General features: G+C 39.4%; 1 protein-coding gene across 3 annotated transcripts; it reads left to right on the plus strand.

Annotated features, from left to right (window-relative positions):
* Positions 1–488: 488 nt before the first annotated feature.
* WASHC3 (WASH complex subunit 3) lies at positions 489–43,316 on the plus strand. Of its 3 annotated transcripts, none has more exons than XM_079774779.1 (7): positions 489–640; positions 1,201–1,299; positions 9,568–9,630; positions 12,105–12,200; positions 16,881–16,991; positions 34,906–34,970; positions 42,775–43,316. In XM_079774779.1, exons 1-7 carry the CDS (start codon positions 590–592, stop codon positions 42,857–42,859), a joined length of 570 nt encoding a protein of 189 aa, XP_079630905.1. In that variant the 5' UTR covers positions 489–589; the 3' UTR covers positions 42,860–43,316. The 3 variants fall into 3 exon arrangements, with proteins under 3 accessions (XP_079630905.1, XP_079630904.1, XP_079630903.1); XM_079774778.1 differs by having other exon boundaries at positions 9,565–9,630; positions 16,884–16,991; positions 42,775–43,309; XM_079774777.1 differs by having other exon boundaries at positions 9,565–9,630; positions 42,775–43,302.
* Positions 43,317–72,089: the final 28,773 nt, after the last annotated feature.

Raw genomic sequence — 72,089 nt, forward strand, 5'->3', positions numbered from 1 at the left:
CTTACGACATATCTTGCTAATGGATGCACAAAATACGTGAGCTAAAGCCCAGATGCGCTTTTAGTTCAATCCTGTGGTGCATTGATGCTGAGATGCTGAGTGTGCTTCCTGGTAAAGGAACTTGGTGGAGTCACTCGTGGATCAGGGGGTGCAGCTGCCTCTATAATGGTTCCCTGACAAAGGCAACACTGAACGCTATTTTCCCTTGATAAACAAGTGACTATTTGATTAACAAATGAGCTACTTAGATAACAGGACTAGGCAGAGATAACAAACGGACACAATTTTTTACTTATACTTTTTGCCACGTTTTTAAGGTTTTCCTGCTAGAACCTCAGCCTCGCTCCACCTCGCGACCCCTGGATTGACGTTACAATCTGGAACTAGAACTACCAATCCCAGAATGCCAAGCGGGAGGGCGGGCTCTCCGAGAACCGCTGAGTGATTGGCGTGCGAAGGCGTTTCCTTCCGGAAGGAAGGGCCCGGGAGGCGGGGCCTGGGGGAGGCGTTCTAACACTATTACGTGCTAGGATGGACCACATCTAGGGGGGTTTGTGGGTGATGCCTGGGTCCCCCGCCCGCTGAGGAGATGGATGAGGACGGGCTTCCTCTCATGGGTTCAGGCATTGACCTGACCAAGGTTTGTAAAAGAAGGAGTTGGACTTCCGGTGACCTGGGAGGAGGATGGTAAAGGGACGCCCGATTTTCAGGGAGACCCCATCTCCCCTGCCTCCCCCTGTCCCTGACCGCAGGTTGCTCTCCTGCCGTCCTCGGGTGGGAGAGTCCCACTGTTCACCTTCAAAAGGGGTCCCTCCCGAGCTGTGTAAGGGGTTAGCGTGCCTCTCCCCGCTTCGCTTCCCGTGTCACGAGTCTGCCTTCTCTAGGGTGACTCCCTGGCGATAGGAGCCGGTTGTGACCTCTCACCCTACCTCTTTCATTCGGCCCCAGGTTTTCTGTGTGTTTCTGTGTGTGGTCCTCACCGGCAAGTTCGTACTTGTGAATCCAGAGCCCATTCTGAAACTTTTCCGTAGCCTCTGTCTTCTTGGGACGCCCCACCCCCACGGGGTAGGAAAACAAGTTAAAGGGCTATTCAGGGGACTCATACCACACAGCAAAGCACCCCCTTGTCACTAACATCAGAGGGATTGCACAGTGTACGTTCCTCCTGTACCAATCACGTCTTTCTTTCACGTAACGCAGGTGCCAGCTATTCAACAGAAAAGAACGGTGGCATTTCTAAACCAGTTTGTGGTGCACACTGTACAGTTCCTCAACCGCTTCTCTACAGTTTGTGAGGAGGTAGGTCCTGTGATCCTAGAAATCACTTTGCACTTTTGAAGGCAGCAAATGAATACAACGAGAATTATAGTCTGTTCACATATCATGACCTGGTCACTCAGTTATTCTGTTAACAAACTCTGTAAGTCCTCTTTGATTCTGTTCCATCAATCCTGGACCCCCTCTCCCTGCTGAATTTTCTAGAGGCCTTTGGGATATAGTTCAGTAAGGCTTACTGTGATTAAAGACAGCAAAAGGAATTCCAAAACATCACAATTGAAAGCTTTTTTTATTTTTTAATTTTAAAATTGGCTGTTTCTCTTACCCCAAAGATTTACATTTTTAGGTACACATTGTTTCAGTTTACATTAAAATTATTTTACATTCCTTGACCCCCAAAATGGTTAAGAAGGTAGCCTAAAACATAACTTTGGTATCAAATCTCATTATGGAAATAAAAATACTGTCTGCAAATAAATGACTTGTGAAGTGAAGATTAAGTACCCAATTAAGGATTAGTTGCTAGATCCAGGGATCCCTGTCGTTGAAAAATAAAGGCTTGCCGGAGGGACGGGGGGAGAGGGTTAAGGGGACCTAATATATGGTGAAGGGAGAAGATCTGGCTTTGCATGGTGGGCACACAGTGCAATATACAGATACTGTAACATAGAAACCCACACCTAAAACCTATATGATCATATTAATCAATGTCACCCCAATAAATTTAATAAAAAATAAATTAATCATCAAAATAAATAAAGGCAAAAAAAAAGAATGGGGAGAAACATGGGTTGAAATTGGGTTTAAGAAAGGAGAAAAGGGTAAAATTTGATAACTCACAGGTGAGCCAATTAAATAAACAATATTCAGTTAATTCTGTCTTGTATTTAATATAAGCTATAACCTTAGCAAGTGGAGTTTTTGTTGGGTGTGTTATTAATAAAAATTGCATGAAGACAGGAAAACTATTTTCACTTATAGATTCCAGTTGCTGTTTTTGTCTGGTTATCAAAATCTCTTCTGTCTTCTCTCTAAGACAAAAAGAAGTGAAATGATTGTTGATAGATTAAGGGGCTCAAGTCAATATTTTTTATCACCCAAAGACTAGGTGCTTGCTTCCCTGAGTTTTACCTTTCACTGTTGTCTCTCTAAATGGAATATAGCATTGATTGGTTAAAAAGCAGTAAGCCAAGGGTTTAGTCCCTTATTTATTTTTTATGTCAGGGTAAGGTGAAGTATCTGAAGAGAGATCATTCCAGGATTATTAGCAGAAAGGAGCAAATACTCCATCCCCATATTTCTTGTCAACAGTTAAAAAATAAAATAAACAACAACAAACAGACCTATGAGAGCAACTTGATTGACCTTCTCTGGGCCAAGGACAGCCCCTCAACTTCGTAGTGCCTGACAGTTTTCACTGAGGAGTGAGTGCTATTTATACAATAACCATCTCTTGTTTATTGATTGCTTATTAATCATCAGAGCCTCATGATCCATTCTTTTCTTTCCTTCTGTTCCTCTCTGAACTTCCCCTCAACTGTTTGACTGTTTCAATAGTCCCTTGTTCTTCCTTGAACTCTACACACAAAAACTAGACCAAAAACTCATGAAGTTTAAATGCTGTTTATTGCCTTTTTCTCCTTAGATGATCATCTAAGTTGATAGTAACTCATGTTTTGTAATCCATATTTCAGCAGTTTGGATATATATGTAGGCTGTTTGCTTGGTATGATGACAATAACTCATATTTATTCTGTGCTTGTTCTGTATTAGGCATTGTACTAAGTGCTTTGCATGCATTTAATCATCACAGCCCAGCCTTTTGGGAGAGGTCCAGTTTTCACTCTTTTAGAAATACAGAAACCAAGATGTAGAGAAGTTTAAATCATTTGCTTAGTCATCCATTCACGCATTCAACATATATTTGTGTGCATAGTATTTATAGCTGCAGTCGCTGCTCTAATTTGCCCTCATACAGCTAGAAAGTAGCAGAGCTGGGATTCCAACTCTGATCCATTAACTGAAAAATGCAAAAATGTCTCACTATTCTGTTATATTGCACCTTCTGGAATAAATAAGAGGTATGTTTACATCACTGTCAAGTGAGACTGTGGTGTCCTCTTTATAGCTATTTCAAAAGTTATTTATTTATTTATTTATTTATTTACTTATTTAGGTAACCCTCACCTGAGGATATTTTTTCCATTGATTTTTTTTTTAGAGACAGAGACAGATATATATATATATATATATGGAGAGAGAGGGGAACATCGATGTGAGAAAGACTCATCTATTATTTGCCTACCACACGTGCCCCGAATCAAACCTATGACCCTTCAGTGCACCAGCCAACACTCTAACAACTGTTTAGATTTGCATTCTCTTTTTTTGCTATGCCATGTCCATTTGATATAATGTCTTTTTAATAGATGTAATATATGTATTTAAACATAAAGTGCCCTTTTCTCTCCCACATTAAGATTGAAGTGGTTTTTTCGAATTATGTTGTAAATTGTTAATAAGCACCTACTAGGTCTGTAGTCCTTGTTTAGTTAAAGTCTGAAATAGGAACCAATTGATTGTGTTTCCCTTCACAGAAAAAGTGAACCTCGGGTGTTATTTTTTTAACTGGAAGTGAACTGAGAGAGAGGGGAGAACCTGTTATTTTCATTGTTGTTTTTGTTTTTCACATAATCCGGTTTAAACTAAACTGTAACAACTTCATTCACTGCTAAACTCAACCTGAAATTAAATTTCAAAGAAATTGTGGGGGCTCTCTTCATCACTAATACTGGTCTTTAGAGTTCTTTAATAAAGAAAAAAGTGAATAACTTGATTTTTTAAAAAGCTTTCTGGATATCAGGCTACTTTGTAACTCTAATGATTGGAACCAGGGTAGGAGAGAAGTTAGAAGATGGAGAAAGGAAAGTAGTTGAATCAGAGTTACAGAGTTACTTAGGGTCATCTCTTCTTCCTTCACAGATCCCCAGTAAGCATTTCTATTCTGGCCCTAATCAGCAAAATCTTACTGAGACTGCAAATTTAAATGGGGGAGGGGGCACAGTGCAAGTTCTGTGCACATTGCAAATAAAACTCAGCAGAAATTTAACCTTTTATAGTGAATTTTAAAGTCAAAGGAACCCAATAAACAGAGCAGTCAGATGTGTTATTTTGACTCAGACTTGTAACATGCCTAGAACACTGAGGTTTTAATCATTTTTAAGTATTTATAATGCTTTTTTAAAAAAAATCTTAAGTATAGGCAGAAGTGCTTAGAATTCTCACATAATCTAAAAAACTTTATAGTGCTTATCTTCTTTTTTTTTTTTTAATCCTCACCCAAGGATATTTTTCCATTGATTTTTAGAGAGAGTGAGAGGGAAAGGGAAAGACAGAAATACCTTATGTGAGAGAAACACATCGATTGGTTGCTTCCTGCATGAGCCCCAACCAGGGGGGCTCAGACCAGGGAGGAGCCTGCCACCGAGGTACGTGCCCTTAACTGGAATCGCACCCAGGACCCTTCAATCCACAGGCCAGTGCTCTATCCACTGAGCCAACTGGCTAGGGCTATAGTGCTTATCTTCTACATCCAATTTTAAGTCCACCATTGGACTTAATCTACAACCAAATAATGTTTTGCTTAAAACCCTATGTAATGCTACACGTTTACAACTGCTTTTACAATTTCTGGGCTTGTGTGTCAGATGAAGCTTAATAAAACAAGCAATTGCTCTTCTTTCTGGCTTCTAGGACATGTGCAGTCCAGTGTGATAGACCAAGAGATCCATTATTTTAAAATACTGTTTTTCTTTTAGTGAATTAGGTATTTTACAAATCTGAAAAACACCACAGGATTTTATTTTTGTTTCCATGTTTAACTATTCACTTCGTATTTTTTCTTCTCATCTTCTTTTCCACTTTAATAAAATGCACTACCTTAGAAATAGGTGGGTGATAAATCAAGATTCTATCATGCTATTCAAAATGGCATGCAATTTAAAACTTATGAATCATTTCTGGAATTTACCATTTAATATTTTCGGACCATGATTGACTTGGGTAACTAAAACCACAGAGAAAGGGGGACTACTGTATTTCACAATTATGGTTGTTATTAGATTAGATATCAAGGATGTTTAGATAAGTTATTATAAATTAAAATATATTGTTGTTTAGATCAGTGTCTTTCATGTCTTGCATGAATAAATCATTCATTTGATCTTGTCTTTTTTTTTATAAAAGATCATTTTATTTTGGTGAGGTTTTTTAATTTTAATATATATTTTTATTGATTTCGGAGAGAAAGGGAGAGGGAGAGAGATAGAATCAATGATGTGAATCATTGATCGACTGCCTCCTGCACGCCCCCTACTGGGGATTGAGTCCACAACCCCGGCATGTGCCCTTGACCAGAATCAAACCTGGGACCCTTCAGTCCACATTCCAGTGATCTATCCACTGAGCCAAAGCAGGTAGGGTTTGGTGAGGTTTTGATAAAGTAGATGAGAGTAGGTAAAATGAGTGTTAAAGCCAAAGGTTAATATACCATATGAATCTGCATCCAAAAAAAGTCATCCCTCAGTATCCACAGGAGATTGGTTTTCGGACCTGCAGAGACACTAATATCTGGGGATGCACAAGTCCTTTATGTAAAACTAGAGGCCCAGTGCACGAATTCACGCACAGGTGGGATCCCTCAAGCCTGGCCTGCGATCGGGCCGATCGGGGCCGTGGGAAGTTGGCTGGCCAGAGGAAGGGACCGTGGGAGGTTGGCCGGCCAGAGGGAGGGGCCACGGGGCCGGACGGGGTGAGAGGCCGCAGGAGGTTGGCTGTGGGAACGCACTGACACCAGGGGTCAGCTCCTGCGTTGAGTGTCTGCCCCCCTGGTGGTCAGTGCATGTCATAGTGACCAGTCGCGTCATTCTGTCGCTTAGGCTTTTATATATATAGATGGTGTTGTATTTGCATATAATCTGCACACATCCTCCTGTACACTTCAAGTCATTTCTAGATTACTTAAAATACCTAATACAATGTAAATACTACGTAAATAATTGTTGTGCTGTGTTATTTAGGGAATAATGACAAGAAAAAAAAGTCAGTACATATTTAGTACAGACACAACCATTGTAGTCCATCTATTTAGTAAATGTCAGCAATACATAACGTTCTCCTTAATATTTTTGTTCTCGGTTGTTTGAATCCAAGAATGCAGAACCTGCAGGTATGGAGGGCCAACTGTATAACTTTTTTGGCCAAGCCTCTTTAATCTTCCTTATCAACAAGTAATTTTACAAATAAACATTTTCATTCTCATTTCCTCTTTACTAAGACTTGAATTTCAATCCTTAGCCTCTCTGGTATGAATCACTGACTGACTACTCATTGAAGGACAATTTAGTTTTATGATCTAACCCTGAAAAAATTTAATATCGATTTTTAAATATGAATCATTGAGTATTAATTGAAGGACAGTTTCATATTATGATCTAACCTTGAAAAGAATTTAATACCAATTTTTAAATAATTCCAAATAAACAGCATCTGTCTTAGGAAATTTGATCAGAAAAATTTGATCCCTGGTGTTTATAGCACAGTAGCATCCTTTGTCTTAGTAAGAAAAGAATTTATTATTTACTAGTGGCCCGATGCACGAAATTCATGCACATTAAAAGGGAATTAATTAGAGAAAATATTTTAATATTGCTATTTGCCCTTTCTCTATAATAGAAGTGTCAGAGATGAAAGAAAATTAGTAAAATGTATATGAAAATCTCTCTGCTGTAAGAGTCTGGGGTGCGCCACGGGACCTAGAGTCAAGGCCTCGCCCACCACCCACACGCGCTTCGAAAATGCAGGAGACCCAGACCCAGCTGGTCCCACCCACATTGGGTGAGACCCAGACCCAGCTGGCCCCACCCCCATCAAGCCCCTCTGGGCAGGGGGCGCAGCCTCAGGTCCCCCAGCCCAGCGCCAGGCAGGGGCACAACTTCGGGTCCCCCAGCCTGGCGCTGGGGAGTGGGTTGGGCCTGAGGTCCCCTGTCAAGCCTCACCAGGCGGGGGGAGCGGCCTGAGGTCTCCCGGCCCGGCACTGGGGCACAGGGGGGGCATGGCCTGAGGTCCCCCGTCAAGCCCCACCGGGCGGGGGACACAGCCTGAGGTCCCACGCCCCAGCCAGGCACCATGCAGCCTCAGGTCCCTGCTATTCAGTCGTGATGTTACAGCGTCCCAGCTAATTTGCATATTCCTCTATTATTATGATGATGATTAGCTTTGAATTAGAAAAATCTTATCTAGGAAATATTCAGTAATTTCCATCTTTTTAAATTAATAAGCTTTATTTTTTAGAGCAGTTTTAGGTTCACAGAAACACTGAGCAGAAAGCACTGAGTTTCCATATACTTGCTAACCCCTGACCTCCGTGCACAATCTTTCCTGCTAATCAGTATCCCCCACCAGCAGAGGGAATTTGTTAAAACCCATTTGTTACAATCTACATTGACACATCATCATCTATGGCATCATGTTTCTTTTTTGTGTATTTTTAAAATATATTTTTATTGATTTCAGAGAGGAAGGGAGAAGGAGAGAAAAATAGGAACATCAATGATGAGAGAGAATCATTGATCGGCTGCCTCCTGCACACACACTACTGGTTATCGACCCCCCAAAACCCCGTCATGTGCCCTGACCAGTTATTGAACTGATCTCCTGGTTCATAGTTCGACACTCAACCACTGAGCAACACCGGCTGGGCTAGTACCATCTTTTAACAGTGTAAAACTCTTTCAAAACAATGTAAAATTCTTTCAAAAAAGTACCTAGAAAAAAAAAAAAAGTACCTGGAATTGAAGTATTTGAGCTCAGATTATTTTACTTGTTTGAAGACTTACTATTTATTCTCAGCTGAAAATTGTCATATTGATAGTTCCTACTTCATACATTTGGTGTGAAATTTCAAATGATATGTAAAAGTCAGAAATTATCATTCAGTTTACCCATTCATTTGCTGTAGGATTTCTGCAATTGCTAAGCTTCTCTAGTGAATTAAAAGATTGATTAAATTGGCCAAAATGTAATTTTCATGATTTTCAGGAAAACACTTATAATTTGGGGAGGAATTCATATATACAGTATTTTATAAACCTGTTACCTTTATATAAAAGCCTTCTGTGAACAAATCCTAGAAATCAAAGTTAAACTTAGCTTTGAATGCCATTAAAACTAGATTTTGATGTTTTATTTGTGAATTATATCTTTAAAAATATCAAGATGCTTATCTTAAAAATAAGTGAAAAAGCACTAACTACTCTGTGGTGGCTTTCAGTTTTTCTCTCTTTCTAAATATGGAAAGAGAGAAATGACCAAATCTGCTTACGAGATAATATCCTAGAAAGCAGTCAAAATGCTGTGTATTGGCCAACTAGAAAACTGGCAAACTGCTCTTGCACTGTCGCTAAATATAATAATGTTTAGGATTAGGGCACTGTAAGTAAATATTCTTATGGTTCATAATTTATGATGTTACTTTTGTGTGGTAATAGATGATAGATAGATAGATAGATAGATAGATAGATAGATAGATAGGTAGATACAGATAACTTAATTGTGCAGAGTAACTAGAGCACAGTAAGCCTATGGTTCTAGTTTATCTGGGATTTTGATGGTAGATTGATTCCTTTTGCTTTTTAGAACTCTGGTGTGTGTGTTTTTTGTTTTAATTCTTTTCAACATGAACTGCTCATCTTTCAATTTCATCTCCTTTTACTTTTCAAACTTGAAAAGTTTGAATTTAGGACTAATTGTATATACTTACGTGTTAAAGTAATTTATAAAGGCAGATACTGTTCCAGGTTGTCTTGTGTTAATTTTTCATTACTGTTTTCTGTGAACAATTTCTTCATTCATCAACAAATAATTATTAGGCTCCTATTAAGTATCAAGTACTATCCTGGGCACTGGGGGTATAGCAGTGAACAGAAACTCTGTCCTGGGAGGAGTTTACATTCTGATCCCAGTATTGATTGCAGCTCTGATAATGAGTTTGATAAGGCTGTAAATGTAACTTCTTATCTGTGAAACAGTTTTATAAAATAATTTTGAAGCATGCTAATGAAAATAATAGGTTACTTTAGTTCCTATTCCTACTCATGTAAATGAGAGAGTAGTATATTAGAAAATTATATACTTAAACCATAGTTTTTATTATTTTCCAATCTGCCCTTTGTTAACCGTAAGTTTATTTTAATCAGACTTCATTCTTTTGTTTCTAATCTTTTCCAGAAGCTGGCGGACCTTTCTCTTCGTATTCAACAAATTGAAACAACTCTCAATATTTTAGATGCAAAGGTTTGTATTTTTGAATAATTTATGGGATAAACTTTGCTTTACACTTATCAACTTTCTCAGTTATACTTCAATTGCACTTAATAACGAATTAAACAGCTCCTGCATCCTGAGGTGATAGTGTTTTTTATTTTTTTAATTCATTATAATTTAAAAAGGAAAAGAAATTCATTATGAACCTGAGTCTATTTAAATGTACACATGACCCTAGCTTATTTGGTTCAGTGGATCGAGCGTCAGCCTGTGGACTGAAGGGTCCTACGTTTGATTCCTGTAAAGGGCACATGCCCGGGTTGTGGACTCCATCCTCAGTATGGGGCCTACAGGAGGCAGCCAATCAATGATTCTCTCTCATCATTAATGTTTCTATCTCTCCCTCTCCCTTCCTCTCTGAAATCAATAAAAATATAAAAAATAAATAAATGTACACATGGATTGAGATTTCTCTCATTCTACTAGTGAAAAGCATAGTGTAACATGTTAACAAATTGAGCTATTATATAATTTGCTTCATTTGGTGGAAAATTTTCAGTTATCTTAATAGTAATCATTTGATAACACAGTAAATATTATATAAAACATCTGGAGATGTCTCCAGAGCAAAATTTGAAGAAAATATCAGCTATTTTCTATTTACAAATGTATTAAATACATAATGAAGAATACACATTTTGAGGTCAGAAATTACAAAAGATAACTAGCAAAAATAGAAGGGTGTTTTGATTTGAAACCTTGCAGATTTTGTGGGGGTTTTTTCTATTTATAAAGTAAGGGAAACACAAGTATATTTTTGCATTATTGTCATTTTATCAAAAAAAATCTGAAAAAGAAATATTACATATTTATTAGGAAGTAAAATGACTAATATCTTTAGCATAAGGATCAGGATGTCTAGTTTATAGTTTCTGCATCTCCTGATAGACTTCAGTCACTATAATTCTCTCAGAACATTTCTTTAGCATAGAAAATTTAGGATACCTGGCCTTGAATATGTGCAAGAAATTCTAGCAGCCATACCCAGTTGAAACTATTTGGGCCATAGCCACTGTGCTAAGTCCTGTCATCAGTCAACAGTTCCCAATAAACACCACTGCTTCAGGTTTTATTAACATTGGTTTTTTTCATTATTATAGTTATGTGTCTTGTTTTAATGTTTGGGGAATTCTTGAGTTAGAGCCCAAGGTCATAAATTAAGTTACTATGTGGACAAGTTAACCTTAATTATTTCAATAGTCATAGAGTTAATCTCCGAAATTAGCCAAACATCTGACAAATGTATATCATTGATATCAAGGTGAAATCGGAAAAGAGGGTTTACATGGGTTGTGCAACTCCAACCTGAATGCTCAACCACTGACAGCACACCCATCTTTTGTGCATGAAAAATAAACACATTTTAGTAGCATTCAGTGGTAAATGTTTAAAGAAAGAAGAAAAGAGTGAGCTGTGTCAGACATTAAAATGTGATGACAAGGTTTGTCAGCCCTGGCCAGGTAGCTCAGTTGTTTAGATTCCTAGTCAGGGCACATGGGAGAATCAACCAATGAATGCACAATTGGATGGAACAACAAATCAATATTCTCTCTCTCTTCCTCTCTCTAAAATCAGCAAATTAAAAAACAACAACAGTATATCTTGGAAGTCTTTAAAAAATAATAATAAATAAATATCTTTAGAAAAAGAGTGTTGTCATTTCTCAAGTAATTGATACTTAAAATGTGCTACAAAGCCCTGGCCATGTGGCTAACTGGTTGGAGCTTCAGCCTACGCACCTGTCTCTGGTTCTATTCTGGGTCAAGGGCACATACCTGGGTTGCAGATTTGATCCCTAGCCCCCACTGGGGCAAGTGTGGGGTGCAACCAATTGATGTGTCTCTCTCACATTGATGTTTCTCTTCTTCTCCTCTCCTCCCACTCCCTCTCTTCCACTCTCTCTAAAAAATCAATAAAATCAATTGAAAAAATATCCTCAGATGAGGATTAAAAAAAAAAAGTGCTACACAGTACTTTGTTTTTACAAAGTATGTTTAGTAATAATCTTTTAACAACATTTTTGTAAGGTAAATTTTTTTATCCCCACAAATTTCTACAGGTGAGAAAATTGAGGCCTACGAAGATTTATACAACGTCACATGCTTGTGACCTAAATGCAGGCACTTTGACTCCAAAGCCCATGCTCTCATTACTTACACTAGGATTTCTTATATATTTTCAAAGTACTTCCTGGGCAAAGAATGTTTATAATCTAAATTAGACTTATAAGAAATTGTTCAAAAATATCTTATTTGTGATTGCCCTTCCTGTTTTAAGTAGTTTATGGGTATGGCGAATTTCAAACACCAAAAATGAGATTTTATAAACTTGTTTCCATAGGCTTAAAAAAACATAACAGCTATTTAAAACACACCCCTAGAAACTTACAATGTTTAAGCACCTATTTTTATCCTCATATACCAACATTAATTTTCTTTTCTCAGTTGTCATCTATCCCAGGCCTAGATGATGTCACAGTTGAAGTCTCCCCTGTAAGTGTCACTGGAGTCACAAATGAAACCACTTCAGAGCCATCAAAGGTAAGTATTAACTTCCAAGAAACATGAGCAGATTTTCTGGTTGAACCAGATAGACCTAAGCAGCAGATTTGATGGAAGAAATTAAACATGTAAGGCTTTGAATAATAATATGTTAAAGCCTTAAGATAGAAAATGAAGTTTGAAAAAAATTTAGCTGTTTTGTTATTTTGAAGGGCTTCCTGAAGTTTATATTTTCTTTGATCTATACAGGACTAGGAAAAGTCTTAAATATAATTATTGTCTTCAAGCTCATGATGGAAATTTTTTTCTAAGTTTTTATAAAATTTCTTTTTAGATGTTTTATTATAAAAGCTTTCAACTATACACAATAATAGAACAGTACAGGGAATATCCAAATGCCCATTACTCAGATTCACCAGGTAAGATTTTGTGGCCAACCTTCATCTCTGTATTACTTGCTGTAGTGAGTCCCAGGCATCTTGTCATTTCACCTCTGTGTAAATCCTGGAGCATCTCTGAAAAGTTCTGACATCTTGCAGAGCCACAATGTCTTTATCATGCACAATATCATTGACAGTAACTGCCCTGTATTATCTAACATCTTGTTACTCCGAGTGTGCTCCATGCACCAGCAGTGTGGTCATCACCTGGGGGCTTATTAGAAATCTCAGGCTCCACCCCAGACTTACTAACTCAGAATCTGCTTTTTTTTAAAATATATTTTATTGATTTCAGAGAGAGGAAGGGAGAAGGAAAGAGAGATGAAAACATCAGTGGTGAGAGAGAATCATCGATTGGCTGCCTCCTTCATGCCCCCTACTGGGGATGAAGCCTGCAATCCAGGCATGTGCCCTTACCAGTAATCGATCTATGACCTCCTGGTTCATGGATCTATGCTCAACCACTGAGCAGCACCGGCCAGGCCAGAATCTACATTTTAACAAGATCCCTAGGTGGTTTGTAGGTCCTTGAAAGTTGAGAGATACTGATATAAGAAATACTAAATGTCTAAAAAAGTATGTTTCTGGATTTGATTTGTTCAGATCTGTAACATAGTAAGGGTCACACTTTACATTTTGTTCTTAAGCTGTAATGTCCATTTATCCTCTGTATAAGTTTAAATTCCTTATTACTTTTATTTCAAGAAATAAAAATTGATTTAGAATAATCTCTAGTGTATCTCAGTGAGGTATTAAAATTCCAAATAAAGTCATCACTAAAGTAGTGGTCTACCAAGTAATACGGAACAGTACACTCCCTATCTATATGGAATTCTGCATTTGTACATGGAGGTACTTTTCACAGGATTTTTTAAGATCATTATTGTATTGACCATGATGATAATGACTAACACATAAAAGATGCCAGGCATACTTCTAAGTGCTTTTCATAAATTAACTCATTTAATCCTCATAACAACTATACAAAGTAAATACTATATGATCACTTCTATTTTACATATGTGTCAAATAAAGTATACAGAGGATAAGTAATTTGCTAAGGATCAAACAATAAGTGTAAGAGCTGGAATTTTAACCCAGGCATCTGGTGCCAAAACTAGGTCTTACCTGCTACACTACACTGCCTCCAGCAACTATGTTGAATTCATTTAAACATATTGAGCCCATGTGGTATGAGGCACTATAGAAGGAGCCATATATGTGTGTGCATATATATATATACTAGAGGCCCAGTGCATGATTGAATCATGCACATGTAGGGTCCCCTACACGCTTTCGCTTTTCACGGTGGAGCTGGGTGCCTGTCCGCTGGTGCACCAGGCCTTTCAGAAGCCTCCGGCTTGGCAGAGGCTTCTGAAAGGCCTGGTGCCAGAGCAGACAGGCACCCAGCTCCCCCACTTTTGATGGTCCGCGGCCGCTGAGGGGGGCTACCCTGCTGTTGAGAGGCGCAGGGGGCGGGACTCCCGCCCCCTGCGCCTCTCAACGGCCGCTGAGGGGGGCTGCCAGGGACACCTAGCTACCCTGCCATTGAGAGGCACAGCTGGGTGTCCGCAGCAGGCCCCCTCAGCGGCCGCGGATCTGGCCCTTGAGAGGCACAGTGGGCGGGAGTCCCGTCCCCTGCGCCTCTCAACAGCAGGGTAGACCCCTCAGTGGCAGCGGATCCGTGCCTCTCAATGGCCGGATAGGCCACCCCGAGTCCCGCCCCTCAGCCTCCCACCGCCCATTCGTGGGCATAGCGGAGTGATGGTAATTTACATGTTACTCTATTATTAGATAGGATATATATATATATATATATATATATATATATATATATATAATATTTTTATTAATTTCAGAGAGGAAGGGAGAGGGAGAGAGATAGAAACATCAATGATGAGAGAGAATCATTGATCAGCTGCCTCCTGCATGCCTCACATTGGGGATCAAGCCCACAACCTGGGCATATGCCATGACCGGAAGTTGAACAGTGACTTCCTGGTTCATAGGTCGATGCTCAACCGGAGCCATATATTTAGATATAGGTGTCTGGAATAAATTAGATAACCATTTACTTAACAATTAGATACTAGAAAATTTAAGAACCATTTAATTAATATAGGAAATTCCATTATGAAAGGCCATTGTAATATATGATATATGAGGAAATGCAGGTGTTTAACTTTACAAGGTTCTTTCAATTAAATATGGACCACCCTTTTTCTAAAATATGACATGTAAAAATATTAAGAAAGTGTTTCCACTCTACCTAATAGAGTGGATACTAGCTGTCATATGTTCCTATAAATTTTTAAGTGGTATCTGTGTAACTTTGAATATTAATTTTCCAAGTGTTTTTATGAATGTCACCTATAATATGTCTTTTAAAACCTAGGCAGTTGTATTTTTCTTGCCTATTTAAGGTCTCAAAAAATTTATTATGAGTAATCACAGCAAAATTTTCTAAAATTCAGAATAACCTGATATATCTGGCAATTTTATTTTTAAATTGTATACAATTTCATTTGGAGAATTTATGAAGTTCTGATGGCCTCCTGAGTTTAAAAATTGTGGTAAAGTTGTGTGTTGATTAGTTTAATAATATAATTGTTTATCATATTCTTAATATTCAAATCAACTTATTTTGTCTCCATTGTTAATTGGTATAGTTTTGTAAAATATTTTGAAATGGACTTAAGTATTAAGTATTGCTTAATACGGAATTTCCATTGGCATTACAATCAACTCACTTATCAGATAAAGGATGATCATGCCTTTTTCTTAATCATCCATTCCTTGCAATCTCTATATGAGTCAAAGATCCAAGATTTGCATTCTGATTTTTATGCAACTTTAATTTCATGTACGGATTTCATCATTGCTCACAATAGAACATCCAATTGTGTGGATTGAGAATAAAATGAAGGACAGTTGAGAGATGTGATAGAGAATTTATTGGGTCATTCAAATAGGAAAGGTGTAAGACCTGACATAATTAAACCTTGTTGAGGTTCTTATTATTAGGCAAAAATTAACAGCTAAGTTTTGAGATCCAGAGGTCCTGCATGTAATTATCATTTATTCAGCTGTAAAGTATCAGTTTATTATTCATAATTTTTTAAGAACTTACTTGGGTATTGTTTGAATTTTTTATTTAATTAAATGTTTTGGACTTTTTGTATTTATTTTACACATGAATAAATACACATACACACACACACTCCTTTTTGTGCACTTAATGGCGTCACATAACAGTAGAAACCTGAGGGATTTTTGGATGTCTTAGTCACCTCAGTTTTTTTGACAGATTTAATTTATATTTGAATTATCTGAGGAAGAACCTTACTTTATAATTCATATTCATATTTTTTAAACTATGGATATTTAAAGGTATTTCTTGATTTGTCTACATTTCAGCATAGACGTAAAATTGATTTCATCCTGTTAAGGAAATTCCTCTTAATGCTGATATACAGATAATGAGTGAAAATTCATAAAAGGAAACTTACTTTAAATGTTCAGGTTGATAGAAAAATCCATAACTTTATAGAGACAGGCCTACCTTTGCACTTAAGAGAGGGCAGGGTAGCTGTCTGGAGACAGTACCGTGAGAACTGCTCGTAAGATAAAAGATCATTCCCCAGTATTCTTCACTGTAAGTAGTATTTAGTCTTTAATCTTCACTTTGTGAATAATGCTACTATTAATAGTTCCATCAGTAGCTGGAATACACAAAACCAGATAATTTTTGTCTGAAAAGTGGGTTTTTCTTCCATAAATTCTCTAGGCATTGCTTTCTGAGATGTTAGAATAGCTATAGCTACTTAGAAAAGATTGTTTAGTAAATGAAGAATTCAATTGTGTAGATGGTAGATACCTGGAAAATTAGTTCATTGTCCATTAAAGTTGAACAATAGACAAATCAAATAGTTTTATTAGAAGTTTTATTAAAGTAATATGTCCACCTTTAATTCATCTTTTTTATCAGCACCCTGGAGACAAGTAAAGCAAAATTCTAATATTTTTATTTCCATAAATATATTTGCATTCTTAAGGAACAATATAGTGTTTTTAAGTATAGCTTCCTCTGAAATCATTTAAATGTTTATAAATATTTAGAAACATATCTTATAATTAAATTATTGCTATTTAAATTTATAAATATGATTTTTTCTGATATTAATTGCTTTAGAATTATAAAAAGAAACATCCCTTTTAAGTAACATGATGGACCCCTTTTGTGAACTGTCTAAAGATTTACACGCAATACTCTCTACAGCAGAACAGTTTACAAGAATCTGGACCACAGGAAAGTGAAGTAACAGCAGAAAATATCTTAACTGTAGCCAAGGATCCAAGATATGCCAGATATCTCAAAATGGTTCAAGTGGTAAGCTGATTTGGTCTGTCTTCTCTGTCTAGCAGCCTCTTTTGAAATTCTTGACCCTAGAGGTTTCATTGTTATTTTTCAACCTAAACAACTGCTAAACCGAGTTACCCAAGTTTTCTACTCCCTTACTTATTTCTTTCCTGTGTTCAATTAATACACTGATAAAAAGTAACCAGAAGTCAACTCTTTCTAATTAAAATTGATCTCACACTTCAGACTAACAGTTTAATATAGATTTATATCATTTTTTTTTGCTTTACATAAAGTTATTGCAAATCTTGGATGTATTTATAGAGGAATGAAAGTGGACTATTCATATGGCTTTAGCTTAGTTTCCATATGCTAGCACAAATAATTTTTTTGTATATTTTTATTCTGAATTTTATCTGTCAGTGGTTTGGTTCATAGAAAAGAGCATACATCTCTTGGTCATTTAAGGTAATGCTTTTAACTTATTATATGATTTCAGAATTTATATTTTTTTCCTAGGAAATCATTCCATGGTATGACACCAGAAATATCTGCAGCTGTCTATAACAGCAAAAGCCAATTTCCTTTCATTCCTGTAGGAAGCTTTATTATAGTTGAAGGAGTTAGCTGCCCATCACTTTTCTGTCAATTAAAAGAGTAATGTTTTTGTACCATTCCATTATCAGGCAAAGGAAGTACTAATACTAAAGAAGAACAGATTTATTTTGCTGTCCGTGCATTTTTTATCACCACAATAATTTAAAACAAATAGTATCTGGCAACCAGAAAGAGTGGATGGGCTCATTTGGAAGCTGCAGTGGTCACAGTGGGAAGGAGAAAGTACCTTCGCTTTTCCTGGTTGTCAGAGAGATGGGTTTGTCATTTTCAGAATTCTCCTTAGACGGTCAAAACCCTGGGCTCTATCCAGTCTGTAGGAAAAACTAAATCAGACTTTGGGATGAAACTATATGAAGTCCTTTTATTAAAAGAATAAAGTAGAGCTGTTTTGATCTGAACCATGATAAATTAGTTTTTTAAAGCTAGAATCCAGGAAAGCTTAAGCTAAATTTAAAATGTGGACTGTTGAAAACTGTGTTTGACTCTCTCAAACAAAAGAGGAAAGAAAGGTTTCGGAGTGACTCCTCTTGCCTAACATATAAAGTATGAAATAGGAAAATCTACTGGATGGTTTCTACAAGAAGGCCCAGACATCTTTGATAAGACTATATCTTAGGATAACTTGTATTCTATATATGTCAATGAAGATAGATATATATATCTTCATTGATTTCAGAGAGGAAGGAGGAGGGAGAGAGAGATAGAAACATCAACGATGAGAGAGAATCACTGATCAGCTGCCTCCTGCACGCCCCACTCTGGGGAGTGAGCCCACAACCCGGGCATGTGCCCTGACCGGAATCAAACCATGACCTCCTGGTTCATAGGTTGTCACTCAACCACTAAGCCATGCCGGCCAAGCATAACTTATGTTCTTGATGCATTACCTCTGATTTTACAAAAACTTTAAAAACACTTATTTTCTTTTTCTGTATAAAACACTGTCCATTTATTCCACAAGTGTTTATTAAACACTTACTTTAAGGTACTATACTAGGTATTGTCTAGATTTAATTTAGCCAGCTAAGTTTTCTAGATACCACTTTAAATTATTTTGTTATTAATTATTTAGACCAGTTCCATTACTTTTCAGAGATATATATATATATATATATGTGTGTGTGTGTGTGTGTGTGTGTGTGTGTATACACATATATATGTAAATGGCTCCTTTAGTATTCATTTTTTTATTCCTGTGCCTTCCTATCTCACCAGATGTAATAGCCAAAGTCCTTCAGAGGCCCACAAGATACTGTACAATTTAGCTCTCTCTTTACCTTTTTGATCTCTTACCTTGGCTTACTCTGCTCCAGCTCTACTGGCTTCCTTGATGTCCCTCGAGGCCTTTGCATCAGCTGTTCTCTCTGCCTCAAACATTTTTTCCCAGATATCATCATGATGTACACCTTCACTTCCTTCAAATCTTTACCCATGTAGTACCTTCTCTCTGGCCCCATTCCTTTTACCCCTTACCTGCTATATGTTTCTTCATATAAACTTCTGATATTATTTTAAACTAGAGGCCTGGTGCACAGGATTCATGCACTGGTGCGGGGCATGGCCTGCAGGGATCAGCCCGCTGTGGGAGTGCCGCTCATCCTGGTCTGCCGAGCGGCTGCTCCCTGGTCCTGCATCTTCTGTGGAGCCGGAGCACTCGCCTCTCCAGGGAACCCGGTCAGGGCTGGGCCCAGGGACAATAGCACTGAGAGGCTACGGAGTAGGCTTCAGTCCTGCAGTGGCCATGAACCCGCCTCCCAGCCTCCGGGGTCAGCTCTGCAAGCCCAGCAGTGGTGTTGCTTGGCCTGCGGGCGTCCGGAGGAGGCGGCAGGGAGTGAGGAGGAGGAGCCTGGGGCGAGGAGGCAATGATTGCAGCCTGGGTTCCTGCCAGTTGGCCTGGGGTTCACAGCGGGAGCAGCCACTCATCCCAGTCAGCCGAGCGGCGCTCCCACTGTGGTAGCGCACTGACCATCAGGGGGCAGCTCCTGCGTTGGGTATCTGCGCCCTAGTGGTCAGTGCTCATCATAGCGACTGGTCGACCGGTCATTCTGGTTGTTCCGCCGTTTGGTCACTGGGCTTTTATTATATATGCTACATATCCTACATACTGTGTTTGTGTATGTCCCTGTACAAGAATATAAACTCCATGAGGGTAGGGGATTACTTGGGGTACTGCACTGTTCCCAGTTCCTAGAAGAATACCTGACACATAGTGCTTACCAACGAATGAAAATGCCTCTGTTTTTCTCTAGGCTATTTTACCTTTTGATGGGAGATAGATTTCTTTTTTATACTGGCTCAGTGATTTTTAGATTGACAAGCTCTGTCAAAATATAGGTTCCTGGTTCCTACCCTACTGAATTAAAATCTCTGAAGTTGGGACTTCAAGCCAGAGCATATCTATGTCCAAAAAAAAAAAAGAAAGCCCTTCTCATTAAGAACTATTTTAAAATATTCCAACCTATATTATAACAACATTAAAATAAATTTTATTTAGAAACATTTAAGAAAGAATAAATGATTACTCCTTTTATTTTTTTAAGTTCGGTAGTACTTTAGCTTCAGCCCGTTCCTTTTGCTTGGTGTCACTGATTATGGGCAGAGGGTTAGTTTCTCCTGCCTCAGACTTTTCCCGTTTTTAGCCCAGTTTTTCTGATTTCAGTCCTTTGCCTCCTCTCCGCCTTTGATACGGGTATTTCTGATTCCTCAACATTTCCAGGGTTGTGGAAGTGAACTTGGCCTATCTGTACAGTCATCAATCATTCTTTTACCTACTTTTAATTTCCATGTTATTTTGGTTCATATATACTTCTGAGTCATTAAAAGTGGAGTTTGAGCCTCATTGTTTGGGGGTAATTTTCAAGAGGGAAGGGGAACAACATCTTTACACTGCCATCTTTAAACTGCAAGTTCACCCAAGTTAAATTTCATTTTATTGTTTTCAGTTTATTGTGCCAGCCTGGATCCCAGAATCATATTTCCCAACTTTTGTTTCCTACCGCTCCCTGTCCTGAATTCCATTCTTCATACCAAACCACAAGTCCTTCCCAATATATGCTCCATGCTTTTCCACCTCTGAATCTAGATTCTCCTTCTCTTAATTACTACATGCCCAGATTCTGCTCATCTAACACATTCCTATGAACACTTCCACTAAATCCTCTCAGATTCCTAACCCACCAACACATAAAACTTAGGCAATATCTCCCAACATTGACCAGTCTAACCACTATATCTACATTTTTTGTGAAACTTACCACTTCATACCTAGTTCAATGATCACTTACACATATTTTGTCTCTCCTATTGAAAAAGGAAATCATGAGAGGAAGAGCTGTGTCTTGATCTTTGTATTCACTTTAACACCTTGCCAATAAAGATGCTCCATCAATGTTTACTGAATGGACTATTTTATCCTGCATGTTAACTCTCCTTTCTAGCTTTGTGTCACCTGGAAATGTATAGAAGTGCTCCCATTTCTTCAAACTATTGATCTAAAATGTTCGGTAGGACCAAAGCAAAAATAGATCAAGAAGTGGACTTCCTCACGGTTAACATGAATCTACCAATCATTGCTCTGCTTAAGCCATCTATAAAGCTACCATGTCTCCTGTTTCCTAAGTATACCATGAGTGACTGTCGAAATGTCCAATTACAGGTGTAGGCTACACGTTTGACAACGTCCTTGATTGTTTTTCCTGGACATGGTCACTACCACAGTTTCTGTCACTTCTGCATCATCATTCACTTCTGTCTCTTTGTTCAAATCCTATATAATAAAAGCCTAATGATGCAAATTGTCCCCTCGGACAGTTGTTCGACTGGGAGTTCGACTGGGACACCAGGAGTTCGACCGCTCACTATGACGTGCGCTGACACGGGGTGGCATGGAACATGGTGGGGCATTGGCGACACGGTGCTGGCAGCAGGCAATAGTAGAGGTGCTGCCTTCCCTGATGGGCCCTGATGAAAGCGGGACCGTGGTGGGGTGGTGGAGCAGGTGAGCGGGTGGCACCAGGCCAAGCCGGGTGTGAGCGGGGGCCCAATTACCCTGCTGATTGCCCCATGGATGGTGATCAGCAGTGGTGGCGGGGGGCGCAGCCACCACCTGGGTCCCAGGCACTGAGGCAACCAGGAGGGGGACCTGGCCCTGACCGATTGCTCAGCAGGCATGATGGTGGAGCAGGTGAGAGGGTGGTACCAGGCCAAGGCAGGGTGCCAGGCAGGGCTGCAGGGCTGCGGGACTGCGAGGCTGGGGGCAGGAGCTGGGGCCTGATCTCCACAGGCCACCCAGAGGGACCCCACCCGTGCACGAATTCGTGTACTGGGCCTCTAGTATAAGTATGAAATAGTTAAATCAGTTCCCCTCAATGCTCGCTTTATCTGTTAAAGGAGAAAATATTTAGCATGTAAGAATTCATCAGATGCTCTGATTTCAGCAAAATTAAACTGTCATTACATCATGTTTGTATTTCGTCCTTTTGCTTGTTTGCAACATGTTTCAGAAAACCTCATCTAAGTCCTGCATCTGGTCAAGTGACCAAAAAGAATGCTCCATCTGATAATACAGCTATTGCCTTTTTTAGCTTCACTTAGGGGTTCCTTTATTCAATACTCAAGAATTTCCATATATCTGGATATATATCTTTCTCCTTCTGTTGTAAAATGTTGTAAGACATGCCTTTCAATTGCCAGTTCTTATTTATTAATTTCATCCCACTAAGTATTAACAATCCCTGATGTTTACTTATTTTAAAATTTCATGTTTGCTCTATACAAATTCTCTCTCTCTCTCTTTTACTTTAGGCTATTGTTTTCGATTTCCTTGTATCTCTCCTCTTAATTACCTGCTAGTTCTCCCACTGTTATTTTTTTCCTCCTGTCATTAATTGAGGATTTTTAAAATTATATTTTTTTACTGAGGTAGCATTGGTTAAAAACATTATATAAATTTCAAGTATACAACATTACTATTCTGTGTCTATACTCTATTGCATGTTCACCCCTTAAGTCTAGTTTCCATCCGTTACCATATATTCTTTGCCCTCCCTCACCCTATCCCTTGCCTCTGGTAATCAATCACCTTTCTCTTTTCTTTATCTATAAGTTTATTTTTGTTGTGTTAGTTCATGCTACTTTTTTGTTTTATATTTCACATATAAGTTAAATCATACAGTTTTTGTACTTTTCCATTTGACTTATTTCACTTAGCATAATACCCTCGCAATCTTTCTATGTTGTCACAAATGGCATTTTACCCTTTTTTATGACTGAGTAATATTCCATTGTATATATGCCACATTTTCATTCATTCATCCATCAATAGACACTTAGCTTGTTTTCATATGTTGGCTATTATTAATAATACTGCAATAAACATAGGGATACATATATATTTTTAGTTAGTGTTTTCATATTCTTCTGGATTAAATACCCAGATAAGGAATTGCTGGATCATATGGTAGTTTTATTTTTAATTTTTTTGAGGAACCTCCATACTGTTTTTCATAATGGCTCTACCAGTTTACAATCCCGCCAACACTGTATGAGGGTTTCCTTTTCAACATCTTCTCTAACTCTTATTTCTTGTCTTTTTAATAATAGACATTCTAGCAGGTGTGAGGCCTGTTGTGGTTTTGATTTGCATTTCCCTAATAATTAGTGATGTTGAACAGCTTTTCATATGCCTGTTGGCTGTCTGTATATCTTCCTTGGAAAAATGTCTATTCAGGTTTCCTGCCCTGAGGATTTTTTACTCTTTGATTTCTATTTAAACCCCCTGGTGGGTTTAGCTGAGCATCATCTTTGGGTTCTTCTGAATAACTTAGCACTTTTCCAGGAGTATAATCATTCTATTGACTTAAGTCATCATCAAAAATATTGTTCTTCAACAGCATCTGCATAGTTAGTAGTGTTTTCTATATCCATATCTTCACAGAACTGCAACTAGCTAGGAGAACAGATGACAATATCACCCATTGCAATCTGTATCATTGAGCCCTTTAGTTTCTGCCACTGACATGGGAAGAACCTAGATAGCTTTGTATCTCTGTACTGCCAGGTGGTGAAATGCCTTCCTGTTTTCTGTATTAGTCTTCTAATCAATTGTCCATTCTCTGAAGATGGTTCAGTTCCTTGAGTGTGACTGAGAACAAACAGGGCTCAATAGGCTATAGATAGAAACGAAAACAAATGTGAACATTTCCTATAAGAAGTAACCTAATACCAGTTCATTCTAGAGGGTAGCTTCATTAAAAATTGCCTTAACAATATTGGAAAGTGTTTCACTTTCCCAACAAGAGTGTAGATTTTTATTAAAACACCCAATTTTTCTTGGCCTCAGAAGGTGACTAAAGTTTCTCTAGCTTACCTGCTACTCAAAATTTTGTTTTAGTTATTAATGTAGAGAAAAACCAGTATCTGCATAACTCATCAAAGCGTTGTGCTTTGTCTATTGGTATGGTCTTGAGTAGTTTCTCACCCATTGTACACAGTACTACATGTTAACAAAGCTGAATTTTAGAAGCCTACAATCTGAATAGGGGATTGCTTGTATTAACAAAAGGGAAGATAGCATTAGCATGGTCTAAAAAACAAACCAAAAAAACCATCTGTCTTTCTGGGGAATAAAAATCACTATATACCAACAGTATAAAAATCTATTCTAGGATCCCCAAAATAATATTTCTATACCCTCAAAATTGAGTTAACAGTGCCAGAAGTCCTCTTACCTCCTACAGACAGTAATGGGATTTCTTTCATTTTTTAATTGTCTTTATGTTTTTATCATTTAAAAATGAGTTATTGCTCCATAGCCAGAGTCTTACACCTATCATTCCACTTAAGCTGAGTTTATCTTTTTCCAAAATGTGATGTTCTTTAACTCAGCATCTTAATACTCACTAGACCCTCAACCCTCTTGTGGTGACTTCTCTTGCTTCCTTTCTGAATTTTTGTTTAGAACCATTTTATTCTCTCTAGTAGGGCAGAGAGTAGACAAATGTTTCCAAGCCATTTTAATTTTTCTGTTAATATAAGTTAGCTGACCACCCATGTAGTGGTCACTCAGTTTATATAGCAAGACATAGGAAGTCCTACAAATCACAAATATAGATTTTTTTTAAACTTTCAGGCTTCCATGCACTGTAATCTTTTTGTTTTCCTTCCTGAGCTGCCACAAAATCTGCCTTTTCCTGGGCCTAGCTATCTCCTTGGAATATCCTGCTTTCACATTTGCTTCGCCTCATTTCTCACAGAACCTGCAAATCAATTTTAGAGCCTAAGTTGTTAAAACTGCTTAATTAATATAAGCTCCTTTGGACATAAGCCAGAAGAATTTTTCAAATGTCACCAGTACCAGTTCACAGAGAAATAAGTAGTACCTTGTTTTTTGGTCTCCATACCTTTTCCTGTCACTCTCGGATTACTACCCTCTGTGAGGCATGAGTGAGGGCAGTTCCAGAAAGGAGTTGTTTTTGTAAGACATCTGGATGTCAAAGAGTACACCCAGATCTGTACTCTGTGCTTCTGGTATGCAACATGATACAGTTTCTCAGCTTTGTCACACAATCCCGTGTGGCCATGTTTGGGTCATGTCACCTTTTAAGACCAGTTTCTTCATACATAAAATGATATCTCTAGATTTGTCCTCTATTTAATTGATCCAGATTTGGATCTCATTATTAATGAATATTCCTGGAACACCTGCTGGCATTTTCTGATTTTTTTTCCTTGTAAAGCAAGTTTTACACAAGATTTTTGAGTGAGTAATACTGTTGTGTTCCAAATGTGGCAGATAATTGATTTAATGCTTGTTGTCATAATAGTGCAGCACAAGCTTTTACTAAATTACATATTGCTTTTATAACTTAACTGGAATTGTGTACATAGATCACTTTTCCAACAATTCTCCCCCTTTTACTGGCAGGACTTGGTGAATCCTTTGCCAATAATAAATTGTGCATTGGAAAAGTCCGACTTCCACATTAAGAAGCTAATGACTTGTATTTTTTTAAACCAAATTTGCCAAAACAGCCTCTTCGGACACTTAGGCTTTTTTAAAGCTCTGTTTTCTTTGGCTGGCTCCAAATGTGAATTGAATAATCTCCTTGGTCCTGGTGGTTCTGATGCATCTGTTGCCAGCAGGGCATGCTGGCCTGGGGAAATGTGACTTCCATAACCTAAGGAGGAAGAGTCTCCAACTGATTATGAAAGATGTCCACCAAGAAGTGATATACCTTGGACCTTGTGAAACTAATCAGGCATGAAGTCAAGTGCCCTTTAGATAAGGTGTAGTTTTTGTAAGAGTAATTAAAGGATTTCAAATCTTGTTTGGGAGCTCTAGAGAGCTCCAGGGTAAGTTCCCCATCACTGTTCCAAAGTGGTTCAGCCCTGGCCAAGTAGCTCAGTTGGTTAGAGCGTTGTCTTGGTTAGAACAAGATTGTGGGTTCAATCTTCGGTCAGGGCACATATACAAGAAGCAACCAATGAGTGCATAAATAAGTGGAACAACAAATCGATGTCTCTCTCTCTCTCTCTCTCTCTCTCTCTCTCTCTCTCTCTCTCTCTCTCTCCTTCTTCCCTCCCTCTCCCTTCTTCTCTCTAAAAGTCAATAAAAATTTTTAAAGAGTGGTTCATATATAGTAATAGCTGTGGAAAACACAGGTATGGATTTAGTGTAGCAACTATATGTTATTTCTTTTTGTATTTTTTAACTCCGTAGATATTATAATGTCAACATGTGTTTTGTTTCCTTTTTAATACCAAAGATTGATTAATCAATATCAAGGTCAGTATTTCTTTTAGTACATTCAGGGTTGGGGGGACAAGTTTTTGTGGTGTTTCACATTGAAGATAAAAGCCATATATAAAATGATTGTTTTCCTATATACATGTGAATGTAGATAATGAAAAGATGCAAATGAACATTTGTCTAATTAAATGCATAATTTTGCTAACTTTGAAAATTGGAAAGGGAAATAGTTTCTTCTTCCCATCAACTGAATGATCAGCCAGTCCATTTGATCACAACTAAAAAAAAAGAAACCAAGCTTAGCAGAGTGATACACTATATGAGTAGTAACTTTGAGTTGGGATAAATGGGACTCAAGTAAACACAGTTACCTCCTTCCTCGGCATTCTGTCTTATGTCAAATGCAAGGATTAGATAGAGATTTCTCCTGAGGCAGAAAGCTGTGACAGTGGACCACCAGTCAGGAGCCCCTCAGGTGTTAGCTGTGCTTTGCCATGGCCTGAGCATCTGGAGAATCTAGAAACAGGTAACTTTTTCTAGTACTGTTGGCAAAGAATGACCAAAATTACTTATTCTCTGCTAAAGTCAATGAACTAGCTTCTAAGGAAGCCTTGTGTGAAGAATTACGCCAGTTTTACCAGTTATTACTTTTCAATATTCTGGCTGTCTTTGAACACTTCCCAAGTTGCTTTGAAAGGTAGGGAGTTCAGAACCAATCATACTCTGTACATGTTTAATGTTGAGGAGTTTTGCTTTAAATTACTCTTTGCTATTTTATTTTTCTTATATATGTTTGCTTCGAGAGCAGTAAACAGTGATTGCTAAGTTTGGGTTTTAGATTTCTTGTTTCCTAATGCATGATAAAGTTAGAACACTGAAGGAGAAGCATGTACTGGGCAGGTACTAAGTTAGATGGTGATCAGTATCCATTTGGTAATATTGTGTGTACCTGCCTTGATTCTTACCTATTTCCGCCACTGTTGCCATAATCATATGGCTCAGAATATTTTAATACTGATATCACTTATTTTTCATTATAGTTATCCTCGGGTGGCATTCAACTACCATGAAAGTGTTGACTTGTGATTCATTTGTTTCCAGGATCTAGTTATTTAACCATAACTATTTTTATTTATGGTGCTTATAGTTTCTGGAGAAATGTATTTTGAATCGTGAAGCTCACTCAGTAGGGTTTGGAATTCTCAATCATAGCTGAAGAATTGTCACACACCAACAAGCTGATGTACCCAGATGTCAGTCTGCAGTAGAATCGTAGAAGGATATTCAGCTACTGTACCCTTGAATTCTTTGTTTTTTAATAATATATCAGATAATTAAAAATTAATTTAAAAATAATAAATTTTAAAAATAATTTAAAAAGGGAGAGTAAGTGAAACAAAATTGAGAATGCAAAATAATCTTTTAAAAATAATTGATAAGGTAATTCATTTAGGGTGTTAAATTTGTCAAATCAATTTTTTAAGTATCAAATTATTTTTGAAGAGGATATATTTCTTCAGGAACATATTCTCTATATCATATTTTTGTCATAATTAAAATAATGGAGATAATGTATAGGACAGTTTGTCAAAAAGTCCTTTCAAGCCAAAACATGTAATTTATTATTTCAGTTTATTTATTTTGCTAACTGTCAAATTTACTTCATCTTTCTTTTCACTGTAACATCATACCTCTGTACATCTCTCCTCACAAAAGAAAGAAAAAGAAGGAATATAAGCAAACAAACACAGGGGAAAGAACTTATAGAGGATAAGTTTAATGTAGTTTTAAAATTCATAGGGATTTCCTTTAAATGATATATAAAATGGGAAGCAACAAAGATGAGAATTTAGCAGAAAAATATTTTTAACTTTGGACTTGGATCTTTCATTCCAACTCCTTTACACAGCTTCTTAGCTCTTACTTTAGAAGTTGTGACAAAAGGAACATTGCTGTTAAGGTTCATAAGGGAGCTTTTGAAGATATATACTAACAATGACAGATTTTATCCTTTGCGAAATGTGTGGTATAATTCTTTTACTCTGATCCAACCATAATGTTTTAGTTACCCAACTTTGATTTCTCAGTGCCCACCTCTGCCAGAAATAAGGTACTTCACATAAAAATTTTCCAAATTAGTAATGTAAATTACGTAGTTACTTACTTACATTTACTCTTTTTAGAAGTATGGTGAATCTCACCATAAATATAAATTTGTTTGGCTAAGATTGTGGTAGTTAATGGAAGGAAAAGTAAAGACCAGGGAGCAAATGAGCTGTAGTAAGGGAGTAGACTCACTGCAGGAGGAAAGACGTGTCTTAGACACCATTTGCTTGAGGAAGGAGTTCTAGCACCCTGTTTGGACAAGGATCTCAGTGTAAGCATTCATAACAAGGTGTGCACTACTGGTGTGGAAGATAATGTGCTTTGAATGGATTGCAGCAATGTAAGACGCAAGAACAAACTTCATTTGAAAGTTAGGTAATTTTGTAATAAGGATTATTTTACAATTTGGAGAAAATGCTAATATGTTTACTGTATGTTTTGAAAGGAAATAAAATAGATTTCAAAATATCTTATTGGGAAAATGAATGAAAATTATATATTCCTCTACCTGAAGATATCTACATCTTTTGTATTTACCTTAATGCTGCAATTTAAATAAATATCACCAGAACTTAGTACAACTCACTGGAGTTTTCAGAATAATTATAATACAGCATCCCAACTTTTCTTTTTCTTTTCCTAGTTCAAATACACAAATGACTTTTATTCAGTTAGTTGGTTAGACCATGTGCTGATGACACATTATCAGATTCAGGGCCTTTATTGTGGTTTTGTAGCCAGAGGAAATGCCTAGTTCTGGCCATCTCTCTTTAAATAGATACTCATGATCTACAAGGACATTGAATGAGTGATTCATAATACACCAAACTCATTACCATATTGGAAAACTAGTTCAAACGTGAATATTCTTTGGTTTCAATCAGTAAAATTATCTTTATAATTAATTATTAAGAATTTCATTCTTATCTTTTATTGCTGTATTTGGAGATATTTCTTTAAATCCTCTTGAATACGTGTATATAAAATGAGTTTCCAAAAACTGAGTAAGACACCATCTGAACTTACTGCACTTTAAGTCACCTAGCTAATTCCAAAATGATTTGCTATGAAAATTCTTTTAAAGTTTCTATTCCTAGAAAACAAATGAATAATTAAATTTAGAAAATTCTAATCAACACATATTTTCAACAACAAATATCAGTTGAATGAAATGAGGCTTAGCAAAGCTATAATGTAGCTAAAGTACTCCTAATGAAGCTATAGCATTAATTAGATTGTCAAAGAAAGTCTCTCAATTTTAGATGTTGCTTTTATATTATAATGAAGGGAGGAAAATTGGTCTTCCATAGCATCTAATTACTTTGAAATTCTTTAAAAACTTGAGTAACTACAAAATGCAAAGAACACATCATGTGCTTTTTTGGTCTTTAACATCTAATATTTATCATGTTACAAGAACACCCAGAGGAAAAGTCACATGGGGAAATTGATGCAGCTATATTTTGAGTTGCATACCAATGCATCTCCAACTTTTTGAAATAATTTTTAATGGCTTTCTTGATAGGCATTTAGGTTACCCTTAGTTCCCATGCCTAAAAGGCACAGGTGGAACTGCTAACATGAATTTATTTTATGGATAAAGTAACAATAACTGCCTTACCAACTTCCTGGGGCCCTGGTCAGGGCTGGTCTAATTTTTATCCATTTTATCATGATTTACTCCTTCATCTTTAAAGATATCTGATGCCCAGTGAAGAATTCTTTCTCCCTATGAAACTGATCTGTTGAAATAATCACTGAAAAGGGAATAATTTACTATTAGTTCCATAGAAACCGGTCAAGATTTGTGAGCTTATTTTTGCCCATATATTTAGGTTCAAATTAATGACCCTTGGAGGCAACAGTATCAGAGATAATTTTAGAGTTTGTCATTTTCTAAATCTGTAGTCTTTCAAAATAAAGCTTTCTGTTTTTTAGATAGCGATATTCACTCAAGAGTGATTAAGAAATTTATTTAAATTAATTTTGTATCCCTTCACAGACAGCTTCTAGAAGGAGAAAAGATTATTAAGCATACACTTGCTTTTGTGTTATGGTTTATTGAGTAAACATTTATTATCTGTTAAATAGAATAGTTCATCTGAAAATGTTATCCTACATATAACACCTTATTAAAAGATTACATAAGTCCATGGGTTGAGCATTGACCCATGAACCAAGAGGTTACCAATTCAATTCCCAGTCAGAGCACATGCCAGATTTGCTGGCTGGATCCTCAGTAGGGGGCATGCAGGAGGCAGCCAATCGATGTGTTTCTCTCTCATCAATGTTGCTATCTCTCACCCTTCTTATCTCTCTAAAATAAAATCAATAAAAACATTTTAAAAATAAAATATCACATAAAATGCAGTATAGATATTTTAAAGAGAGCATTATTGAAAATCAGAAGGCAAAGAAATGATTGAGTCCATTCCACTAAGTTAAAATTTAAATAAAAAGAGCCTGATTGGTGGACTTCTTGCCTTTTTCCAACCCAGAGCATCTTTTCAACTCCTACTCATTCCCTCTCCCTGAAAATAAAAGTATTACCCACCTATCAACTCAATAGATCTTTTCTTTACTATTTAGCAAGTAGGGAAAAACCTTCATAAACTTCATATTTTCCATCTTTCAGAACTGAATTGTTGTGACTCAAGCTCATAAACCGAGAGAAAAGACTCAAATGTAAGGAGCATTTTTTGTTATTTTACAAAAGGAAAGTCATCACTATTAGATTGAGTAAGAGGGTTTTTCCCCCTTCTAATCTAAAACTTTAGGGAAAATTTCAAAATGGCTTATAAAGGAATTTAGTAGCTTGGATTTCATTAACATAATAACAAATAAATGTAAATATTGGCAGTCCTGTAACCTCAAAACAGTTACTGTGATATAAGAAACTAGAATTTAGTTATTAGTGTTGCCTTCATAATTTCATTACTGTGGCTTCTTTGCACACTTTCTCCAGTGACGCAAATACAGACGTGCTTTTTGGAACATGGGACTTATGGCTGCCTTCTCTCTTCTTCATTACTTAGGTTGGACAAACGGCCACAATCACTTGCCAAAAATAATCCCACAGTTCAGTAAACTTTAGTCTTGAGGTCTGTCGTGTCCTCCTTAGACCACCAGTAGCCTTGTCTCTTGGAGATCAGAAATTGGACACTTCTTTTTGATGTTTAACAAACCAGACTGTTTCTTAACCTCTAAGGAAGAATACAGCAAAACAAATTTTCTAAGCAACATCACTAGAAACAGGAGCAAATCCCTTTGGAATGCATCCTCTCTAATATACCAAATTATTTTTCTATCAAGCTTCGTGATATTTGTATTAAGCTGATGATAATGGTAAAGTCTCTAATAGAGTAAGATAAGTTATGTGTATTTTCTTTTATCAATATTCATATACAGAAATGACTGAAGACTCACCAAATTTTGATAATGTAATATTTGTATTATTTTGCTGCAGTTAGCTTTGAGAAACTAAGGGTAAAACTATTATTCTTTTTTTTAAAATATATTTTATTGATTTTTTTACAGAGAGGAAGGGATAGGGATAGAGAATTAGAAACATCAATGAGAGAGAAACATCAATCAGCTGCCTCCTGCACACCCCCCACTGAGGATGTGCCCATAACTAAGGTACATGCCCTTGACCGGAATCGAACCTGTGACCCTTCAGTCCGAAGGCTGATGCTCTATCCGCTGAGTCAAACCGGTTAGGGCTATTATTCTTATACTATAACCAATCCCATGAAACTAAAGTTAAAATGGGAGCTTAGTTAATTCCACCAACTTCCCTGTTCCCTATTCCTCCCTTACCAGTTACCATCTCCCCTCATCCCACCCTACAACACTTTCTTTGCTATATTTTAGGAAAGATTTTTCAACCTCATTTCTTCTCCCTTCTGTTTTCTCAGCTTTGTAATTTTGTATAACCTTTTTAATGCTTTCCAGTGGATTATGCTAAAGTATCTATACTGATAAAAGGGTAATATGCTAATTAGACCGGGAGACCTTCTGGATGTCCTTCTGGACAAAGCCATGGTGGCGGGGCGGAGGCAGAGGCGGTTAGGGGTGCTCAGGCCAGGAGGGGAAAGCAGTTGGAGGTGATCAGGCCAGCAAGGGGGAGGGGGCAGTTGGGGGCAAGCAGGCTGGCAGGGTGAGCAGGCTGGTGGGGGGGCAATTGGGGGCAAGCAGGAGGCAGGGGGAGGCAGTTGGGGGCAATCAGGCCAACAGGAGGGACAGTTGGGGGTGAGCAGGCTGGCAGGGGGGGCAGTTGGGTGGCAGGGGGGGCAGTTGGGGGAAAGAAGGCCAGTGGGGGGGCAATTGGGGGCTAGCAGGCTGGCAGGCAGAGTGGTTAGGGGCGATCAGGTAGGCAGACAGGTGAGCAGTTAGAAGCCAGTGGTGCCGGATTGTGAGAGGGATGTCCCAGAATGGAGAGAGTGCAGGCCAGGCTGAGGGACACCCCTCCCATGCACAAATTTCATGCACCAGGCCACTAGTAATAAGTAAATCACAGTTGAATTTGTAGAAAGACCTTATACCATCAAACTGTAGTTAACAGAAACTTTTTAAAGAAGTATGATGTTAACTCTGCTCTCTTTTCCTATTCTCCTTAGCACTTCAGTGTTTTCTTCTTTGAACTGTTTCAAACTTCTAACTTTCGCTGTTATACTGAATAGTTGAATGGCATGTAATTATCAAATAAAATTCCCACCCTTGTCATTCAAGTAGACAGCTTTCTCCTCTACTATTATATAAATTTTATTATCAAGTGATTATTAGGCATACTTTATTTAAAAATCTCAGAAGTCTTAATTCTAGGTAATATATAGGGTATCCAAAAAATGGATATTTTAACAGCTCAATTTTGAAAATGTATTTTAATAAACATTGCCTTTATAATTATTCAAAGTGTGTGTACACATTTTTGGGACACCTATATTTTAAAAATGGTGCAAGTTTTATTCTCATGCTTACTGTATCCCAAATGTAAGAGTCTGTTAACATGGAATGAATGCCCTTAAGCAACTTTTACTTTTCTGTATTTCATTTATTGTATAAGCAAACAAGGAGCCCAGGGTTTTATCTTCTGCCTTCTTTGTCATTTGCAGAATATCTTGAAGATTGCCCCCATGAAACAGTATTACTTTCAGGAGTATGTTTTTGAAGATAACTTTGTGATGGTGCTATTTATTTTCATCCATCTAATATTTAGGATGCATTTCGGTGTTCATTTTAGCCAAGTCTTAACAGATTAATTTTTACTAATTTATAAAATTAAACATAACAGTTCTGAATATAAATGTGTAAATGGGCCTACAAATGACAGCCTTGCCTTTGCTGCCACTCAGGAGAGAGAGTGTTCCTGGAAACCTGCAAACCTGAACGGAAGCCTTTGCTTTCCTATCCTCCTTTAGCCTAGCAAGCTGTAGGGAACGTGGACTTCCTCTTCCTCCAAAGCCAAAATAAGGGATGTGGTTGTAGAAGGCATCTTTTCTGGACATTTTTTTTAAACTAAATAATTAATGGGTGTAAAGAGAGCAGAGTGCCTGAAGAATGGCTTTGTGTATAACACATCCAACAGTGACTTGGGCTTACTCCTCACAGGTGGCTGGATACTATGACCTTCCTGTGACATTACGCCCTATACATGAAAAAAAAAAAAGTGAATATTTAAAATTTTAGCCCTAGCTGGTTTGGCTCAATGGATAGAGCATCGGCCTACAGACTGAAGGGTCCCGGCTTCGATTCCGGCTAAGGGCACATGCCTGGGTTGCGGGCTCGATCCCCAGTAGGGGGTGTGCAAGAGGCAGCCAATCAATGATTCTCTCTCATCATTGATGTTTCTCTCCCTTCCTCTCTAAAATCAATAAGATATATTTTAAAAAATAACATAAAATTTTAATATATTTCCTTATTTTATTTATTTTTTTCAAATATATTTTTATTGACTTTAGAAAGGGAGAGGGAGAGAAATAGAAATATCAATGATGAGAAAGAATCATTGATCAGCTGCCTCCTGCATGGCACCCCCACTGGGGATTGAGCCCACAACGCAGGCATGTGCCCTGATTGGGAATCGAACTGAGACCTCCTGGTTCATAGGTAGATGCTCAACCACTGAGCCACACTGGCTGGGCATATTTCCTATTTTAGAAATGAGGATTATAGTTAACAATGATTTGAACTTAATTTGTCAAGATCTGTAGCATTTCTCTGAGAGATATAACTCTAAAGACTCCTCATATTGAGTTTCATTCTTTTATACTCCCATTTTCCCAGAACCATTTATTGAAGAAAATTTCTTTTCTCTATTGAGTAATCTTGGCCCCTTTGTCAAATATTAGTTGACTATTTATGCTTGGGCTTTATTTCTAGGCTCTCAGTTCGATCCATTGGTCTATTTTTCTGTTTTTATGAAGGAGGCATTTTTAATCATTGAATTATTATATTGTGTCCTTTGCTTAGGGTGTCCCAGTGATGGCAATAAGAAACAAAATGATATCAGAAGGACTAGACCCAGATCTTCTCGAGTAAGTAATTCTTCTAATATGGTATTACCGCCGAGATGTTGAATTTATCAGTTATAATAAAAAGATTTCAAACTCTATATATTTTTCCTATACAATATTTTATAGTTGAGGGAACTACATTCATAAATAGTGTTACAAAAATGAAAAATCTATCCTATGCTGTTAAAACCAGCCTTTGCACTTTTAAGGGCAGTTATAGTAGATCAGTGATAAGTCTGTATATCCAGAGAGATGGAATTTGATGGCAGTTTTGTTGCACAACAGTAGTGTCCTCAAGAAGCAGTGGTGTTTTTCTCTCCATGCTACCTTTTTCTTTCTTTCTCTTTTTAAATTATCTACCAGATTTTTGTTTAATACCTTAGTATATAGGAAATTTACTCTACCAAGATCTTAAGTTGAGCCAGATTGAGAAATAAATAGGGTAAAGTCACTCTAGGTCCACATTAATGGTTATTATGGAACTAGATATCAGTTTTTGTGAGTTTTATAAAATATTTTTGAGAAATGCTGTAAATATGTGGCTCAGAAATTTGTCAATAATTTATTTCATCCAAGCAAACCTAGCTACATAGCTCATCCTGGATAAATATATATCTTAATGGATTATTCAGAAGTAGTCTGTTTTGCAAGTATCTGGATACTTGTAAAAAGTCTTTCCAGTTTGGGATTTTGGTCCACCCAAATGTATTTAGCTGTGTGTTCCAGGCATTTTTATTCTACTAGCAATATACTGCTTTGTTATTTTTCTTGGCTCTCAGCCCTTCAAGGAACTGTTCATTTTGCATGTGAAACACCATAAAACAGTCTTTTTTCATATTTTATCTACCAAAATATGAAATTTAAGAATTTTTTAAGTCTACAAGAACTGATTTCCAACATGTATCTACATTTAGTATATATCCAAGTAACTGAAGTCCAATGGCATAGATTGGTAATTTGAACTAAGGCATCTCCAGGATATTTGACATTTGTTCTGGAAATTCTTTCTGACACACACTTTAAAAGCAGATGGATTGTGACATATTTTAGAATGTGACTTGAACGTAGGGGTCCAATCCATTTTGGTACTCATTGACATATATGTTATAAATATATTCAACATTGACCATGGCCTCCTTTTTGCTTCTGGAAATACACAGTAGACGAAATATACAGTAGAAAGCTAAAAGGACTTAAAAGGCTGATTTTTTTTCTCTCTAGAGAAAATGTAATAAATAGAAAACTAGCAGCCCTACAAGCATCAACAGATGCTGGCTCTCCACTCCTTTTACCTCCTATTGGCTTTACGTTATCCCTTGCCCAGACTAAACCTTCATAATCCTTTACTTGACCAGCTACCCACATTAGCAACTTGAAAGTCATCCTTGATTGTGCCCTCTTCCCTACCCCTCACTGTCAGTCACTACGATAGACTCATTTTTAATATCCCTTACATCTGACTACATACCTCCGTGCTCATCGCTGCTTAGTTCAAACTCTCATCATTTCTCACCTGAATTATTATAGTAGCTCCTGATTGGTTTCCCATTTCTCTTTTAATCTGTCACTAAAGCTTGAGTGTTTCTGTTAATATTTCATTCTTGCTTCAAATCCTTTTGTGACCCTCCATTACCTTCAGCATGTAGTCTAACACTAGAATTACATTTAAATGCTTTTGTCATCAAGACCCAGATTCTCACTCGAGCTTCATTTCTTGCCACTGTTCCACACCACCTCTCTCGTGTAGCTGTAGCGCACTACTGGCTCTTCTCTGATTGTATCATTTTCCTATTCCCTTTTGGTGTCTTTGAATGTTTTCTTTCTTCTCCATGGAACTTCCTTCCCCCATCTTATTGGCCTGGCTAAGTTCATATTCTCCAAGATTCCATTTAGGTATCACTACCCGAAGAAGTTCATGGATGACTACCGAGGGGAGAACTCCCAGTACCCCCAATCCTTCCTTGGTATATCTCACTTAGCAAATTTGAGGGTATGTCATTGTCTTTAAATGTTAAGAAACATTTGGTTGCAAAGCGGTGCCAAGTTTTAGGGTAGAATTCCAGTAACAGTTAAAACATCGTCTTACACGAAAGCTGCTCCTCAACCACAGCCTGGAGCCGGAATTCTGACCCATTACCTCATAAGTCCAGGCCATTGGTCACAAGGGGCACTGGTTGGAGTGGGGGTGACTCACTATAACCTGTCACCACCACTACTAGACCAGCTCCAACGACACTTAGCCAGATATGAGAAGTGGAATCAACTGCCTTGTTAAAGAGGAATTCTGGCGCTTGGGGGATCATGTTTACCTAAAAGTTAAGGAGCTCACACTGGAAGAAAGCTCTTGGCTGATGAAGGAGAGAAAAATGTGCCACCCAAGTGAAGCGTGTACTTTTATTTAGAATCTTAGGTACATAGTAAGCCTCGGCCAAGAACTTTCCGTGAAAGATTATTCTGTTTTCTTTTTTCTTTTAAAATATAAACTACACTTTTTTTATTAGCCTCAGATAGTAAGACAGACTCATATAACTGTTAGAAAAAATAGTCAAGATAATCTGTACTGAGCAAAGAGCAAAGCTGAAATAAATACTGATCAGAAAATACATTGTTATTTGATTATGTATAAAATTTCAGTAGCTAAGAGGACATAATTTTAAACTAAAGCAGTGTAACATGCTAAAGGAGAAGAGAGCCTGCCTATTTTCCTAGAAAAATGTCTATCACTGAATTTTAGGAAGTCTATGAAACTGAAGTAAATGCCTGGTAATTACCAAATAAATGGTATTTTTAAGTGATTATCTTTAAAAATCCAAGTTTTCAAAAATAACAATAGTTGTATATAACCAATAGTCAGTCCTGTTAGTTTCCAATGCCACTGAAATAAAAAGATATGTGAAAGAGCTCAACCAACTGAGACACACCAGCCGGGCGAGAGTAGATCTTTAAAGTTCTCATAAAAAGAAAAAATTTTTGAAGTTTTATATGGGGGTGGACGTCAACTAGAATTAATACGTGATGGTTTCACAATATATACAAATAACAAAATGTGTTATATACCTAAAACTAATATAATGTTATATATCAGTTATATCTCAATTTTAAAAAATGAATGAAGACAAACAATACAAGTTTTGGCAAGGAAATGAAGAAATTGGAAACACTTATGTACTGTGTATAAATAGTATAGCCACTGTGGAAAACAGTCTGGCAGTGCCTCAAAAAAATTTACCCTAGAATTACCATGTAATCTGGCAGTTCCACTTCTGAGCATATACTCAAAAGTGGAAGCAAGAAGTCAAAACATATACAGGGTGGGGCAAAAGTAGGTTTATAGTTGTAAGTACGTAAAACACAGAGTTTATTCTTGTATTATTATTTATTGATTATTATATTATTTGCCATATGAACAACTTAAACCTACTTTTGCCCCACCCTGTATTTGTATACCCATGTTCATAGTAGCATTATTCACAGTAGCCCAAAGGTGGAAACAACCCAAATGCCCATTTTGGTTAAACAAAATGTACTATGTGCACACAATGGAGTATTATTCAGCCTTAAAAAGGAAGGAAATTCTGATACATGCTATAACATAGATCAACCTTCCGTTATGATAAATGAAATAAGCCAGTCACAAAATGACAAACACTTTATGATTCCACTTAGAATAGTCAAATTGAAAGACAGAAGATAGAATAGTAGTTGCCAAAGCCTGGAGGGAAAGAGTGTAGGGGAGTTATTACTTAACTAGAGGCCTGGTGCATGAAAATTCATGTACTGGAGTGGGGATACCTCAGCCTAGCCTGCCCCCTCTCACAGTCCAGGAGCCCTCAGGGGCGGGAGGTGACCCGTTGATCAGGGAAAGGCAACGCCCCCATCACACCTCTGCTGCTGCCACTGCCGGCAGTGCAAGCCTCAGCTGGCCCTGGTTACCTGAGCCTCAGGAGGCCTTGGGCGGCTGGGCAGCCGAGATCTGAGTCTTGCCTGTACCTCAGGCCGGTCTTGGGCTACTGGGAGGCTGAGGGAACTGGGGGGCTCCGGAGGCAGGCATGCGGAGCAGCCAGATCCGCCTGGGGGTGGGCCCAGCTGTGCTTTGTGCCTGCCACCCTAGCAGGGCTGAGGGGATGGCACCGCCATCTTGTGGCTCTTGGCACAGCCATCTTTGAGGGCATGGCAGTCAATTAACATATTCCCTCATTGGCTGTGGGCGCCACCATCTTTGTGAAGGTGTGATGGTCAGTTAGCATATTCCTTCTTTATTAGAGAGGATGAATATAGAGTTTCAGTTTTGCAGGATGAAGAGAGTTCTGGAGATAGTGGTGATCCTCTCTAATAAAATGGTAATATGCAAATTAACCATCACTCCGCTACATAAGCCACGCCCACCAGCCAATCAGGGCGAGTATGCAAATTAACCCCCATCCAAGATGGCTACAGCCACAGAGAGCAAGGTTTCCCAGGTAACAGAGCAAGCCAAGCTTTCCCATAGCTGTTGTAGGCCTAAGCCTCCACTCAAGCTACAAAGTTTCAATTATAGAAGGTAAACAAATTCAAACAAATGGCGACAGAATGGAGCTTGAGAGAGCAGGCCAGGGTTGCCGGCGGCAACAGGGGAAGCAAAGCTTTCCGCACACCCTGGCCGGGCTCACCCACTTAAGGCTACAAAGTTTCAATTGTAGAAGGTGAATTAACTGCCACAGAAATGGCTGCCGCCCCAGATGGAGCAGCAGGAGGCTTGGCTCCGCTCCAGGCTACAAAGTTTCAATTGTAGAAGGAAAATAAATTCCAGATACCAGGCCTCCGCTTGGGTTGCCAGGGGGCGTGGCTGGACTGCAAACCACCACAGACCCCTTGCTCAGGCTGCCCCACGCCCCAAGGGAACCCCACCCTGATCCGGGACACCCTTCAGGGCAAACCAGCTGGCCCCCACCCGTGCACCAGGCCTCTATCCTATCTAATAAAAGAGTAATATACAGATTGATCATCACTGCAACACACAATATAGCTGCCCCCATGTGGTCAAAGATCCTGCCCCCATGTGGACACAAGATGGCCACTATAAGATGGCCAGCAGGGGAGGGCAGTTGTGAGGGACCAGGCCTGCAAGGGAGGGCAGTTGAGAGGGACCAGGCTTGCAAGGGAGGGCAGTTGGAGGTGATCAACCCTGCAGGAGAGGGCAGTTAGGGGTGACCAGGCTGGCAGAGGAGGGAAGTTGGGGGCAAACAGGCTGGCAGGGGAGCAGTTAAGCATCAACCAGGCTGGCAGCGGAGTGGTTGGGGGGTGATCAGGCTGGCAGGCAGAAGCGGTTATGGGCAATCAGGAAGGCAGGCAGACAAGCAGTTGGGAGCCAGCAGTCCTGGATTGTGAGAGGGATGTCCGACTGCCCGTTTAGGCCCGATCCTGGTGGGATCGGGCCTAAACGGGCAGTCGGACATCCCTCCAGGAGTCCCAGATTGGAGAGGGTACAGGCTGGGCTGAGGGACAACCCCCCTCAGTGCACGAATTTCGTGCACCGGGCTTCTAGTTATTATATAACAACGTGAATGTGAAATAAAGGACTATGTAAGAATCCCAAAATTGTGGAATTGCAGCAAAAACTTATTTATATAACTTTTCTCCATCCTTCACCTATTACTCCTGCCAAATTATCTGATGTCATCTACTTTTGCATCACAATACACCCTACCCTCTAGCTACTGAATGACTTCCAGCTTCCTAATGTAGCATCATACCATTCCCATTTTTTCTCTTTACTCAGATTCTCATCCCCACTTATTCCCACATTTTTTGTTTCTGACAAACTCCTACTCACATCCTAAAACCCTTCACAAGTGTCTTCATCTCTCTGGAGTTTTCTCTAACCAACCCTAGTAGAGTGATTTACTTTTCTTTTCACACGTGTTGCTCATACAACTGTGTTTGTGTATATCACACTGTATAACAATAATTGATTGCATTTCTATCTCCCCCTGGAAATATCAGCTTATACAGGACAGGAACTGTTTGGTTTTCATCTCTGTATCTCTGGCACCTACCAGAGTTCCTGGCAAATAGTAGACACATGATAATGATTAGAATAATAATAATTCTATAATAAAAATAATAGAAAATAACATTTAATATATTTACTATATGCCAGATACTATTCAATATACTTTACATTTAGTGATTTATTTTAATAACACAACAATCCAGTTAGTTGGGTACAGAGTGGTTGAATAGCTTCCCCAAAGTTGCCTAACAAGTAAGTAGCAAGGCTGGGATTTGAACTCAGTCAGTCTGACTTCATAGTCTTTGTTCGTAACCACTATGCCATACAGCATTATATATATATATATATCAAAAAGAGGTTACACACATAAATCAATTAATTTGATTGTTTCATTCTCTTCTAGACCTAAGCTACTTTTACCCTTCTCTTAAGCAGCATTTATTTTAGGGGAGTTGTGTACATTGTTTTATTTGTTTGAGTTGCCATAGATACTAATGTAATTTGATGTAATAATCAGATAATTCCCTCTGGCAATTTTTTCCTTTTTAAACAAAGTGAAGACAATAAGAAATCAACTATAGAGCAAAGAGAAACTTACTGGGAAAATGTGCCTGGTATTCACGCCCACTGCTTCTAGAGTTCTTGCTTCTATGGGTAGTGAAGAAGACTGTGGTCCTATGTTAGTATTTTAGGCAGACAGAGCATCAGTCAACACCTAGAAATGCCGTGGCCAGCATTAACGTTGTACTGTATTGAGGGCATGTGATTTCCTCTTAGGCATAATCTAAAATTGAACGGGTTTATATGTGACGACTAGAAAGCAGTGCCAGTACTTGTTCTGTTTTGTAATTTGCCAGGTATGATATTAAAAATATAAGAGAAAACTCAACCATAATTTTTAATAAGAGTAAATAATAGTAAATAATGAACTATGCATAGTAGTTATATGTCTGACAAAGAAGAGTTGTATTTGTTGGTATTCCCAATCTTTAATAAGAATCAAGGGGCTGAGGGAGACATAAGTGGTAGATTTTAATTATTAGGACAGAGCAGCTGTATTATTCCTCCTTTCTCTTTTAGTTTCCCCAAAAGTATACTTTCCTCGCTTAATTCTCCTTCTTGGTAGCAGGGACACAGGCTGAGTGATAGTGCTCCCAGGTGAACTGAATGGTTTACTGACAAGCATGGTGGAGCCTATCTAGTTGTCAGTTTTAATGACAGTATTAAATTTTATTTTGTTTTATTATAGCACAGCCTTGCAGAGTTGGAGTTCATTTTCACATCTCCATGTTGCACAAAGTGAAAACATTCAATACAATGAAGAACCTTTGTCCCCACAGATTTTCTATATTGCCTGTGTTTCTGAATAGCCACTCTTGAACTCTCTTCCACTTAAAACATTTCTCCCTGCAGCTTTCCTGAGCATGAAGATTTTTCCCTTTCTTTCCACTGCTGGCTTTTCTTTCTCTGTACTTCAGGGCACTTGGAGGCTGCCCGGCTGTGGCAGTGGTCCTGCCAGTCTCCCCTGATCGCATCTCTGTCTATAGCTGATCTCCATGGCAACGAGAAGCATAAAGTGCTGAAGCAGCACACTCTGTAAGCACTGGCAAGAGAAGACAGTGCCACGGCCCACACAGGAAAGGCACTTAATCCCCACAATGCTGGAGACGCCAGGGAGAGCGCGCTGCGGTGGCGAGTGGGAGTCTCTCTCAGTTAAAGACGCAGACTTGGCAGATTTATTAGCAGCAATATTCTAGGATGAACCTAATTTACAATGAGTAAGTGCTTTTTTCAACTGGAAAAAAATTTAAAAATGTTTTCCTTCTCTTTCAGGAGGCCAGATGCTCCAGTGCCTGATGGAGAAGGTGAAAAAAATGCAGAAGAAAGTTCAGATAGTGAATCCTCTTTTAGTGACTAAGATTAACTTTGATAATAATTACAGATAACACGTGTAGACGTACTTTACGTTCTATCAGAGAGTCTGAACTTGAACTCTTTGTCAAAACAACATCAAATGGCCAGATATTCACCACCAAGCTTCTTCAGTGCTAAAATTGTAATAATAATAAAGCATTTATAACCTGGCAGTATATTTTGTTACCAATTAAGAGCCCTGAACTGGAAAATAACCTAAAAAAGTTAAATTAGTGCTACCAATACTAAGATGGAATATTGCAGAGATGTAATGAGCATTTAACATAAAATCAATGTGAGATTAGTGATCAAAAATAGACTGCAAAAAAAAAGTGAATTTGGCTGAGTGAATTATTCAGTTTTTGTGACTTTTAGCATGAAAGTATTATGTGCATTTGTATCATAAGAGTTGCTAAATTTCTGGCAGAAAGTAATATTGAAGTTTTATGTGACAAATTAAAGCTTATATATCATATATAGTATGAATATGGAACTTATTGGTGGTATTTATTAGCTTATAGTGTTTTTCGACTCTTGGCCATAAGTTCATATACCATCAAAGTTAGATATTCGTATTATATTTGTTATCAGATAGAAATTGAATCAAAGGTAGTTTCAATGTGGTTCATAGTGAGCAAGCATCATTATCATCAGCTCTTTTACTGCCTAAACAGAAAAAATATATTCAATTTGCACAGGTTTAAAATGTCCTCACCAAATAATTATTCTTTAAGAATAATTATTTGCACACAATCTAGAAAATCTGTAAAATATAGTTGACTCTTGGTATCTGTGGGGAATTGGTTCTGGGAACCCCCATGGGTACCAAAATCTGTGGATGCTCAAGTCCCTCATATAAAATGACAAAATATTTGCAAATAACCTATACACATCCTTTTGTACACTTTAAATCATATCTAGATTACTTTAAATGCCTAATACAATGTAAACGCTATGTAAATGGTTATTATACTGTGTTGTTTAGAGCCTAGTGACAAGGAAAAAGAAGTCTACACATGTTCAATGCAGACGCAGCTATCATAAGCCTAACTACATAGTACATGTCAGCAGTAGTGCAACATTTTCACAAAATACTTTCAATTCACTGTTGGTTGAATTCACAAATGGTGAATCTACAGATATGAAGAACCACCTACACTTACATGGAAAGATACATAAATACATTTGATTAATGGTGCTCATTTTAGTTTAGGCCACCTGAAAGTAGACCCTGAAAAAGGACTTGAGTGTATGTAAGTCATTTGTGAGGTGATCCCAGGAAGCAAAAGGAAGAGAACAGAGAGTGTAAGAGGGGGAAAACCCATACAAAGGTGTCTTATCCAGATTGCCATTGGGGAGCTTGGGACGTGGTCCAAGGACCATAGCACCACCTTGAAAATGAGCAAGTGCTTCCCAGGATTGTTTACCAGAAGGACTACAGGCTGGACCCTCTGTCCACTAGCCCTGGACCCATTGGTTGAAGGCTACTCCTCATCATTTATGTGATATACTTGCACCATAGGCCTGGGGGTTCCCATGGCCTTTGAAAGAACACTTTGTCACAAAGTGGAGAAATGGGGCACTTCTTTGAGATGGGTTTGCTGTCACCAAAAGGTGAGTCTGAGATTGAGTGGGACTCTACTACAGCGCTGGCTGAAACCCCAGGTGGGCCCGGAGGACATGTTGTAGGGCCACCACCACAAGCACTGGCTACAGACAGAGCTGCTTCTACAATACCAAGTTGACTTGGACTTACTATCATTTAAAAGGTATGATTTTTCTTCTTGGATATAAAGATAAGTTGGACGGTAAGCCACACTCAAGATTTCCAGAACTTTTTCATTAAAATCGTCCAAGCATGACCAAAGGATAAACAATGACTAAATCTATATCTTTATAGTCTGTTGCAATTATAATGCAATTTTTAAATGTTTCCTTTTACACATACCCCGCTGAGTTCTTCCGCAAAACTTTTATATCTGAACCAGAACGTGGCTCCTGTTAGAGAGTAAATTGTGTCCATGTGCTCTTGAAGAGCGCCCAGACAACATAATGTTCAGGGAAACTTTTGTTTCTGATCAAGTTCTTCACAAAAACAAGCTTGATTTCCAGGAGTCGTGAAGAACTTAAATTCCCACAGTTCAGTTCTTTCCTTCAGCAGTTGCTGCAGCAGTGCCAAGGTGTCTTTTCAAAATTATTCTCTTTTACCTTTCTTGTTGATAAGATTTATAAACAAAAAGATGGTCACTAAAATCACTTGTTGCCAGTTTCTAAAATTCAGTAAATTTCTTCCCCAATCAAGGACTATATTTTCTCTCTCAGCTGAAACTTGCCATTAGTTATCCTTCTCAAAGCAATGGAGAAAGGTTGTATTTTGTTAAGATGTCGAGTTGTCAAATTTTTATATAGATTAAATGCAATCCAATAAAAATTACAGAATTTTTTTAATAGAAGTTGACCAACTGATTCTAAAATTCATATAGAAATTCAAAGAACCTAGCTAAAATAGCCAAAACAACCCTGAAAAAGAACAAAGTTGGAGGACTAAAACTATTTGATTTCAAGAGTTATTAGAAGCTACAGTAATTAAAGTATAGTACTAGTGTAAAAATAGACAAACATGTCAATGGAACAGAATGGAGAGTCCAGAATTAAACTGACATATACTTGGCTTTAATTTTCAACTAAAATGTAAAGGCAGGTTAATGGAGAAGGCAGCATTTCAACAGATGGTGATGGAATAATCAGCTACTCATATGTCAAAAAAATAAACTTTAATCCATACCTTGAACATTACACAAAATTAACTTAGAATATATCATAAACATAAATGTAAAACCTAAGACTACAAGAATTCTAGAAAAAGAATATAGGGGAAAATTTCTGTGACCTCAGGTTAGGCAAAGATTTCTTAAATGCAATACAAAATGTATGATCCATAAAAAATTAATAAAACATAACACCAAAATTAAAAACTTTTCATCAAAAGATACTGCTAAGTTCATGAAAAGGCACGCCATAGACTGGGAGAAAAATGTTTGCAAATTATACATCTGATAAAGGACTTATCTCTGAAATATATAAAGAACTCTCAAAACTCAATAACAAAAGATCCAACTTAAAAAGATGGACAAAAATTTGATCAGATATTTAAAAAAAAAAAAAGGTATACAGGTGACAATATACAAAGCAATGCACAGCATCATTAGTCATTAAGAAAATGCAAATTAAAACCATAACCAGATACTACTATGCACCTACTAGAATGGCTAAAACTAGAAAGGCTGACTATACCAAGCACTAGCAAAAAATGTGCAGGATTTGAGGAAAAGTTTATATATATAAATAAAACCAAAGGAGATTCCACATATGAGTCCATAAAAAGAGAAAAGCAAATCATACAATGTAACAAAATACAAAAAGTACAATCCAAGAAAACTTTCCTAAAATAAAAAAGTGCATATTAAAATTACATATTGAGAAGGCACACTATATATCTGAAAAATAAACCCAGAACAACTATATCAAGACATATTTTACTACGCCTATTGGGCAGTAAGAAAAAAAATCTTTTGGACATCTAGTCAAAACAACAACAAAAATACAAAGTCACTTGTAAATGAAATAACATGAGATTGTCATCAAAATTTTTTATAGCAATGGTTTATGCAGAAGACTATGGCATAACATATTTAAGACACGCAAAGAAAAAAATGCAAGCTAAATATTTTATATCCAGCCAAACTAAACTTCAATTATAAACTTATAATCAAACTTAATCCTGGAACTCAACAAAACAAACAACTAACCCAAATAAAAAATGGGCACAGTAGTGATGGAAGGAGACGGCTTGGGATGGTAAACTCACAATACAATACACAGTTGATATATTATTATAGAATTAGACACCTGAAACATAATTTTATTAACCAATGTCACCTCAATAAATTCAATAAAAAAAATGGGTGCAGGACTTGAATGGGTATTTCTCCAAAGAAGATACATAAGTGGCCAATAAGCACATGAAAAGATACCCAACATCATGAATCATTAGGGAAATAGAAATCAAAACCATAATTAGCTATCACTCACACACATTAGAATGGCTATTATCAAACAAAGCAAAGCAATGGATAAAAAATGTTGTTGAGAATGTGGAGAAATTGGAACCCTTATACATTGCTGGTGGAAATGTAAAATTGTGCAGCTGCTGTGGAAAATAACACAGCAGTTCCTAAAAAAAAAAAATAAGCACAGAATTACCATATGATCCAGCAGTTCCACCTCTGGGCATATACCCAAAAGAAATGGAAACATTATTCACAACAGCCCAAAGGTGGAAAAACAACTCAAATGCCCATTCATGGATGAATGGATAAGCAAAATGTAGAATATACTTTCAATGGAATATATGCCTTAAAAAAGAAGAAAATTCTTACAACATGGATGAACCTTGATGATAGTATGATAAACTATACACAAAAGGACAAATGTCATATGATTTTACTTGTATGAGGCATCTAGAGTAGTCAAATTCACAGATACAAAAAGTAGAGTGGTAGTTACCACCGGCTGGAAGGAGAGGGAAATAGGGAATTAGTGTTTAATGGGTACAGAGTTTCAGTTGAGGGAGGTGACAAAGTTCTGGAGACGGATGGTGGTGGTGATTGCACAACAATGCAAATGTACCTAATGCTTTAAAATGGTTAAAATGTTAAATTATGTTATGTATATTTTACCACAATTTTTAAAAAAACCTATTAAAATCATGCCAGAACCTAAGAAACTAATTAGGGAATATTGTTCCCATGAGATCTTCCTTAAAAGGGGATTCAGATGAGCAAACAAGGCTGCAATAGAGTTTAACAACCAGTACCATGTGCTAGATGTTGGACAAAGATTTATTTGTTTATATAATGAACTAGAGGCCTGGTGCACAGATTTGTGCACCAGTGGGGTCCCTCGGCCTGGCCTGCAGATTGTGAGACTGTGCAGGCCAGGCCAAGGGACCCCACCGGTGCATGATCGGGCTGGGGAGGGACCGCAGGAGGGCTCCAGGGCATGTCTGGCCCATCTCGCCCAGTCCTGATTGGCCGGATCCCAGCAGAAAGCTAACCTACCAGTCAGAGTGTCTGGCCCCTGGTAGTCAGTGCACGTCATAGTGACTGGTCAAACAGTTGAATAAACGGTCTGACACTTAGCATATTAGGCTTTTATTATATAGGACTAGAGGCCCGGTGCATGAAATTTGTGCACGGCGGGGTTGGGAGGGGGTTCCCAAAGCCCAGCCTGCACCATCTCCAATCTGGGACCCCTCGAGGAATGCCCAACTGCCCTCTCACAATCCAGGACTGCTGGCTCCCAACCTCTTGCCTGCCTACCTGCCTGATTGCCCCTAACTGCTTCTACCTGCCAGCCTGATCACCCCCTAACCACTCCCCTGCCAGCCTGATAGACACCTAACTGCTCCCTTGCTAGCCTGATTGCCCCTAACTGCCCTCCGCTGCTGGCCTGGTTACCCCTAACTGCCCTTCCTTGCCAGCCTTGTCCCTCCCAATTGTCCTCCCCTGCAGGCCTGGTACCCCACAACTGGCCTCCCCTGCAGGCCTGGTCCCCCCCAACTGCCCTCCCTTGCAGGCCTGGTTGCCCCTAACTGCCCTCCCCTGCCGGCCCAGTCACCCCTAACTGCCCTCCCCTGCTGGCCTGGTCCCCCCAAACTGCCCTCCCCTGCAGGCCTGGTTCCCTCCAACTGCCCTCCCCTGCCGGCCTGGTCCCCCCCACAACTGCCCTCTCCTGCAGGCCTGGTCCCTCTCCAACTGTCCTCCCCTGCAGGCCTGGTCCCTCCCAACTGCCCTCCCCTGAGGCCAGGTCCCCCCTAACTGCCCTCCTCTTGCCGGCCCGATCACACCAAACTGCCCTCCCTTGCAAGCCTGATTGCCCCCAACTGCCCTCCTTTGCAGGCCTGGTCCCTCCCAACTGCCCTCCCCTGCTGGCCTGATTGCCCACAGCTGCCCTCCCCTGCTGGCCATCTTGTGGCAGCCATCTTTGACCACATGGGGGTGGCCATCTTGTGTGTTGGAGTGACAGTCAATTTGCATATTACCCTTTTATTAGATAGGATGACTTTTAAGTGTTTACTATGTGTCAGGTTCTGTTGTAGGTGTCAAAGATATTGCAATGAACAAAACGGACAAAAGTCTCCACCTTCATGTAGCTTACATTTTTATTGGGGGGACAGAGACAAACAAGTAAAATATGTTGTATGCCAGATAGCGATAAATGCTTAAAGAAAAATTAAGCAAGGAAGGAGGATAGATAATAGAGAAGATTGGGAGGTATTCACAATCTAGTGATGAGAAAGACAAACACTTTTTTAAAATCAAAATGAGCTTTAGCCAGTTTGGCTCAGTGGAGAGAGCTTCAGCCTGCAGACTGAAGGGTCCCAGGTTCGATTCTGGTCAAGTACACATGCCTGGGTTGCAGGAAGGGGATGTGCAGGAGGCAGCCGATCAATGATTCTCTCTCATCATTGATATTTCCATCTCTTTCTCCCTTCCCCTTCCTCTCTGAAATCAATAAAAATATATTTTAAAAAATACTTAAACCTTACATTTGAAAAAAAATCAAGATGAATGCTTCAAACGAGTATATAGGGAATATTTTATGAATATGAGGAGGGCCATCTAATTTCAGCTTAGAGAAGGTGAATGTCAAGGAAGCTGTTTAGATATGGCAATGTCTAATCTGAGTGTTAAAGAATACCACAAAGAGTTATTGGTAGGAGGGAGCAAAACCAAGAAAGAGTAGTGTGTGCAAATACCATGATGTATGAGACACCATGGGGTATCTGAGGAACCGAGTAATTCAATATGAAATGAGAGATGAGGCTGCCAGGTTGGGAGATTGTGGAGCATGATGGAGAGCTTGAATTTTATCTGAAAGTCTATGCATAACTATCAAAAGGCAAACATGAAAGTAACATAATCGGATTCTACTTCAGAAAGATCATTTTTTAAGGTGTTGAAGGCCTGGGGTGGGGGGTGGGGTGGACTAGAAGGGATCAGTGTGGAGGGGGAAGGAGACATATGAAGTACTTTCAACAATAAAGATTAAATAAATAAATAAACATATCACTTTTTGCTGTAAGGACCTGATTGAAAGAAATCAAGACCAGAAGCAGAGAGATATGACTATTCCAAATGAGAAATGATAAGGTTGAATTAAAGCACAAGCTTTAGGGATAGAGATGACACCACTTGAGAAATGCTGGGGAGCAAATCAGCAAGATTTTGGTGACCAACTAGATGTGAGGTTTGAAGGAGAGAGAAGTGAAGGATGATGCCAAGGGTTAAGGTTATGATCACTAGGTACCATTCACTAAATTAAGGAGTACATAAGAGAACAGGTTTAGGATAAATAATAATTCCATTTGATACTTGTTTACTTGGGAGCACATGTGGACATCCAAGTGAAACTGTTCAGTAGATAACGAAAGTCTGGAATTTAGGGGGGGGGGAGGGGAAATCAGGTCTAAAGATAGATATTTGGAAGTGTCATCTCAGAGTAGATAGATGAAACCATGGACATAGATGAGCTCATGAAGAAAACTTGCGATATAGATTGGGAAAAAGGCCAAGGAAGTAAGCAGAGGGGAAACACACAACTCCTTGGACAGGTTGAAGAGCAGGCCAGTATAATGAGTATTAAGATGTGGCCAACCGAAGGACTTGTATGCATGCATATAAGCATAACCAATGGATACAAGACACTGGGGGGGGGGGGCAGATGAGGGCATGTACTGGGGGGTAGGGGAGGCCGGGGGGAGGTCAATGGGGGGGGGGGGAAAGGAGACATAGGTACCACTATTTGTAATACTTCAAACAATAATAATAATAAAAAAAAAGATGTGGTCAGAATTAGGAGAATATGACCTTAAAAGGATGGTGTCACAGGAGCCAACATCAAAGAGTATTTCACGTGTAAGGGAGCAGCCACTTGAACTTATCACACATTTTTAGATAATTAGATTTTCCTACCAGACCTGAGCTCTGGGAGGGCATTGGTACTTCTTACCATCATAGTCCTAGCGCCAGGTACACACAGATACTTAATAAATATTTTGTTAAATAAATAAAAATTTCAGGCATTGTTTTGTTAAATATTTTATTCTCAACTTGCCTCTCCTCGCCTTCTGGAATTCCAATTACATGTGTTAGGCTGCTAGTGTCCCATAGCTCACTATTTATTTTAGTATTACAGTCTTCAGATTCACTACTCTTTTCTTCTTGCCCTGTCTAATCTGCTATTAATCTCAGCTCTATTCAGTTCACTTTTCCACTGAAGAGGTTTGACTTGAGTCTTTTTAGATATCTTCCACTTCTCTCCTTGTCACACTCATGCTTTCCTCTAACTCTTTGAACATATGGTATGTATTTGGAATAGTTGTTTTAATGTCTTTGTTTACTAATTTCATCATCTATGTCATTTCTGAGTGTTTCTATAAATTTTCTCCTCATTTTGGATCTTATGTATCTGCTTCTTCGAATGCCTGGCAATTCATTTTTAAATTTTATTTTTCAATTACAGTCTGAATTCAATATTATTTTGTATTCGTTACAGTGGTAACTTAATTTACTGTCAGACATTGTAAGTTTTAACAGTTTGGGGGTACTGATATGTTTGTAATGCTTTCAATATTTGGGAGTTTTGCAATAGGAGGCAATTAAATTACTTGGGAACAGTTTGATGTTTTTGAGGCTTGCTCTTAAACATTGTTTGGTGGGTGCAGAACAGCCTTTATTCTAAGTTAATTTGACCCTGCTATTGAGGCAATACTCTTCTGAAGGCTCTCCACAGTTCCATATGTGTTAGGAAGTCTTTCTACTCTGGTTAGTAGGCATATAAAAGATTCCCAGCCCTTTGTGTGCTCCAAGGATTGCTCCACCGAATCTTTTCCGGTGGCTTCTTCTGTCTTGATAGTCTCCTTAAACCCATGCACTGATTACTATTCAAGAGTTAAGGGGACCTTCTGTGGATATTGGAGCTCTCTCATTGCAGCTTTCTTCTCTCCAGTGCTCTGCCCCAAGAATAGTCTAGCTGCCTTGCATCTCTGTACTCTGAACTCTGTCTCAACTCAGGGGGATCACCTAACTCTGCAGTGGCCTAGAAACTCACCAGAGAGTAAACTAGAGCATTCATCACACTCATCTCGTTGGGTCCCCCACCCCCACCCCCGGCTTTCTACAGAGACCGCTATCCTGCACTGCCTGTTTTCCAATGTCTGAACATTAGTTTCACAGATTTTTGACCAGTTGTTGAGTTGTTTAAGGAGGAGGGTGGTAAATGTGGTCCCTGTTACTCCATCATGACCTGAAGTGGAAGTTCAGTGCTTCAATTTGAGACCCTTAAATTTAATTAGAAGGTATGCCCATGGAAATTCAGCTGATACCTGTATTGGCCCATAGTGGGCATTTGGGCTTCCCCCATTGTCCCTGTAGCTGCTATTCTTTCATCCCTATTAGCACATTTGCCTTTTGAAAAATGGCATGACATAGTCGCTTGGGCAGCTTGTATACAAAGATTGGAACGATACAGAGAAGATTGGGATGGCCCCTGTGCAAGGGTGACACGCATATTTGTGAAGCGTTCTACGTTTTGTGCAGTGCCTGGGTGGGCTCCTCACACCCTTTGATTAGCTGGGAAGAAATATGAGTCAAAGCACGATGCATGGCACGCAATAGCAAAATTGTGACTTTTCACTATAAAAATATTCATGTAAGGCAATCTATGAAATGAAAATGAAGCTGTTATAACTGGGGAATTGTGCTAATACGTTAACTTGCATTTCCTTCTTAAGCCTTAAAAGTTCAGAAATTGACTTCTTTTTTTTTTAAGGGAATTATGTGACAAGAGTGGGACTACATATATCAGCACCAAGAAGCAAAAAAAAATTTTTTTACACTTTCTACAAATCAGATGTGGAATTAAATGGAAACACTTTGTGAAGTGAAAATGATTTGTTTAAGTAACATATTCTCCCCAAGTTAAAGTGGAATATGGTGTAGGGTAAGGGTGCCATCTGCTAAGCCACAGTGTAAGTGGCTTATTACTACAGCTTGGAGAGGGAGCGTTTCCCCACTTATTGCCCTAATTCTACATCTATTTCTCACTTTGGAATAATGAGTCTGGAATGCTTGCGTCCTGGAAGAAGTTGCATCACTTAAGCAACTTTGCTAACAGTCCCCAGATTCCTAGGGCTTATTACTAGCAAGATAGATTAGGCCTGGGAGAATGGGGATATTTCTTTTCAGATTTTGATGGAAAAGATCAATGGCTCTGTCTATTTGGGCTCACCATAGAGACAAAGTGAAGACACAAAATCCATTTTCTGCTTTTCTTGGGATATAATATGTTAATACTTGAACATTTTCTTCTAGATGAGATACTCAAGTCACAGTGTGTTTCTCATGTACACTGGCCTCCTGCCATCCATACATTTCTAGACTCCTGTGACTTTCTTCCACCGTCTCCCTTCAGACAATTGAATGGAAAGAAAGGGATCTCTCAGAGTTCTTCCCTTTAAGTAAAAGAATGTAGTTGTTTTAAACTTTACGGCATACACTGCCCCAACAGGAAAACAAAGCAGTGATCGTTGTAAAACACGACTTGGTAAAGTTAATTTATTAGACAGAAATTTAGTTTGATTTTATGGGTGAAGAAGTGCTGACACATTCTGACCACAGACCTTCTGGGATGCAGAAGGGGATGTGACATAGGGGTGGGAGGGCCGAGTGTAATTTATTTCTCCTTCCTTTTATTTGTACTAACAGTTTCAGGGCAGAATGTTTTAAGGTTGGCTGTAACTGCTAGGCCAAGAGATTGGAGTTGACAGAAGGTTGCAACATTCAGTGCGCAGGAAAAATGGGACAAATGAAAGTCAAAATAAGTTTCTCCTCCTGGAACTCCGAGAACAGCTTGTTCACTAATTGCACGGATGAAGTCATTTTTGTTGTACGGATATTAAAGGCTTGACGTGAGAACCTTCCAGTTCCATCTTGCTCGGCTGTACGAGGGCTGGTGACAGGTATTTCAGAACTGCCTGTTCTGTCCCTAAAGGTTCTCTGTCTGCCGAATACTATCAGGCTGTCTGTGTACATAAACTGAAGCAAAGCAGACCCTCTGTGTAGCAGGCATGCCTCGGGTTGTAATTCTCCCCTGTGGATTTCACAGTCATCATTTAACTTTGGGGAAGGGTGCGGGAAGTGTTGCTCACTTACACTTCCAAGACAGTGAATAAAATTTTGCTTTTATTTATTTTGTTAAAAGAGAGATCACTTTTATTTAAAACAAACTTACTTGCTTCCAAACGCCAAGGGCCTTGCAAAAACATAGTACTAGTAAAATACATAATGTCTCAGATCCTTCCCCAAGTTTATCTTCATTGTACAATCAGTTCCATTGGCTGGGGAATGCTTGGGGCTCTTTCACATTCTGCTAAACACTATCACACACCAAATTTGTAGAATCATAGAGGGTTGTTGGTGTGAAGTAGGAAGGCTCTGCAACATTCAGGCAAATTAAGCTGAAGGTCAGAAGTAGGGTCAAATGTGACAATTTCCACTGGCCCACAAGAAAAAGGAAACCCTGCAGGTGAATACAGGAATGTCCTTGACAACAAAATGATCCTTCAAAGACTCTGGTTTTTGAGAAATTGGGGTTGTTAATCGATGTTCTAAAACGAATATTGACTCCAAGTTCTTTGCAGGAGAGGAGTATTTTGCTATAACCTCTTCTTTACAAAGGCTGGGTCTATTTAAACATCCCAGGCTACCACTTGCCCTGATAGGAAAGTGATTGGTATGAAACTTTTGGTCTCCCATATTTCTTGTCTTTCAATCGCCCCAAATAATGAACCCTTTAAATTTTTCATTTAAATAATTCTATAATATGCCAACTGCACAGCACAAACCTCCATGGAAATATTGAAAGGCAAATAAACAATCTGGACAGTAAGACAAGTACCAGTATGCATTAACCTGTTTATTACAGGTTTTGAGTTTATTCCTGATGCACATATTGGCAATTTCCCTACAAGGAAAAAGGTATAAAAAAATCAGAGGAGATAGGACAATTTTATTTTTGTGATAGAAAATAACAATGAACTTTTCATAGTAGTTCTGTCCAACAGAATGGTAATATAAGCTACATAAATTATTTTAAATTTCTAGGAGTCAAATTTGAAAAGTAAATTTATTTTTTTAAATATATTTTTATTAATTTCAGAGAGGAAGGGAGAGGGAGAGAGATAGAAACATCAATGATGAGAGAGAAACATTGATCGGTTGCCTCTTGCACGCCCCACATTGGGGATCGAGCCTGCAACCCAGGCATGTGCCCTGATGGGAATTGATCCTGGTTCATAGGTGGATGCTCAACCACTGAGCCACGCAGGCTGGGTGAAATGTAAATATATTTTAATAACATTTAATTTACTCCAATAAATCTAAAATATTGTCATTTTAATACATAATCAATTAAAAATATTAATGAAATACTTTACATTTTTTTCTTACTCAAGCTTTGAGTCTTGAGTGTATTTTATACTCATGGAGAATCTGGATTTGAACTAGTGTCTTCCATGAAGTCCTTCTGGATTTTCTAGCAGAAATAATATTTTGGTTCTTGTACATACTTTATTTGCATTTCTGTTATGAGCCTTAATATCGTTTACATTGTTAGCTTATTTGGGCGTATATGTGTGTCAATACCTTATCTCTGCTCAGATTATAAAGCTCATTTCATTGATTCAACACTTGTTTATTGAGTGCCTACTATGTGCTAGTGCAATATAAAAAACAGTAAGCAGCCAGACATAGAGCATCCATTTCAGAGGGCTACTCTACAGCACCTAGCATGTGTCTTGCACTTTGTTAGCACTTGATTACTTGTACAATCCAGGACTGAATTCCTAACTTATCTGAAAAAAAATACTTCCAGAAAGTTTTGTTTTCAGACCCAAAGAGTAAGAATAGTAAGTCAATGAGAAAGTCTTCAGATGAGCTGCTCTGGGAGCTCACAACATATATGTGTTTGTCTTTTGCACACTTTAGCCATGGAGACCCTGGCAAGCCTCACACAGAGCCCTCTCTCTCAGTTCACACACATGTCTAACAATAATAAGCATGACAACAACCACAGGGAGCTTGGGGCATTTGATTTCCAAACTCATTTCAGATGAGAAGCAGAAAATTAGGAACAGGGAGTCGAAATGGCATAATCAGTCACACAGGCAACCGTGAGACTGACAGTCCAGCAGCCAGGGAGGCCCCAGAGAGGCTAAACACACACACACACACACACACACACACACACACACACACACACACTAAAAACACAGCAATCTGCAGCCATTTAGAATAGGGACAAACAGTTCTGCATGCCTCCGTGGGGCCGGAGGGCTTCTCAGTGTTATAGCATAATACTGCTTTTAATGACAACCCCAGCCATCACACTGGATTAGGCTTATCCTGCACTATTTTAGAAGGCAGGGACGATTAACATATTGGAAATGTTTCCATCCAAGATAATTAAAACTCTTGGTGTTTAAAGGAATAAACCATCAGCCATCTATTAAACTCACTTATCCAGAACAACTCTCTCCCACGCGGACCCGCAGGCTCTGGAGCCAGAGTTGGATTGGACTTCCTTGCATTACTTGATTCATTTGCCTCAGAACATTTGTTGGCTCTCAAGCATCTAGTTCAGTTTTCATTCAGTAAATTTCATCCCCATTTTATTTTGTACAACACTCTAAAAGGGCCAATGGAGGACACAAAATATTTGGAAAATCTAGACCCTAAGCTTGTCTTGGGGATACTCAAGGTCTAGCTGGGGAAAAATGACCTATATTCTTGAACCAACTAAAGGACACAATAGAGTGAGACGTAAAAAACTTTGCAATGGAGGATTTGTTTGGAAACAGACTAGGGACTAATCACAAAAGATTTCTTAGAGATGATCCTCTGAGCCAGAAGTGGAATATTTGGGGAGGGCATTTTGGGTAAAGAAAATAGCACAAATTGGAATGCATTCTAGGGTCAAGACAGAGCAAATTGTGTGCAGGCCATAGCAAGGAGTCAGACTACAGCCTGGGGCAGAGGGGCCCTGCTTGGGAATAATAACAGATAAGTTTTTATACAAATTTTCATAGTTTTCTAGAAACCCCTGACATTTTTCTAAGGTCATGGCTTAGTCTGCTCAGGCTGCCATAACAAAATACCATAGACTGGGCTGCTTAAACAACTGAAATTTATTCTCATAGTTCTGGAGGCTAGGGAGTCCAACATCCAGGTAGCAGCTGGTTCAGTGTCTCGAAAGAGCCCATTTCCTGTCTTGCAGACAGCTGCTTTCTTGCTGTGTCTTCACATGGTGGAGAGAGAGCAAGCTCTATGGTGTCTCTTCTTCTAGGACACTATTGCCAGCATACAGCCCCATCCTCATGACTTCTTCTAAACCTAATGATTTCCCAAAACCCTGTCTCCAAATAACATCACATTGGGGGTTAGGCCTTAAAACTATGAATTGGGTGAGGGTAAGGGGGATTAAGAATGGGGACACAAACATTCAGTCCATAACAGGTCATGTGAATTTACATCCCTGTACCTTTTGAAAAGCCAAAGAAATCAAGTTTGATGTACAGATTGGTACTGTACCTTCAATCATGTATTTTTTTTTTTTTACTAGAGAGTTGGTGTAATACCTAGTTGCAAGAAAGCAAAAGTTGATTTGCTTTCTCTAAGTTCATTTTACAAATGAAATCATGGGAAATGTAAAGTATTCCTTTAGTTAGAAGCTCTGGACAATCCTAATTCTAGAAGATACTGCCCAGTGCTGTAGATGTGTTTGAAGCATTCAGTGATTGTTGACAGATTGCTGAGTAATTGGGTATGAACACAAATAATGAGCTTACTTTCTACAGCTTTTTAACTGGTAAAGACTGGAGAGTGTTCAAACTACTGTGAAAATGAGGTTTTAATAACTGTGCTTTTTACCTTTCTCACCAGACTGTAAAGTCTGGGAAGTTGGGGTAAATGTTTTCCCCAGCCATCACCTACCATGGAAATGGGACTTAGTGCTAAATGGACAACTGAATAAATGATTGGGTGCATGACAAAATAATTTATTGACATTTGACTAAAGTGAAATCATATATTTCTCAAAATTAACTTAGCCTGAATTGGCTGAGATTCCTGTAACTGGTGGATCATGCCTTTTTAACAAATTAAAAGCAAACCACAAAATCAGGGATTTTAAAGTAATTTTTTCACAGGCGTGTTCATTGTGAATCCAATACAGGGATCCTGCTGAATTGGCTGCCTGATGTACTTGAGAGCCAAATTCAACGTTCACATGACAATGAAAATCTGAAGCTTAAATTTATGAATATGTTGCTTTGGCAGAACACCAGCCCTTTTAATGGTAAAATATGGAGAGGAAGGTTATTAGTCTCTAAAGACTTGAGTTTGAGTTTGAAACTAAACTGATGTTATTCTTAAAAAAGATCTTTCATAAGGAGACATAACTGTGGAGTTGTGAACCTACAGCAATTGAAATGAAAAAATAACCCAAAGGACAGAGAATCAAAGTTTTTAGTATGGTGTTTAGTTAGAAGGCTCAAGGGTCAAAACATGTAATTGTTTTAGGGCCCACCTGAGCAATTCAAGTCCTGAGTAGCTGCTGATCAGAGAACTCCTTATCTAGACATACTTAACAAATAACTTGGCAACGACACCAGGACATGATGTGGAAGCATGGCATATTCAACCAGATGGACCCTGGAAAAGGAGTTTCTAGTAACCATAGCTATCATGATTGAGCATGTACCAGGTATCTGTCCAGCCCTGTGTCAAGTGCCCTACAGACTTACCTAATCCTTACAAAATCCCCATTGAGCAGATGAGGAAACTAAGGCTTAAAATAATTTAGGTAGCCCAGTCAGCATGGCTCATTGGTTCATGGATGACCTATTGACTAGGAGGTCATGGTTCAATTCCCCATCAGGGCACATGCCCGGGTTGCAAGCTCAATCCCCAAGTTGGGGCGTGCAGGAGGCAGCTGATCAATAATTCTCTCTCATCATTGATGTTTCTATCTCTCTCTCCCTCTCCCTTCCTCTCTGAAATCAATTTAAGAAAAAATGGGCTAAGTAAATTACTCCAAATCCCCAAGTCTATAAATGGCAAGATTTTAGCCTTTGCTAGTGACCACTCCATTTTATTCCACTGCTGCTCAAAAGGTGGTCCTTGAACTGACAACCCAGCATTACCTGGAAACTTGTTGGATATCAAAGTCCTGGTCCCTGCACAGACCTGCTGGATCAGAATCTCTGGTTGTGGGACTGCGGACTCTGTTTTAACCAGCTCTCTGAGAGACTCTAATGCACACAAAGTTTGAGAAAAACATCTCCATTCTATTCTATATCTCCAAATTTTAGTCAATATGCATATTTTGGTTGGCCAGTACAGATTCTTACAAACCCAGAAAATTTATATCAATTCATTTCTTTATTTGAACAATGTGAACAATAGTTAGTATGCCAAAAATCATAATTCCAACAAACAAAATATGTAAAATTAGCCTTAAGGAAAATAATCCAATAGCATTATTATCCATCTAAAGTATGGACAAGGGCTACAGTGACTAGAATTCTTTCAAGGCCTGACCTACACATATTGATTTGGGATTAACATAGTAATCACTTAGCTCATTCTATGCTTTAACAGATAAAATAGATTTTTAATGTAAACCCAGAAATGAGTACCTTGCCAAGAGGGCAAGAGTAGCCATCAGTGTGCTTTGACAAAAGCAAAATATACTAGTCATATATGATAGTGGCAATCAGAATTCCAATATATTGCTATAAGTGGTTTTCTAGCCAAATAATAAAATGTATTGACATACTGCTGAGCTGTCATTGGCATGTTATACAGACATTGAGATTTTCTAAGCAAGGTTACTGGAAGTCATTCAAATATTTATAACAGTGGTAGGATGGGTAAACTGGAGATGTTCTCTTGCAAAAATTTTTTGTTCCAAACTCCTTGATGAGAAAATATTTGGAATAAAGCACAATAGATTTATGTACGGACTTATATGGCTGAAATTGATTTTTGTTTCCCTGGGAATTTAGGAATCTTTTTAATAGTTGAGAGCTGGTGTACAGCTGTAAGAGGTTGGCTGAATACAGAGCCAGTTATTTATGCCTTCTTGATAGAATAAATGAGAGTTCTCGCTCTGTTTTCCATCTTACTTTTATGTTGAAAGCCGGGCAGCATTAGGATATAATACTTATTTCTTCAAAATGTTCCTAAGTTGTTGTTCACTGTTTTGTATTTCGTCTCAAAGCTGCTTTATTTATAATATTATTAAACCTAAAAAAAAAACAAACCCAACCCCATATGGTGGGAAGAGAGAAATTTTGCGATTGCAGTTTTGTTCTTCTTTAATAGAATTTATGTGAAACTGAAAATTGTTCAAATCTGTTTCTTATTCTCAAGGAGTGTGTCCATGCCTTGTGATATGATGGCTTAAACAGATGGGTAAAGTATATGACACCTCCAAGAAGCTCTATCCAGTGGCAATAAATTGTGTGGCTGAAATATAATTCTGCACAAATTGCCCTCTTTCTAGCAGATATGTAAAGGTTACTAGTATGTAGATTCTTGCTATTTCTATATTTAAATAAAGCAAACCCAGACTCACAACATAATAACATGTTTTGGTCCAAATAAAAATCTAGCAATATTGCTACTAGCAGTTCCCACTTCTCAATAATTTCTAGGTTTTTTTCTTGACTTATAAATTTATTCATACTGCTTACTTTTTGCCTACTATAATTGAGGACCTGCTAAGGGCCAGCATTATGTTGGATGTTTTACTTGTATGTCAGGTCACAGGAGCAGTGCTCATATGATAATCACTCAGGTAAGTAATATTATCTACATACATCTGTTGAAAACCCAGAATGTGTCTGTTAGCGACGCAATTTGGCTTCCCGGGGTCTTATCTCTCGCTAGCAATGTTTTGACATAATATGCATCATCTTTCAGTGGAGAGATTAAGAGCAGGAGTCCAACTGGTCAGTATAATGTAGTGGTTAAAATCATGAACACTGGTACCAGACAGCCCTGGTTCCAATCCTCGCTATGCCACTTATTACCTATGTGACCGTGGACCAGTCACTTCAGCTTCCTGTGCCTTCATTTCCTATCTCATACGCTGTTGTGTAAATTAACTTAGAGAGTGCTTGGGAAAGCGCCTGGTGTGGGGAAGTGGTCAATATATGGCAGCAGCTATCATTGTTATCCTTTGAGCGCTTTCTATCACCTGTAAAATGGATGCAATAAACAAATTTTGTGAAATACCTATTATGGGGAAGGCTAGAGGTCCCATGAGGTCAAGAACCTTGTCTGTCTTTTCACTATTGTATCCTAGCACATACATGCCTGGCATGCAGTAGGTATGAATAAAAACTTAAGTGAATGAGTAAATGAATTATATACGTAAAGCATTTGGCATTAAACATTTTTAACTATTTTGGGGAGTCCCTTAATAGAGACTGACCTCTGTTCTCTAATCTTGGGAAGTCTTCACTCCTGGAACTAAGACCTCCAAGAAGCTCTATCCAGTGGCAATTCGGGTATTCCTGGTCAGCCAATGAGGGGAAAACTGCTTAGGCTTTGACTAGAGAAAAGTAAGTGGTAAGAGCATTGGGCCAGAAATCCAGGACATTAAGGTTCAAGCCCTGGCTTGACAATTTCCTAGTTGTGTAGTCTTAGACAAGTCATTTCACCTTTTTTGGGTCTTTGGGGGTCATTTCACCTTTATGGAGTTAGCAATTGTAAGATGAATGGTTGGGATTGAAAGATCCTCTTCTAACTCTGGATCTTTAAATTTTAGAAATTATATTGCAACTCTTTATCCCTGACTATATGAACAACTTTATGGCTTATTCCTCGTGCATGTAACATGCCTATTATACACACATACACATGCACAGATACACACACAAAATGTATGTATGAGTCAACAGTGCCTGCTGTAAATTTTTAGTAAAACTATATCAGTGTGGTGATCAACAACCTTCATTATTGAACAACAAAGTAATTTCACCTTTCATGCACTACCTCCCTGTCTCAGCATAATTCTCAGCTAGCTGGTCTACTAGCTGCCTTTTCCAGGAGTCTGGGCTTCTACATGGGCTCTTTTCTCTGGAATGCCTTTGCTCTCCTTAGAAATGTCTGGAGAACTTTTAAAACCAAATTCAGTAGCCTCTGCTTAGTTCTCCTCATTCTCACTGTCTCCACAGCATTTGGTGCTTCTGACCACACCCTCCTTAAAATTCTCTCCTCCTTTGTGGGGAAATAGTCTACCTCCAGATGAGAGGGAATGCTAAGTTATTTGTCAAAGGACGTAGATACAGGAGGCATGAAGAAATGTGGCTATCTTGCCCTGGCAGGTTTGGCTCAGTAGATGGAGCATCGGCCTGAGGATTGAAGGGTCCCATGTTTGATTCTGGTCAAGGGCACATGCCTGGGTTGCAGCCTCAGTCCCCAGTAGGGGGCATGCCAGAGGCAGCCGATCAATGATTCTCTCTCATCATTGTTGTTTCTATCTCTTCCTCTCCCTTCCTCTCTGAAATCAATAAAAAAATATTTTTTAAAAATAAAAAGAAATGTGGCTATCTTTGCAATCAATCTTTTACCGGATGGGGTCTGGGATCATGGTGGGTTCTTGACCTCATTTAGGAAATATTTTACAACACAAGTCCAGGTGGCTTTTGAGAGAATGTTTATTAAAGCTGGGGACAGTGAAACAAAGGGAGGGCTTGAGATAGAAGAAGCAACAGGAGAGGAAAAGTCAGAGAAAAGTGGGCCTTAGAGACAAGTTCAGGGGGTTAGCCTGGGTTGAGCTGCTGCTGCCCACTGCTCCCCTGGTTTCAAATCTCATGGGGTCCCTTAGAGTTTAGGAAAAAAGCAGCAAAGATACAAGGCGTGTGCATGCTCTTTTAAGAGCATACCATAGCTCCTTTGTCTTGAGGCTTTTAATCTCACTTTGGTCTGCCAGAAACCTAGGGAAGGTCAGGAAAGGGACTTAACAGAATATTCATTAATTTTTTAGGTGTGTCCTTCATTATGTTGATTCATCAAAATGTGCATATAGAGGGGTCAGTGGTTATTTTCTGGTTAGTTTTTATTTTTATTGATTTTAGAGAGAGACAAGGAGAAAGAGGGAGAGAGAGAGAAAGAGAGAAGCACAGATGTGAGAATGAAACATCTATTGATTGCCTCCTGCCTGCCCCCTACTGGGGATCAAGTCCGAAATCAGCCATGTGCCCTTGACCGAGAATTGAACCTGTGAACTCTGGGTGCATGGGAAGACACCCAACCAACTGAGCCACACCAGCCATGGCTGGTTAGTTTCATTTTTAAAGGACGTCATCAAGAACGTCATTGAAGAGAGACCTGGAACTGAGGCCATTCTGTCCCAGCATTTCCTGGAATCTGTTAACCATTTGCTCCTAAGTGTCCTTGGTTAGGGAAGATAAAACCTTGTGATTCATTAGCTGGCTGTGAGTTGCTCAGATTATTTGGCCTTGTTTAATTATTTTGTCTCAGTTTCCCTTACTCCACTTGTCAAGGAACCTCCCTAGCTTCTTACTATCCTGCCTCAAATCTACCCGAGTCTCTAGAAAGCACACAGGCTGGATGGGACCTGAGAGAACCAAGCTCAGACTCTGACTTGGCTGCACACTCCCTCTGTGACCTTACACAAGTCACTCAGTCTCTCTGGACCTCAGACACCTTAGCTCTGAATGCTATATTACTACTGAAAATGTCCTATTCTGTTCTTGTTTGCATCCAACAAAAGTTTATTTCCTTGAAATATTTTTAACGAAACTTGAAAATACTCTGTTTTCTAATGTGGTATTACTTGGGGTCAGCAAAAGGGAAAACATCTGCTTCTATTTCATTCCCTTGACAGGGACTCTAAATATTTGTAATTTACATGAAAAAAATTACAACAGTTATGCTGGGTTTCTTTCCAATGAAGAAAGAGAAAAGGTTTTGCAAATGAAAATGATGGAAGCCACCTTACTTGGGAAATAATCTGGAGATGGTGTTTGCTCAGAATGGCTCCCAAGAGTCCCCATGTCCTTGCCTTCCCCAGGAAGTCCCAATAAATGGATAAATGGGCAAGGTAAGAGAGGTGTAGGTTGTACGAGTCTCTGGAAAGTGCGATAAGAAGGGTTATAATGACTGGCTTTGCCTTATGCCCGTCAGTTCCTTTACAAATGAAATGAGTAAGACAGTGGAGGTAACCTGGATGTCCTTGGACTGGCCACCAGGAGCTCTGCAAACAGTATCCTTCCACCCAGCCCCCAACAGGGCTCTCCAGGCATCTGCCTTCAGCAAGGCCAGAGTTTACACAGCTGGGCCTGGGTTTCATGAGGATCCTCGTTCTGTGTAATCTGGTTCTCAGTGCTACTCTGGGAAACCTCTGAAGATGGGAAGCCAATTTAGCTGCAAACATCAAGGAAATTCCTATCCAGCTCTCCCATTTCCAAATCCAGACCCTTTTACTTCAGCCTGGTTCCTTCCTCCATCCCCCTAGCTACTGCCCTCCGCTCATTCCCAACTCCATGTCTTGTTCACATTTTCCCTTCCTCCTCTTTCTCCTTCTCTTTCTTTTATTCAGAACCAGGCTAAATTCTGCCTCTCCCTCGAGCTTCTCCTGCCGAATCCAGACCTCTGTGACCTCCCCCACACAGGCATGAATTAGCCAACAGGTAGGCTGAGTGTATGCTTAGAGCACCTGTAAGTTGGGGGTCTCACCCACCCTACCCCACCCTCACCCTGCCTCACCACACATACACACACACACACACACACACACACACACACACACACACAAAGGAAAAAAACCTCAGCTTTAATGGATGTACTCAGAATTTTTTCAAATACATTTTTATTAATTTCAGAGATGAAAGGAAAAGGAGGGAGAGATAGAAACATCAATGATGAGAGAGCACCATTGATCAGCTGCCTTCTGGACACCCCCACACATTTCGGACAGAGGGGCTTCCTGAGATCTTTAAAAGTGTAATTACTGTTTTCCATGAGAAATTACATATTAAGACAGATCTTATTTAACCCAACCAATATTCTGCCTCTGATAGGAATACCGAAGAAAACCTAACGTCCCCCCCAAATCCTTCACTTCTGGTAATAATTTTTTACAAATCTAGCACCAGGAATCTAGATAACGTTTTCATGAAACTAGTAATTTTTAGCTTATATCACTTCTCTGAGAAATAATTTCCAAGTGTGTACAACTATACTTCCTTGATTTTTTGTCTGAAATATCACCTTTAGCCTTCCAGGGAGGACTGCCCCTTATGCCTGTATACATGGCTGCTTCATTGGTTTCCATTCTAGGAATCTAGATGCAACTTCTATTCTCTCACAGAGCCGGTTTGCTTGGTATGGTTAGCACAAAGCTGATAAGAAAACCTGGGCCCCTCAAGCCAGGCCTCTGAGATCCTGGCGGGAAGCTTACTGCAGATCTGTGTCCAATAATAAAATCCTCCTCGGATCTGGGAGCACTCAGCTCATTCCTGCCTTCTCAGTCTCCTAGTGCTTCCTTCCCATGCTCCTGCTTTTTCTTTCCCCCATCTCTTGCAAAATCTTGTTCCAAAATGTCAGTCAACCATCAGCTAATGGAATCAGAAGTTGCCTCACATTCACAAAACCTCCTGGTCCCTGGCCCAAGGGCCCTAATCTCCCCCCGCCCCCGCCCCCCCAATTACACCCAGTGTCCCAAGATGACCTCCTAGCTTCCGTGACATAAGAAGACATTCAGAGCAGATTTATAACTGGAGAAACTCATTCATTATTTTTTCAAGGGACCAAGAAAAGAAAATGTTATGAACAAGGAAATTGTTGGTGGGTTGTTGGCCAGGACCCTGAAATCTGAACATTGAACAATTAATTTAAGGATAATATAAACAAGTTTCACGATACGGATTTTAGGAATATGATAGGAATAGTCTGTTGTTTTGAGTGCTAGAATGGCCCCCCCTCCCCCATCCTGCATCCCCACGCTCAGCCCTATTACTATGAGCTAGACTTGTCCCTCTGACTGCTCTCTGCTGGTTGTTTTCTCCATCTTTGTCTGCTGTTGGAGTGCGGGTGAACTCACTCCGTGATTGGCCTCATGTGGTGCCTTGCCTACATTTATTCTGGTTTCCTATTGTGTTGCCGAAACACAGAATTAAGTTCTTTTTTTTTTTTTTCTACTCTCTTCTGAAAAATTGACTTTTGAAAGGAATATTTTTTTATTTTTAATTTTTTTGTTTAAAGAAATAAGGTTATTTCCATTTCTTTGTCCTCTTTCATAATTACAGACATGTAATCCATAAGGAATCCATTAATGTGTGAGAGGCTTTGAAGCTGCTAGATGTGTGTGTGCGCACTGTTTTTTCTTTTTTCTCTCAGAATCTTGCCAACCACTGATTTAGGAATGTGTAAGGGTATATGCCAACTCAATAATCAAAATCATTTTGGTACTGGGAACCTAACTGCAGTCTCTGTAGACCAGTGGAATTTATGGTTTGCTCCAGTTTATTAAGTAATAGTACCAACAACATTTCAAATACAGAAGAGTCTGATAAGATGTGATCGAATGTCAGGATAATCCATTTTGATCATAAAACAATGGTTGTTTTGAATTCGAAATACTAAAAACACAAACCGCCTTACAGTCCATGGCCTCCTTCCCTTGACCTGGTATACGAAGATGACTCAGCTCACTTCAGGAAGAGGCTCAGGACAAACTGCTGGTTCTCTGCTACATCCACATCCATGTTGTTGTTGTTTTTCCCCACAAATGGGTATCTAGGACCAGCTGTGGGCCAAGCACTGGCCTAGGCCTTGGGATCACGCTGGTGAACAGGATACACACAGCTCCTGCCATGTGGCACTTTCTGAAGGAAGACATCTCAGCATCGGTAGATGACTTGCTGTGGAGACATTTGAGGCAGATGCAGAATAATGTTGAGGTTTGTGGCTTCTAAAGTCCAACTGAACTGTGTTCTGATCCAGGCTATACCATTCCAAATTGAACAATTTACATAGCCTCCCTAAGCTTCAGATTCCTGAGTTGCTGTAGAACTTAGCTCATGGGGCTATTTTGAGGGTTAAGTGAAAAAGATCCTCCTACAGCTTTTAGCAGAGTGCCTGGCGAATAGCCAGTAGTAGTAGTAGTAGCAGCAGCAGTGGTAGTGGTGGATGAGCTACACTGACCCTAGGCAGAGAAGGCTACGTTTCCTCATCCTTGACATGGCAAGTTCATGGGTCCAATCATCACCCGGAGGTCACAGATCATCTCACCCTGGGAGTCTCTTCAATATGGGGGGAATGGTGGGAAGGGGGTGGAAGCTTGTCCAATGCTCATCCTCTGCCTTCTAATGCTGAAGTGCCTCCTACTACCCATGGAAGGAAATGCAGCAGCTCCAGCTCCACTATGATGAGAATCCCTCACACTGCCTGAGCCCTGACATCACCGACTCCAAAAGATGATGCTCGCTCAGCCCCCCTGAGACTTGCCACCAGTGGCTGCGACTGTGGAAGCCGGCCATCCCGTGGTACAGACTCTTGCCCCAACCTCTGCCCTTCATTTGCAGTGGGAGCCTCATCTTCTCCATGTTAAGCCCAGAACAGCCGGTTGAGAACTTCAAGGATGCCGGAGCCCAAAAGAGTACTCAACAGTCAGCACATGGCTGCCATGGGCCCTGATGTTTTTGTGGAGACGGCATGGTTGCCATACCTAACCGGACCTCTTCCAGAATGCTCCTGGGCACAAGGGAGGCTACTCTGCCCAACCTGTGGTGCGGGGCAGAAAGCTGTGCCCACCTGGTTCCTCTACACCTGATCCACTTCAACCTAGCGGGAGAGAGAAGTGCCCTTGCTTTCCATTCTAGGAATCTAGATGCAAAAACAACCTGTCCACTCCCTTCCCTATAAAGTGGGCAGGCACAGAAAGTATCCCCCCAACTCATCTACCCCTAGAGCTAGTAGCGTGTGGGAGGAGATCACATTTAAATGGAATAAACTTGCGTTTCCTCCTAATAATAATAGTTCCATGCATCCAACACTCATTGAGTGTCCAATTACCTACGTGGTGCCAGAGAAGAGACCAATCCCAGCCATCCTCTTGGTAGCTTAGCAAGAGGCTGGCTGAGCTAGTCTGTGTTAGCTCAAAGAAGGTACAGACTGATTCCGGAAGCTGATCTCTGAATGTTCGTTCCATCTTTGAACAAGACCTCTCGCTAAATCAGGAAATTCCAATATGATAGTATACCAGATGTTCTCTGCCATCCTTTTCCTATAAATCCGTGGAGTAGTACAGGACAAGATCCTTCTTCTGCAGCTGTCTCTGGCATGCATCCAGCTCTGGTTGGTCAAATACACATCTCTTTGTCGGGTGGTGGCAACCCAGGGCACCCATGCACTCTGCTGCCTCTGTGTACGGAAGCTTGCCCTATAAACCATACTTCACTTTCTGCTGCACGTCACTGCTGCCCCGGTGCGTGTCTGTGCTGCCCCGGTGTGACAGCCTCAGGCCCCAGAAATTAGCCAGCACGCAAGTGTGATCTCAAGATCTCTGTCCACAAGGAGCTCACAGGCTTGTGGAAAAGAAACCCAAGGCAATAATAGATGTAAATACACTTCTAGGCACCTAAGGCAAGAAGAGACTGACAGGATGTTTCTGCGCCCCACTCCAGGCAGCAGCTTAGCACCTTTACTATCATGGGTTCGTCTGTCCAATCAGCAAAGTTCTAGGGCCACTCACAAAGAGGCCAAACTTGTTTCTGGATTCTCTCTTTCCTTCCCCAAGGAACAAGAACCGCCCCCCCCCCACCCTCCCCAATAACTATATCTGACAAGAACTCCCACTAGGAGCAAACCCAAAAGGAGGAGGGGATATTCACTAAAGGAAAACTAATTTTTGTGGAGAATGAGTCATACCTACATTGATTTCTTTAAGAAAATTAACAGAGAATGCTAAGTTTTTGCTACACCCATGAGTGACGTTTCAACATGAGCAGACACTCTGAGTGGATGGAAACATGGCCATTGGCTCTTTGAAGTGAGAGGGCAAACCTGGGGAATTACTCAGGCCTGGGCTGCTGTGTCCAGGTTAGGCTTTCACATGGGTGCAGGGCTGAAGGGAGAGAGGATGCTGAACTCTGGCCTGCACTACTCTCTTAGCTGAGGAAGGGATGTCATACTCTCATTCCACACACAGATACTTTCTACCTACAAAGCCTACAAGAGGCCACTTTCCCAATTCATCTGCTTGAATGGGTGCTTTTTTACAATTGATATAATTTGTTAGTGCTAGCAGGCACTTCAACGTCTCTCAGAGCTTTTCAGAACTTGATATTTCTAAGGGCAAGTGAGGTCCAGGGTACCCGACGACTAACAGTTTAAAGCATCCACTCCCCCTTTATGTCTGGAAAATTCATAAAGGCCTTGAACTTACCTTGGGCTCTGGTCTTCTACCAGGGCAACCAAGGAGCTTTAGTGAATAATTGGCCTTATTCATTAAGGAGGTTTTTTTAAATGAAATATTTTTATTTTTAGTTCATTGTAAATTCACATGCAGTTGTAAGAAATAAAACAGACAGATACCATGTATCCTTTACCCAAGGTATAATTTTTTTCAACCAACATTCTTTGAATACTTTTTCTGTGCCAGGCATCAGGAAAGCAAAGATGCCTCAGATGGGAGCCCTGGCCCCGGTTCCTTATATACTCATGGTGAAGACAGACACAACAACCTTTTTGATGAAGTGCATCATGCAAAGTGCCAAGAGGGAGTGAGCATCTAGGAAGAGTCCAGGGTAATGCCTTAGGGGATGAATAAAAGCTTTTACAGAAGAAATGGATGTTGGAAGGGCAACACAGGCAAAGGCTCAGAAGTATGAAACAGCACGGTGTGTGCTGGGAGCCGTTCAAGTAAGTCAGCATGGATGAGAACAAAAAAATTCAAGGATGGGAGTTCAGCGGTATCTTGGGAATAAGAAGGAAATGTTGTGTGATCCTGACCTCCCACATTCTATGCTGGGGAAATGAAAAACAGATGGTAAATATGCTCCCAAACATGGCCCAAGATCTTGGAAAAGCAGGAGATAATCTCATTCCAGTTTGAGGAGCCCACAGGACCCCTTGACCATGGTCCACTTCCTTCTATGACCTTCATCCAAAGCCAAGGGCAGGATGTCTAGCTCATATACTTCCTCTTATGCACAAGAACAGCAATGGCAAGGAAGCAGAGTGTCCCCTCTACCAATCTGGTCTGCCTCATTGGGTATGGGTAAACCCAGCTGTCCTTGGCTCCCATGGGCCAGAAGTCCCCCAAGAGCCCAGTGAAGGACATAGAAGGCAGTTGATGGTGCTGATGGCAAGTTCAACAGAGTGTTGCCAAAGTGTGGGCTACAGGGCAGACTACCTGAGCTGGAAACCAAATGGGAAACCTCCATATGTCAAAGAAATATACAGCCCCGGAGAGCTGAGATGAGGCAGGTTTACTAAGAAGCCCCCAGGCCATGACTGAACTGAAAAACAGAAGACCTAGAGTATTCTGGTCACAGATGTCGCAAAGGGCCAGTAGAGCAAGGAGTGACCAGGTACACAGGGAAATCATCTCTTCAAAGATGGTGAAAATTCAAGGAGCAGCATGGAACTAGAACACCTGCCTACCTCCACAGCAACACAATAAACAAACCCAGGTACTAACAGACCATCTGCAGGTCAAGACAGGGAGGGAATTCTGAGATACTTAAATGTAAGTGTGCTTGTTACTCAGCAGGATGGGGCTCATAAGGAAGATTAAGTAATATTCTATATAATAAAAGGGTAATATGCAAATTGACCCTAACAGCAGAACGACTGGGAACGACTAGTCGCTATGATGCACATTGACCACCAGGGGGCAGATGCTCAATGCAGGAGCTGCCCCCTGGTGGTCAGTGCGTTCCCACAGGGGGAGCTCTGCTCAGCCACAAGCCGGGCTGATGGGTGCCAGTGCAGTGGCAATGGCAGCACTAAGGATGTCCGACTGCAGCTTAGGCTTGCTCCCTGCTGGCAGGTGGACATCACCTGAGGGGTCCAAGACTGTGAGAGGGCGCAGGCTGGACTGAGGGTCCCCCGCCCCCCAAGTGCATAAATGTTTGTGCACCGGGCCTCTAGTATAAAAAATAAGAAAGAAAGCTACATTTTCTTAGAAGAAGTAGGTATATATAAATTATCAAACCTCTCTACATATGGTTTATGAACACGTCTGGCCAGGTTTTAGGTGAAACTATTATATTTAAATTTAGAATGACAAGGACTTTATGCTGGTTGGTGATTCTGAACTATACCATCTATACTCTCCACCAGTGCTAAAATCGTCTGTTACTGAAGAAGAGTTGAGCTCGTTTTATTAACCTGTCTTCAGATCTAAATTGGTAACAACCCTGGAACATTCCCAGAAAATTAGGACGTGGCCTTTATAAAAGAACTGGTGCAGCCTTTGGATCTGTGAACTGTTTTACATTGGGACAACCTGATTTTGTAATATTCCACCTTATAATTGAAAGGGGGTGAGAAAGAGAAAATGTTGTGGGATGGGATGAAGAAGAAAGCAGTATTTGTTACAGGCAGGACTTAGCACTTGGTGACTTATGAGTCACCGCAGACCATATTTTTCAGTAAAAAAGTAAAGTAAAAAAGGAATTTTCTTAGTGAAGCTTGCTGTGTTAACAAAACCCCCCAATCTCAGAGACTTGAAGCAACAATGGCTTATTTCCCTTGCACCTGGCTCTGTGAGTAAGAAAAACTCAATCTCCCTCCCTTGTGCATGGGTGCAATCCCTAGGCCTGGCTGATGATCGAAGCGCGAGCATCTGGCATGGAAGGGCAGGTCCCAGCTGACCTCTGGGCCCTGGGCAGCACCTGGGCCTCTGAGCCCCCACGTGCCCCCCTGCGCCTGAGTCATGAGGTCCCCACTTGGCTCCCTCAGCGCCTGGGAGTTGGGCTGCGGCCCTGCCACTGCCGCTGGTCACCATCAGCGGGGCAATCAGTGGGGCGATCAGGCCCCGCTCACACCCACCTTGGCTCACCTGCTCCA

This window comes from Cnephaeus nilssonii (genome assembly GCF_951640355.1).
Source record: "Cnephaeus nilssonii genome assembly, chromosome: 6".
Classification (NCBI taxonomy): Eukaryota; Metazoa; Chordata; class Mammalia; order Chiroptera; family Vespertilionidae; genus Cnephaeus; species Cnephaeus nilssonii.

Bases quoted from the DNA above. Each gene is read 5' to 3' on its own strand.
- WASHC3 (XM_079774777.1), top strand. From the start codon at position 590: ATGGATGAGGACGGGCTTCCTCTCATGGGTTCAGGCATTGACCTGACC. The intron at 12,201-16,880 runs GTAAGTATTAAC...TACTCTCTACAG, and splicing joins CCACTTCAGAGCCATCAAAG to CAGAACAGTTTACAAGAATC. The intron at 16,992-34,905 runs GTAAGCTGATTT...TCCTTTGCTTAG, and splicing joins ATCTCAAAATGGTTCAAGTG to GGTGTCCCAGTGATGGCAAT.